At 35.8% G+C, this 60948-nt stretch overlaps 1 protein-coding gene across 1 annotated transcript; it reads right to left on the reverse strand.

The window, feature by feature from the left end:
* Positions 1-45804: 45804 nt before the first annotated feature.
* Positions 45805-60718, reverse strand: LOC127544646 (myelin-oligodendrocyte glycoprotein-like). Its single transcript, XM_051971407.1, has 8 exons — positions 60541-60718; positions 51034-51123; positions 50335-50676; positions 49166-49279; positions 48305-48418; positions 47821-47946; positions 47330-47368; positions 45805-46625 (listed from the first exon to the last, which is right to left on the reverse strand). Exons 2-8 carry the CDS (start codon positions 51116-51118, stop codon positions 46585-46587), a joined length of 861 nt encoding a protein of 286 aa, XP_051827367.1. The 5' UTR covers positions 51119-51123; positions 60541-60718; the 3' UTR covers positions 45805-46584.
* Positions 60719-60948: the final 230 nt, after the last annotated feature.

Raw genomic sequence — 60948 nt, forward strand, 5'->3', positions numbered from 1 at the left:
AGATCTAAACAATTGGAAAAATATTAAGTGCTCTTGAATAGGTCGAGAGAATATAATAAAGATGACAAAACTCCCTAATCTATTTATTTAGTGCTATAACAATCAGACTCCCCCAAAAATATTTTAATGACCTAGAAAAATTACAACAAAATTCATCTGGAGGAACAAAAGGTCAAGAATTTCAAGGGAACTAAAGAAGAAAAAAATCAAATGAAGGTGGCCTAGCTGTACCTGATATAAAACTACATTATAAAGCAAAGGTCACCAAAACCATTTGGTACTGGCTAAGAAATAGACTATTTGGTCAGTGGAATAGGTTAGGTTCACAGGACAAAATAGTCAATAGCTATAGCAATTTAGTGTTTGATAAACCCCAACTTTTGGGATAAGAATGCGTTATTTGACAATAACGGCTGGGAAAATTGGAAATTAATATGGCAGAAATTAGACATTGACCCACACTTAACACCGTACACCAAGAGAAGATCAAAATGGGGTTCATGAAGAGGAAGGAATTTATGACCAAAGAAGAACTAGAGATCATTATTGATCACAAAATAGAAAATTTTGATTATATCAAATTGTAAACAAAACTAATGCAGACAAGATTATAAGGGAAGCAATAAACTGGGGAAACATCTTTACAGTTAAAGATTCTGATAAAGGCCTCATTTCCAAAATATATAGAGAATTGACTCAAATTTATAAGAAATCAAGCCATTTTCCAACTGATAAATGGTCAAAGGATATGAGCAGACAATTTTCAGATGATGAAATTGAAACTATTTCCACTCATATGAAAAGGTGTTTCAAATCACTATTAATCAGAAAAATGCAAATTAAGACAACTCTGTGATACCATTACACATCTATCAGATTAGCTAAGATGACAGGAAAAGATAATGACAAATGTTGGAGGGGATGTGGGGAAACTGGGGCACTGGTGCATTGTTGGTGGAGTTGTGAACGGATCCAACCATTCTGGAGAACAATTTGGAACTATGCTCAAAAAGTTGTCAAACCATGCATACCCTTTGATCAAGCAATGCTACTATTGGACTTATATCCCAAAGAGATTTTAAAGAAGGGAAAGGGACCTGTATGTGCCAAAATGTTTGTGGCAGCCCTGTTTGTAGTGGCTAGAAACTGGAAAATGAATGGATGCCCATCAATTGGAGAATGGTTAGGTAAATTGTGGTATATGAATGTTGTGGAATATTGTTGTTCTGTAAGAAATGATCTGCAGGATGAATACAGAGAGGCTTGGGAAGACTACATCAACTGATGCTAAATGAAATGAACAGAACCAGAAGATCATTATACATTTCAACAACAATACTATATGAGGATCAATTCTGATGGAAGTGGCTATCTTCAACAATGAGAAGATCCAAATCAGTTCCAATTGATCATTAATGAATAGAACCAGCTACACCCAGTGAAAGAATACTGGGAAATGAGTTTGGACCACAACATAGCATTTATACTCTTTTTGTTATTGTTTGCTTGCTTTTTAAAATTTTTTTTCCCAGGTTATTTTAACCTTTCTAAATCTGATTTTTCTTGTGTAGCAAGACAACTGTATAAATATGTATATATATGTGTGTGTGTGTGTGTGTGTGTGTGTGTGTGTATGCATATATATATATATATATATATAGTATTTAACATATACTTTAACATATTTAATTGATATGTATGGGGGCTACATGCCATCTAGGGGAGGGGGTGGAGGGAAGGAGGGGAAAAGTTGGAACAGAAGTTTTTGCAAAGGTCAATGTTGAAAAATTATCCATCCATATGTTTTGCTATAAAAAGCTATAATAATAATAATAATAATAAAAAGACTCTCTGGGTGTAACATTAGCTGCCATCATGCTCCAAGTAATTGATCATGTTGGAGTACTGAAGTTCTAAAGACTCTCTGGGTGCAACATCAGCTTTCATTTTGGGTATAACATCAGCTGCCATCATGCCCCAAATGTTTTTTGCCTGGAGCCCTGGAGCTGGGCCTCACTTCCCATTTCCCTGAGTCATTCTATATTCTGGTGCCCAGTGGAAGCCTCTGTTGCATTTTGGACATAGCATTTTGGGTCTTGTTCTCCCACTCTGTCTTCTCTGCCAACATTGAGCTTTCAGATGCCCTACTTTACTCCCATCAAAAGTATTGATGTGTCTCTCTGGAAATCCATTGCCAAAAGGGACCCTGTCTTCCCATGTTCCAATCTTGAAAAGTCTGCATCATAGCTTGGGTATAAAAGGTATTTGTGTCCACTGTGACACAGCATCTTATGATCTCATCTAAAGGAGCATCTTGTGTAGTCCTAGTATAATTCTTCTACAGATCTCATTAGCATTTTCTTTAGCAAGTTGTCTTATAATTCCTGTTGCTACATTTTCACCAATAGTTCATATGACAATTGTCTGCAGACATCCCACAAAATCAGGAAAGACTCATTTGGACCTTGCACTATTTTTTTGAAGATTTCTCCTCTATCTTGTCTTCCTGGGAGAGTGATAGCAGCAGCAACAATTTGCTCATATGCTGCTATAGGATAATTAATCCATCCTAAAGTGTCTACATAACAACTTAAACCTTCTAGTTGATCAAAGCTGACTGGTATATTAACTCCAGGTTGCCTATTTCATTGGGCCTGTATTCTATAGAGTTCATTATACTCAGAAAGCCACAACAAGTTTTGTTCAGATTTTAAACATGTCCTTGCTATAGATTACCAATCATTGGGGGTTAAAGCTTTAAAAGCCAAATTCTCTAATAACATCTTAACATAAGACAATGTAGACCCATAAAGAGTGCAAGCCCTTTTCAGATCTTTGATAATTTCCACATTAAATGGAGTGTATTTTTTTTTCTTGACCTGAAGAGTCAAACTCTTCAATCACAGGGTAGGCTTCTATTTTCAAATCAAATATATCCTGTCCTTCATTTTTAGCTTTAATTAGTGCTTGTGTCATAGGCAGTGAACAAAGCTGCTGCATAGGTGGCACTGATTGAGAAGCATCACAACTCCTTAATTTAATCAACACTGGGCTTAACTCCTTTCTTGCCCAATTCTTCAAGCTTTTTAGTTGCTTTGTTAGTACTATCCTCCTCCTGCTCTTTCTCCTTTTTCCTTATTTTAAAACTTGTGGGATTCCTTAAAGCCAATTGTATTATGTTTTATATATATAAATAAAATGTTTCCTCAGGAATTGAATCAGGACCATTATCACTGTCATATTCAATTAGTTGCTCTCCCACTAGTTTCCAGTTATCTGGCTCAAATTTTTCTTCCTTAGAGAATCAAGGAGATGTGTATTCTAATATTTCTAAGAGTCCAGTGATCTCCTCCCAAGTTACCAACAAACCTTGCTTCTTTATTTACCTAACTATACTTGTTACACACTTCCCTTGGGGTGGGGAAGGCTCTTTTCTTAGTATTTGCCCCATTTTAGTTAAAAAACAAAAGTGATTAGTTTACCCTATTTCCGAGTCACAGTGACTTCTCCACTGAACTTACAATTGTGTCAGTTGAACTGCTAAGTGTAGGTCCTTACATCCATGTTTGGGCACCAAAATGTAACATTCAGCCTAGCTTTCTGGAGGTCCTCAGGACCAGCCTTGATCTTAGTGGAGGAGTGCAGGAGGCAGGAGAACTACCAGGAGGATCTTCAAAAATGGAATGTCTCTCTTCCAGTCCTTCTTAGCCCTTATATAGCTTATTGTAATTATATCATTACAGCATACTAATTATATGTGAACTAGAGAACCATTACATCACCATGCTATCTTAAGTATATGTATACTAGAGAACCATCACCTCATCAATTTCATTGTGTTAATAACTTGTTGTAAGTATCCTTATTTCAAATATACTTCTCCAGAGTTCCAGCCCTCTACAGGTTCTAGGTCCAAAACTGATGCAAGATTTTGGGAGTAGTTTTTGGAGTGGCGTGACAGGCAAGCAAGATTGAATGGGATTGATAACTGATGATCATCACATTGATGATTTCCTGTGTCCTTTCATAGCAGCTGATACCCTGTATACTAGTCATAGACAATGATCTCCAAGGTTCTTATCAGTCACAGGATTTCTGTATCCCTGTCAGAGATACTGATTATAAATAGGCATTGTCTTCCTATTTCCTTGTCACAGACAATGTTCCCACTTTCTCTCTCATGGTCATTTACCATTCCATGCCCAATTCATATATATCACTAATACCTTCCCCTTCCTTTGTCTTCTCCCAGATGTGATGGAGATTCTTAATCTCTTGGATTCTTTCCCTCTAATTTTGTAATCGTTTTCATTTTCCTTCTTAAGAAGCCAACATTGGCCTCAGATAAGTCTATTTGCTTCTTTTTTACTCTTGGGAGGTGGGTAAGGATGAGGTTCCAAACAATCCGAGTTGAATAGAATTTCTATCCCACCCAAACTTTTCCCCAATACTCATCTTTTCTGGAAATTTTTTCAACTTTCTCCTTTCCTCTCTACTTATAGTCTTCTCATTGTTTTTATATACTGTCCTCTGCATTAACTGCTTCCTTGACATTTTTCCCATCTCTTATTCTCTACTTTTTTTCCTCTCCCCTTCTCTATCCCATTTTAGTGTTCTGTCCTTCACATTCTTCTTGCATAAACCTTGTATATCCTTCCATCTTTTTTTCTCTCACCTTCTGTTTGTTCTTCTTACTTGAATGAGCAGGACAATTCTCTGTGACTGGACCATTCAGGTCTCACTTTGGGGAGAGGCAGAGTTACTTTGTTACTTGTCCCCACCTCAGGGTGTTCAGCACATGGAGGTGGTCTGGTTGAAATCTACTCAGGTGGTACATCTCTATCCAGATTGGGAGGATCAGTTTGGAGACCAGGCTCCTAATTACCAAGGAAGGACAGAACTGGTGAGAGATGCTATCACAAATGTGAATGTCACCCTGAACTTACAGGATGTGAGACTCTTAGATTCAGGAAGATACAAGTATCTCTTTGAGGTTGGTTCTTACCAAGTAGAACCTGATATGGAGTTGAAGGTCTTAGGTAAGGATCTAGGGTGTGGACTGGATCTGTTAATGCACATGTATGAGGGCAGAAGAGATGTCTTCCCTGCTCAGTAGTTTCTGGAATCACAGGATATCCTAGTTAGAAAGGAACTCAAATGTCATGTACCCCAAAATGTTCTGAACAAGAAATCTCCTTCTATATGCCCTGCAGGTACCCATTTTCACTTGACCAGTATCCTTGACCCGTTGCCTGGTTATCTTAGATATGAAAGACACTTAATGAATATTTGTTAAATTTTATAGAGCTTCTAATCTATACTCAGACTTTTAATGAGATGTCCTTCTATCTCCATGGGGAAATAAGCCCTTTCTATTTCTTAATTATTTTAATTGTTAAGAATTTTTTTTTGCTGAAATCAATCTTAAATCATCTTCTCTGAAGTTTTCACCTATTGTTACTATTCTGTACTAGAGGTACAAGTAAAACAAATCTAATTCATTTTGCATTTTTACTGTCTTTGTAAGGATGAACTAATCATTTTACTTTTCTATCACTCAATTTCCTCATTTGTAAAAGAAGAAAGTTGGGTTTGGCAGCCTTGATTGTCTTTTCTAGGTTTAAATCTATGATCTTATAATAAGTACACAGCTATTTTGTCATCTTACTGTTCCAGAGTAAGTTTGGCTATATCTCTTTTCAGGAAACCAAGGTACCTTTAAGGTGGGGGTTACCTTTCTCTAATGCTTTCAGAGCCACAATCTACTGTGTTTTGTCCATTAACTGCCCATGATTAGCATTCTAGTTCTATTTAATGAATTAATAATGATTAATTTTTACAAAGGAACATTTACTAAAATATTGCAAGAATAGAATTACAAATATTTTCTCCTTGGGGCACACTCTCTTCTAAACCACCCCAGTCCCTGGAGACTGTATAGGAAGAGTAGGCCCAAACCAGTTGAAGTTTCTACATATGGAACAGATCCAATGAAATTGACTTCTTAATGTGGCTTAACCTAGAAATGGTTGAGTCTGCCTCTATGCTTCTACTGTATTGAGAACTTTAGGTTCCTTGGGATTTTGCTTTTTCCCCGACTGCTAGCAAATCCTTGCAAGTACTCCAGTCCCTCTATGTTCTGAAGGTAGTTTTTGAAGCTCATAAGCTCATAACCATCTGGAAGACTCTTTACCTGAAAGCAGAAAAAGTGCCTGCACTAGAGACAGAAGAAACAGTATGGCCATATCTTCTTAGTTTCAAACTGGCTCTGGTTGAAAGACAGTTTAAGATCCTTCTCCCTCAGAGGCTCAGAGAAGCTAGTTTTCATAGCAACTTATCCTTTTTGGACACCAAGTTCAGAAAAACCAGTTTAGTCTTGACATATGGAAAAACTGCCCAACAATTAGAGCAATGCCAAAGTGAAAGGTATGACCCCCAGAGGAGTTAGTTGGTTACTCCTTCCTGTGAGACTTTAAGCAAAGGCTGGATTACCTATAAAAGGAAAACTCTCAAAGCAGAGTTTGAATCAAATATCTGTTGAACAAGAAGGGAATCTGACTTTCCTTCCAACTCTTAGATCTTATGAATATCCATCCAAAAGTATACAAAACTGCCCTCCAATCTTATTTATACTCCATGGTATAATCAATGTAGCCTAATGATATATCTCACAAATAGATAGGACTAAAAACCAGGTGATGTGGCCTGGGCTGGGGATGGAGAAAGAGGAAATGGTAATGTTGTTTGTGGAAGGGGGAGGAGTATCTGTTGTGTGATGCAAAGCTGGGGCAGGGAGCAGCAAGGGACAGAGGGGCCCAAAATTTGGCCATAGAGATGGCCTTGCCCTCTGCTTATTTAGGGTATGAGAGTGGGAGGTGGGGAGGAAAGGTGATACAAGGATTAGTGCATTACTACTCTGGTGCTGAAATCTATGTAAAATTGTGTTAGGTAAAGAAACACAGATATAGACTTTGCCGCCAATACCCATTATGATCCTTGTTATAGTTTTGGTTACATCATATATATTATTTTTATTATTGATATTGCTATTCCAAGATAATGATAAGGGAAAACTGGTGCAAGGGCTTCCTATCTGGCTCATTTGGCATATCTGAATTTTCCCCTTTATCCCATTCCCTCCTCTATATTTTTTTCTGAGGGTCTTTGAGAGGAACTACTTCTCTTTATCCATGACTTTCTTTCCCCAACCATTCTTTTATCATATGTTGGTCCATTGACTATGCAAAACATGTACTAGGCTTTTTGGGATAAGAAAAAAAGACCATTTCCTCACTCTTCCTCAGTCCCAATTCTTGTCCTTGGGTGGCTACTATCTTTGATTTTTAAACAAATTGAAAGAAAAAAGTTTGAATTTCTTTGTAGTATGAACTGAAGGAAAAAGATGATGTTTTCATAACTTGGTACTTGACCTTATACTTGTTCACATGGAGCCAACAATCTCCATGAGAGATTATGGATATAAAACTGAAATAAATACCAAGGGAAGATTTGGATAATATAATAAGAGAAATCTGAAGAACGAAAAATCACTTTTACTTGTTGTTAGGAATGGGTCAAGAAATGTTTCAGTTAGGAGGTGTGCCTTGAGCTAGGTCTTGAAGGAAGAATGGACTTAGATAGATATAGAGGTAGGTTAATAATAATTCTTGTCTTGGGAATGAAGCAAGAAAGAGAGAAAGGACAATTGAGGAAAAAAGACAGAGACTAGTATAGTTTGCCTAAAATTGTGCATATTTCAATCAATTAATTAAGGAAAAAGAAGTATTTATTAAGTACCCACTCTATGCTCTGCACTGGACTAGGTACTGGACATATAAAGACAAAAGAGAAAATCCTTGCTTTCAAGGAGCTTGTATTCTATCTGTGGAGACAAAATGCATGTATAAACATAACCAAACAAATATATAACAATTAGGGCAGGGAAGTACAAGCACCTGTTAGATGCCATCTAGGAAGGTGCTATGTGGAAAATGGCAATTGAGACAATATTTGAAAAAAACAACCTAGGGACCCTAAGAGGTCAATTTTAGGATGCGGTGCATTGCAGACAAAGGTGACAGTCTGTACAAAGGGACACAAAGAAAAATACAACAAATATTGGCAAGGACATCCAAAGGATGAAGTATCCCTGAGGGGCAAGATGGAAGGATAAGAGAGAGAAAGATCTCAATTTTATGATGATAACATTTTTATGATAACAATTTTATGAATTAATTAAAGAGCAACAAGTAGGAAAGAGGATTAAAATGAAGAAAATTTATTAATTAAGGAGCAGGAATTCCATAGGGCACAATAGAAAGTGAATAGACTCCTTATATAGAAAGTTTAGTTTCAAGTGCCCGAGGGACCATGTTTCATCTATTATTCTAGATGTGGTATAGCTGCTTAAGGATGCCACATCCATGTAACCACATTGTACTTAAACAATATAGGGAAGGGGCAGTAGAGAAAGATCTTGGTCATTTGCTCAGGGTTGGAGGTTTCTGTCAGTATATTTTCATAGTTCAAGTCCATGGATGGATGAGATTAGTGGGATTCTGATTCTGACTTCTGCACTGGAAATTGTTATGGCTCTCATTTACTTGTGGATACAGCATAGATGCAGAGGTAAGAAAGGAAGGGTGGGCAGCAATGCAGGAATTGTGGGGATGGTAATAAAGTTCCTAAGCAGCCTCAACTGTTAGGATCCCTCAGTCTTTGTGCAATCCTTACCCCTCCTAGTTCAGTATAGCCTGATGTGTACTTACTTCTCAGCCCTAAACCTCACCCTCAGTTTTCTCACCTGTGTACCACTCAACCTATGTACTCTCCTGACTCCTTATTCCAAATATGCATGAATTTGACTCCTTTGAATTCCATAATCCATATTCAATCACCCTTCTTAGTAGGTCCCAAATTTTGTGTATACCCATTTACTTTACAACTCAAACACTGAATTTTCCCTCACTCTTTTAAAAAACTGATGATGAACTGATGATTAAGTTATCTTTAAACTCTTATACTGTGTCCTTAAAAGACTTAAAAAAGTCTTCCACATACTTCACACACTTCACACACAGCCCTTAAGTGTGACTAATGCCTATGTAACTTTGAATCCTAGGTCTCCCTGCCTTCTCTATATCCTTACCTAAAGTATAGAGACATGGGTCCCTTCTGAATATGGATGAACTAAAATGGGATGTGATACATGAGATACATTTGTGTTCCGTATGGAGAAGCCTGAGGCCCAGGGCTGCAAAGGGAACAGAAACAGATAGTCTCAGACCTCCATACTCCAGGAAAACTGGGAAGGGATATCTATCTTGTTTCTCCTCAACATGAGCTCATAAATTCTTTTTCATGTGCAGAGTTTTCATTTTATTGAAAACATTTTGTAAAGAAGGAAAATATGGCCAATAATCATTTTGCTGATAATTACAAAGAACATTTCCTTTATACTTCAAGCAAAATACTGCTGTCAACAATGGCACCATCACCACACCTAATCAGTCTCCAGAACTGACAAGGTAATTTCAGGCAGGGTCTGCATTTGACCCAAAGAGACAGTTATTTTTGCAGCCAACTAGTGAAGGACAAATCAACGACACTAAATCTGAGTTGAGGATGGTGCAGGTGTGGAAGAGTATGAAAGGAAAGGGGAGACATATAACAATGCAGTTGGTGAGAGGCTTGGGAGTATGAGTCAGGCAGAACAAGGAAATGAACCTATCTCAGACTAGACTTGCAGGAGATGCATATAGGGAAGTCAAAGAGAGACTTTACTACTTTTCTTCTTATTCTCCTCTCTTCCTTATCAACTCATTCACATGCTATCTTCTCCTTAATTCTTAGATCCCAGGCTATGCCCCAACTGGTCATTTTTCCAGTCTAGACTGACTCAAAGTTAATGTATATAACAATCTTTAAAAAAATATTATTATAGCTTTTTATTTACAAGATATATGCTTGGGTAATTTTTCAGCATTGACAATTGCAAAAACTTTTGTTCCAATTTTTCCCTTCTTTCCCCCCACCACCTTCCCCAGATGGCAAGTTGACCTATACATGTTAAATATGTTAAAAAGTATAAGTTAAATACATTATATGTTGTACATAACAATCTTAACTCTTTGGGTCAGAAATCCTCAGGGTCTACCTCTCCCAGATAGGAAGGTCATTTTCTTGTTTATTATTGTTTGCTTATTACTAGATGAAAGAGGTTATTCTTTGCCTCAATTTTTTTTGGTTGGTCTTGACAAAGATCTGGGGTTGAGAAAGAAAAAACAAGGTTAGATATAACTACTTATTTGTGCTAAAATAGAGGCATATTGTAATATGGCTTTCTTTATGTTAAGAAAAGCAGAATAACTTGATCCTCTCTGCCATCACACAGATAAAAGGCATTTTGAAGGGAGAACACTGAGCACTAGAAAGTATCAGAGGTGTAACAGAATGTTGATGCTTAAGTTGAGGTGAATGACAAGAATTCTAACAGGCATCGAGGAGAAAGGGGTTCATTTTGGCCATAGGGAACAGATTGAGTAAAGTCTTGGCAATGGGAAACAATGTCAGGTTCATAGAAAAGATTGTAGTTCAGTTTGACTGGAGGATAGCAAAAAAGTATATGAGCAAGAAAAGATTCATTCATCTTCATGTTATCTTTGCTCTGTACATCTATCACATTTTCTGTTCCTAGCATCCTTCTTCCTGGTCACTCCAGGTAATTTTCATTTGGATTTGTGCTTCCTATTTATTTCATAAATAGCCATTAGCCAGGCAACAGGGGTCCTCTGTAATCCTCACCTCTTACCATATAGCATCCTCAATAATTATTCCTGTTTCTAGGAGACCAAATGGAAGTTTGGGGAGCAACAGTTCATTAAGGTATCATCAAGTTCATCACTGAAGGGTTTGCAATGGTAAATGAGGATGAGTCATCTGATTGCTTAGTAAGAAGAGCTGATCATTCATCAGATAAAAAAAGCAAGCTAATAATTTCCTTCTTCCATTCTAGTTTTGAAGCATGATGACTATTTCTTATAATACTGGGAGAGTCAATTCAGGAAAGAGGTGATTGCCTATTTGCCACCCAGCCTTCATAATCCCAGGAATAACATGATCAACTCTGCATATTTTATGCTTATTCTTGATTTTAGATCAAGTTTCCCATGTTGGACTTGTCAACCCTGATTCAAAGCCTCACTGCATACATAATACAGCCATATATATAGTTTTACATATATGTGTATAGGTGTATATACACTCTAGAACATGGAAGAGTTCAAGTAAAAGGAGTAGAGGAAAAATTGGGAAGAAAAATGAGAGCAAAGGCAGAAAATTATGAAAAAAAATTAGTCAAAAGCTTAGCAAAGAAAGCATGCACACACACACACATAACAGTGAAGAACATCTTTAAAAATAGAAAGAATATGCCAAATGATAACAGAGGCACAAAAATCCAGTGAGGATAAGAATGCTTTGAAAAGCAGAATTGACCAAATTGAAAAAGATATATGAAAATTCACTGAAGAGAACTCCTTAAAAAGCAGAATTGATAAAATGGAAAACCCTATGAAGAAAATAATTCCTTAAAAATTAGAATTGGGTAAATAAATACTAATGGATTTATGATATATCAAAAAATAGTTAAAATCAAAAGAATGAAAAAAAATAATAAAATGTGAACTACTTCTTTGGAAATACACACTCCTAGAAAAATAGGTCTGGGAGAGTTAATATAAGAATTATTGAATCAGGAGGCAGAACCAAGATTGCAGAGTTAAAGCAGGAACACATTGTGCTAAATGTGTTCCCCTCCAAATTCCTTTTAATAATGACTCTAAACAAAATTTAGAGTGCCAGAACACACAAAAAGACAGAGTAGAAAATTGTCAGTTGATGGCAACATTTCAGAAGGTCAACAGGAAAGGTCGATGGCACCAGAGTGGGAATTCAGCCACACCAGTGCAGCCCCCACTCCAGCTCTGGAACCAGTATCAGCAAAGCAGAAACAGGCCTAGGGATTTCTGAATCAGCAGTGGAACTGGTAGTTTTAGACTTTTCAGGTCAGAGACACCTTTCAACTTGGAAGGTCAGCAGAAAAGATCTGTGGCACCAGGGTGGGAACACAGTGAGCAATCCTAATAGGCAGCACCAGCACAATTCTGGCTCTAGCATTGGTAAAGCAGGAAGGGGCCTTGGGACCTTTGAATAAGCAACAGCACTGGCAGTTTCTAGGGCTCTAAGCCCAGAGACACCAATGATGACTTAGAAGATTGGCAGGAAAGATTTGTCAGTAGGATGAGAAGGGGAAACAAGCAAATCAAGAGTGGGTGTGAACATTAGTGGTGATGGTAGCTTCCTGAAGCCTTAGCTCACAGGAGGTCTCTTACTAGCATTGAAAAAGGACTCTGTTGTTTTAGCACAATAAATCTCATAGCTATACAGGGACAGGGGCACTCCAACAGTTCCAGAGCAGAAAAGAGTACTTATGGTCAGTTCCTAGAAGCATCTCTGGAAACAGTTGCGTAAAATCCCTGAAATCAGAGCCATACTTTAAAAAAGAGTTAAAAGATAAATAATAGACTAGGAAGATGAACAGGCCACAAAAAAAGTTTCTGACCATTGAAAGTTATTATTTTGACAAGAAAGATCAAAACACAAAGAAGATGATAACAAAGTCAAAGCTCCTACATTCAAAGTCTCCAAAAACAAAGTGATCACAGGCCATGAAAGAGCTCAAAAGGGATTTTGAAAACCAAGTAAGAGAGATAGAGAAAAAATTAAGAAAAGAATTGAAAGTGGCACAAAAAGAAATGTAAAAAACTAATGAGGAGTAGAAGGCCTTAAAACACAAAATTGACCAAATGGGAAAGAAGGTACAAAAACTCACGGAGGAAAATAATTCCTTAAAAATTAGAATTGAGCAAGTGGAAGCTAATGACTTCGTGAGAAATGAAGATACAATAAAGCAAAACAAAAAAAAAAATGAAAAAATAGAAAAAATGTGAAATATTTCATTGGAAAAACAACTGACCTGAAAAATAGATCCAGGAGAGATAATTTAAAAACTATTGGCCTACCTGCAAATCATGATCAAAAAAGAGCTTGAACATCATCTTTCAAGGAACTATCAAAGAAAATTATCCTGATGTTCTAGAACCAGACTGTAAAATACAACCCTGAAAACCTCCTGAAAGAGATTCCAAAATGAAAACTCCCAAGAATATCATTGCCAAATTCTGGAGCTCCCAAGTCAAGGAGAAAATATTGCAAGCATTCACAAAAAAGCACTTCAAGCATAATGCAGCCACAGTAAGGAGAACACAAGATTTAGCAGTTTCTATATTAAAGGACCAGAGGGCTTGGAATATGATATTTCAGAAAGCAATGGAGCTAGGATTACAATAAACATTTATCTACCAAGCAAAAGTGAGTATAATCATTCAGAAGAAAAGGTAGATAGGATTTTCAAACATTTGTTTTATTAGAGCTAAATGGGAAATTTGATTTTCAAATGCAGGACTCCAGAGAAGCATTAGGAGGTTATTAGGATATCATAAGAGACTTCATAAGGTTTATCTGTTTACATTCCTAGATGGGAGGATGATATTTTTAACTCATTAGAACTTTCTCATTATTATGGCAGTTGGTAGGAGTATATATAATAGACAGAGGGCATATGTGTGAAATGAATATGAAGGGATAATATATTTTTAAAAATGATAAAAATTAAGGAATGATGAAGGAATGTACTGAAAGAAAGGGAAAAAGAGAAGTGGGATGTTGCAAATTATCTGCCATAAAAGAAGAGGCAAGAAAAAAGCTTCTATAGTGGAGGGGAAGAGAGGGAGAAAAGGAGATAGTGAATCTTACTCTCATCAGAATTGACTCAGAGATATAGCCTCTAAGAGAGGGACATAGAAATCTATCTTATCCTGAAGGAAAATAGGAGGGGAATGGAATATTGGAAATGGGGAGGATAATAAAAGAGACAGAATATTGGGAGAAGTAGTCAGTACCAAAACACTTTTGAGGAGGGACAAGGTGAAAGGAGAGAGAGGAGAAATAGGTAGAAATATAGTTAGCAATAATAATTGTAAAAAGAATTTTGAAGCAAGTTTCTCTGACAAGGTCTTATTTCGTATATAGGGATGTTATGGGCCAGAACTCTGAACTTGAAATAAAGAATTCTTACAAGGTGCTAACTCAGTGGAATTGATAAAGAAACTGGTTATCTAATTTAGCATGTTGCTTAATAGTTCTCATTCAATACATGTACTTAGCACTTAATATAGTTCTACAAGATTCACACCTATGATAAGAGAGCATATAAGATTGGACAAACTCAGCCAGATAGAGAGGCAAAGAAGACAAGAGAATTGGAATCAGGAGCTTAAGCTCTCAGAGAGAAGTTGAGAGAGCTAGAGAAAACAAGCACACTAGAAGCTCTTGGAGCCAAGGAGATAGAAATTCATTTCACCTTCAGTCAGGCTCCTGGTGGCTAGTCTGGCCTTGCCTCCTGCACTTCCCCCACTAAGACCAAGGTCAGTCTGAAAGGCTCTCCAGAAAGCTGTCTAGCCCCAGGAAAGAGATAATAAAGAATTTGGATTTTAACACCTGGCTGTTACTTGTGGTGATTATTGAGCTGAAAAGAAGGCTGCTCCCAGAGACTCCAAGAAAAGCAAACCAGAGAACATTGCACAGGGAACTGAATCAAGTTTATAAAAAAAAAATAAGAGCCATGGTCCAATTAATAAATGATCAAAAGATATGTTGTGCCCAATGGGCTATAAATTTATACATATTCATACATCACTACTTGGCATGAATAACAAAAGAGATTCAAAAAGAGGGGGATTATAACCTATATGTACAAAAATTATTCATAGAAACTTTCTTCTCAGGGCAAAAAAATTAAAGATTGAGGAGATATCCATCAATTAGGGTATGGCAGTTGGTAGGAGTATATATAGACAGAAGGCATATGTGTGAGATGAATATGAAGGGATAATATCTTTTTAAAAATGATAAAAATTAAGGCTCAAAAAACTGTAGTGTATGTATTTATGATTAAATATTATTGTACTCTATGAAAAATGATAAGCAGTTTGCTCTCAGGAAAAAAAAAACTGGAAAAATCCCACATGAACTCAAGCAAAGTGAAATGTATTATATATAAAATAATAACAATGTTCTGGGATGACTAATTGTGAATGACTTTGCTATTCTCAGGAATACGGTGATTCATGACTACTCTGAAGAACTTATGATAAAATAAAAATCCTAGCCATACCTAGAGAAGGAACTGATTGCATCTAAATGCAGATTGAAGGATTCTCTCTTTTTTTTAACTTATTTTTTCTTGAAGGTTTTTAATTTCATTAGAGTGGGAGATGTAATTTTTTTTCACAATTTGGCTTTAATGGAAATGTTTTGCACAACTTCACAAGTGGTTTCTTAATTGTGAATGGAGAAGGGAGAGAATCAGATCTCAAAAAATTTAAAACAAATGTAAACACACTAGGAAAACATCTTCACAGTCAAAAGTTCTGATAAAGGCCTCATTTCCAAAATATGTAGAGAATTGACTCTAATTTATAAGAAATCAAGCCATTCTCCAATTGATAAATGGTCAAAGGATATGATCAGACAATTCTCAGATGATGAAATTGAAACTATTTCCACTTATATGAAAGAGTGTTTCAAATCACTACTGATCAGAGAAATGCAAATTAAGACAACTCTGAGATACCACTACACACCTGTCAGATTGGCTAAGATGACAGGAAAAAATAATGATGAATGTTGGAGGGGATGTGGGAAAACTGGGACACTGATGCATTGTTGGTGGAGTTGTGAACAAATCCAACCATTCTGGAGAGCAATCTGGAATTATGCCCAAAAAGTTATCAAATTGTGTTTACCCTTTGATCCAGCAGTGCTGCTACTGGGCTTATACCCCAAAAAGATACTAAAGAAGGAAAAGAGACCTGTATGTGCCAAAATGTTTGTGGCAGCCCTGTTTGTAGTGGCAAGAAACTGGACATTGAATGGATGCTCATCAATTGGAGAATGGTTGGGTAAATTGTGATATATGAATGTTATGGAATATTATTGTTTTGTAAGAAATGACCAGCAGGATGAATAGAGAGGCTTGGAGAGACTTACATGAAATGATGCTAAGTGAAATGAGCAGAACCAGGAGATCATTATATACCACAACAACGATACTGTATAAGGATGTATTCTGATGGAAGTGGATTTCTTTGACAAAGAGAAGATTGAACTTAGTTTCAATTGCTCAATCATGGACAGAAGCAGCTACACCCAAAGAAAGAACACTGGGAAATGAATGTAAGCTGTTTGCATTTTTGTTTTTCTTCCCAGGTTATTTTTACCTTCTGAATTCAATTCTTCCTGTGCAACAAGAGAACTGTTTGGTTCTGCACACATATACTGTATCTAGGATATACTGTGGCATGTTTAACATGTATAGGACTGCTTGCCATCTGGGGGAGGGGGTGAAGGGAAGGAGGGGAAAAATCAGAACAGATGTGAGGTGCAAGGGATAATGTTGTAAAAAAGTACCCTGGCATGGATTCTGTCAATAAAAAGCTATAATTATTAAACAAAACAAAACAAAACAAAAAACAAATGTAAAAAAATTAAATGTAACTGGAAAATATATTAAATAAAATAAAACAAAAAATTAGAATTGAGCAAATGAAAGTGAAGGACTTTATAAAAAATCAAGATACAAAAAAGCAAAACCAAACAAATGACAAAACAGAAAAAAAGGTGAAATATCTCATTGAAAAGATAACTGACTTGGAAAATAGATCCAGGAGAAATCATTTAAAAATTATTGGTCTACCTGAAAGTCATGAACAAAAAAAAGAGCTTGGACATCATATTTCAAGAAATTACCAAGGAAAACTGTCCTGATGTTCTAAAACCAGAGGGTAAAATATGAATTGAAAGAATCCACCAAACACCAAAATGAAAACTCCCAAGAATATCATAGCCAAATTCTAGAACTCCCAGGTCAATGAGAAAATCTTGCAAGCATCAGAAAGAAACAATTCAAGTGTTATGGAGCCACAGACAGGATAACACAAGATTTAACAGCTTCTACATTAAAGAGCCACAGATCTTGGAATATAATATTCCAGAAAACAATAGACCTCGCATTACAACCAATAATCACCTACCCAGCAAAACCCAGCCAAAAAAAAAAAAAGAGAGAAAATTTAAGCATTCATGATAAAAAGAATAGAGCTAAAAAGAAAAGTTGATTTTTAAATATAGGATTCGGGAGAAGCATAAGGAAGGAATCAAGAAAGTAATATCATAAGTGACTTAATAAGATTTATCTGTTTACATCCCTACATGGGAGGATGATACATGTAACTCATTAGAAATTTCTCATTATTATTGTTGTTAGGAAGTGTATATATAGACAGAGGGCACAGGTATGAATTGAATATAAAGGAATAATATCTTAAAAATAAAATGAAGGGGTGATGGAAGGATGTGCTGGGATAAAGAGAAAGGGAAAAGTCGAATGGTGTAAATTATCTGCCATAAAAGAGAGAAGAAAAAGCTTTGACAGTGGAGCAGGAAAAAGGGAAGAAAGAGTAAGTGAGTAAACCCTACTCTCATCAGAATTGGCTTAAAAAGAAAATAACATACACATATGGGTATATATATTCAATATGGGTATATGGGTATAGAAACTTATTCTTCAGGAAAGATGAAAGGGAAGGGTATATAGGAAGGGGAATGATGATAGAAGAAAGGCCATATTTGGGGAGGGAGTGGTCAGTAGCAAAACACTTTTGAGGAAGAACAGTGTGAAAAGGGTAAGAGAATAGAATAAGTGGGAACAGTACAGTAAGCAATCATAATTGCAAAAATAATTTTGAAGAAAGTTTCTCTGATAGGACCTCAATTTTTGAACAAGTATGAAACTGAGTCGAATTGATAAAGAATAAGAGCCATGATTCAATTGATGGGTGATCAAAGGATATGAACTATGCCCAAAGGATTATAAATATCCTTTGGTCTAACAATACCACTATTGAGCATGAATCCCACAAGAGATTTTTAAAAAAGGAAAAGGACCTATGTACAAAAATATTTATATTAGCTCTTTTTTCAGAGTGAAAAAATTGGAAAGTAGGAGGATGCCCATCAGTTGGAGAATGGCTGAAAAAATTGTGGTGTATAATTATAATGAGATATTACTGTTTTATGGACAATGATGAACAGGATGCTCTCTGAAACAACCTGGAAAGCCATCCATGAGCTCAAGCAAAGTGAAATAATATTATGTACAATGAAATAGCAATGTTCTGGGAATACCACCTGGAATGACTTTGCTATACAGCAATACAATGAATCAGAGTTTCTAAATGATTTATGATGAAAAACCCTACCTATACCCTGAGAAAGAACTGATTGTGTAATACAGACTGAAGCATATTCTTTCTTTCTTTCTATCTGCCCTGAGAAAGAATTGATTGTGTAATATAGACTGAAGCATAGTCTTTTTTTCTTTCTATCTGTCTCTCTATTTTATTTTTATTAGGTATTTTTTGGGGGGAGGAGGAAAGAGAGCTGTTTTCTTTCCTAACATGACTGATATAATAACGTTTTACATTGCTTTACATGTGCTTTTTAAATGGGGGCTGGGGTGGAGATAAAAGAGAAAATCTGGAACTCAAAGTTTGAAAAACAAATAAAAATGTTTTAAATATAACTGGGGAAAAATAAAAATATTTTTAAAAACAAAAAATATACATTATTTTCAAAAAAGAATTATTGAATTACCAGAAAATCATGATTAAAAAAATGAGCCTGAACATCATATTTCAAGAAATTATCAAGGAAAACTTCCTAGATATTTTAAAACCAGAGGAGAAAATAAAAATAGAAAAAATATACCCATTGCCTCCTGAAAGAGTTCCCAAAATGAAAACTCCCAGGAATATTATAGCTAAATTTGAGAGATCCCAATTCAAGAAGAAAATATTGCAAGCAGTCTAAAAGAAACAATTCAAATATCATGGAGCTACTGTCAGGAAAACACATGATTTAGCAGTTTCTACATAAAAGGTTCAAAGGGCTTGGAATATAGTCTTCTGAAAGGCAAAAGAACTAGGATTATAACCCAGAATCACCTATCTAGCAAAAGTGAGTATAATTTTTCAGGGGAAAAATAGACATTCAATGAAACAGAGGATTTTCATGCATTCTTGTTGAAAAGAACAGAGCTGAATAGAAAATGAGACTTTCAAATACAAGACTCAAAAGAAACATGAAATGGTAATCAGGAAAGAGAAATCCTGAAGAATTCAGTTTACATACCTATGTGGGAAAATGATACTTCTATGTTCTAAAAATTTTCTAATTATTCAGACAGTTAGAAGGAATATACATAGCTAGAAGGAGCAGTTGAAATTTGAATATGATGGAATACTTATCTTTTAAAAAATAAAATTAAAGAGTTAAAAAGAAGAATGCACTGGGGAAATGTAAAGGGGAAAGGGTAAGGTTAGAATGAGGAAAGTTTTTTTGAATAAAAGAGGCCAGAAAGACATTTTATAGTTGAGAGAAAAGTAGGGGAAGTGGAAGGATGAGGCAGAGGGGAATGCATAAATTTTACTCTCATAAGAACTGGCTTAAAGATGGAATAAACTACACACTCAGTTAGATGGAGAAAATGATCTTACCATAAAGGAAAGTAGGAGAGGAAGAAGATAAAAGAAAGGATGGGGCTGATAGGAGGTAAAATTCAGAAGCAAAACACTTTTGAGAATGGACAGGCTGAAATGAGAGAGACTAGAATAAATCAGGGGAAAGCTGAATGTAGAAAAATAAAGATTTGGCAATTCATTATTGTAAAAAATTTTTTTTACAGAAAGATTCCCTAATAGAAACTTCATTTCTTGATTGATTGGTAAATGGTCAAAAGATATGAACAGGCAATTTTCAGACAAAGTAATAGAAGCTATCTACTATCATATAAAATACTTTAAATCACTTGATTAGAGAAATGCAAATTAAACAATTCTGAGGTATAACTTTGTACTTATGAGATTTATAAATATGACAGAAAAGGAAAATGATAAATGTTGGAAGATATGTGGGAAAATTAAACACTAATGCATTATTGGGGGAATTATGAACTGCTCAAATCATTCTGGAGAGTTCAAACATCTATGAAACCATGCATAGGTTTCATATTCAAGCAATACCACTACTAGGTCTGTATCCCAAAGAGACAAAAAAAGGACCTATATGTACAAAAATATTTATTGCAGTTCTTTTTTTTTGTATTGGCAAAGAATTAGAAATTTAAGACATGGTCATCAATTGGGAAATGGCTGAACAAATTGTGATACATGAATATAATGGAATACCTGGAAAGACTTTTGCTGACTGAAGTGAGCAGAACCAAGAGAACATTGTGTACAATAACAATAATACTGTGCAATGATCAATTTTTATAGATTTAGTTCTTTTCAGCAATTCACTGATCTACGACATCTAAGATTCATGATGGAAAATGCTGTCTACATGCAGAAAAAGAACTATGGAGTCTGAATGTGAATCAAAACATACTAATTTCACTTTTTTTTTGTTTTTTTGTGATTTTTCATTTTGATTCTGTTTCTTCTTTCACAACATGGCTAATATGGAAATATGTTTTTAAAATTTTAAAATAATATTTTAAAAATGTTATTGTCATTAAAAGCAGCCTTACATGTTAGGATTCTTACAAGGTAAGAATATTACACTTACACATTGGAAAAATTTTGGAATCAACAACAGCTAGTATTTCTATCTGAAATGGATATATAAATGGAACAATCATATGCATTACTATTAGTGTTGTTAAAAGTAGCAGTTGCATTATACTGACAATCATAAGACTGGTGTTACTCTGTTGAAAAATAAAATTCACATTTGCTTGCTTGTTGGAAACAATATATATAAACAAAAATATATTTATAGTACCTCCTTTCTCAGGGCAAAGAACTGGAAATAGAGGGTATGCTCATCAGTTGAAAAATGGCCAGAATAAATTGTGGTATGTGATTATTGATATGGTTTTGGACTCAGGCATATTTTTTAAAATAACTTTTTATTTATAGAACGCATGCCAGGGTAATTTTTTACAGCATTATCCCTTGCATTCACTTCTGTTCCAATTTTTCCCCTCCCTCCCTCCACCCCTTCCCCTAGATGGCAAGCAGTCCTTTACATGTTGAATGGGTTACAGTATATCCTAGATACAATATATGTGTGCAGAACCGAACAGTTTTCTTGTTGCACAGGGAGAATTGAATTCAGAAGGTATAAATAACCCGGGAAGAAAAACAAAAATGCAAGCAGTTTATATTCATTTCCCAGTGTTCTTTCTCTGGGTGTAGCTGTTTCTGTCCATCTTTGATCAATTAAGGCTCTCTTTATCAAAGAGATCCACTTCCATCAGAATACATCCTCAAACGGTATCGTTGTTGAGGTATATAATGATCTCCTGGTTCTGCTCATTTCACTCAGCATCAGTTCATGTAAGTCTTGCCAGTCCTCTCTGTAGTCATCCTTCTGGTCATTCCTTACAGAACAATAATATTCCATAACATTCATATACCACAATTTACTCAACCATTCTCCAATTGATGGGCATCCATTCATTTTCCAGTTTCTAGCCACTACAAACAGGGCTGCCACAAACATTTTGGCACATACAGGTCCCTTTCCTTTCTTTAGTATCTCTTTGGGGTATAAGCCCAGTAGAAATGCTGCTGGATCAAAGGGTATGTACAGTTTGATAACTTTTTGAGCATAGTTCCAAATTGCTCTCCAGAATGGCTGGATGTGTTCACAATTCCACCAACAATGTATCAGTGTCCTTGTTTTCCCACATCCCCTCCAACATTCCCCATTATCTTTCCCTGTCATTCTAGCCAATCTGACAGGTGTGTAGTGGTATCTCAGAGTTGTCTTAATTTGCATTTCTCTGATTAATAATGATTTGGAGCATATTTTCATATGTCTATAAATAGTTTCAATTTCTTCATCTGAGAATTGTCTGTTCATATCCTTTGACCATTTATCAATTGGAGAATGGTTTGATTTCTTATAGATTAAAGTCAATTCGCTATATATTTTGGAAATGAGGCCTTTATCAGAACCTTTGATTGTAAAAATGTTTTCCCAGTTTATTGTTTCCCTTCTAATCTTGTTTGCATTTGTTTTGTTTGTACAAAAACTTTTCAATTTGATATAATCAAAATTTTCTATGTTGTGGTCAATAGTGATCTCTAGTTCTTCTTTGGTCATAAATTCCTCCCTCTTCCACAGGTCTAAGAGGTAAACTATCCTATGCTCTTCCAATTTATTTATAATCTCATTCTTTATGCCTAGGTCATGAACCCATTTTGACCTTATCTTGGTGTATGGTGTTAAGTGTGGGTCAATGCCTAGTTTCTGCCATACTGATTTCCAATTTTCCCAGCAATTTTTGTCAAATAATGCATTCTTATCCCAGAAACTGGTGTCTTTGGCTTTGTCAAACACTATATTATTAAAGTTATTGGCTGTTTTGTCCTTTGAACCTAACCTATTCCATTGATCAACTACTCTATTTCTTAGCCAATACCAGATGGTTTTAGTAACTGCTGCTTTATAATATAATTTTAGATCTGGTATAGCTAGGCCACCTTCATTTGATTTTTTTTTCATTAATTCCCTTGAAATTCTTGACCTTTTGTTTTTCTATATGAACTTTGTTGTTATTTTTTCTAATTCATCAAAGTAGTTTTTTGGGAGTCTGATTGGTATAGCGCTAAATAAGTAGATTAATTTAGGTAGTATTGTCATCTTTATTATATTTGCTCGCCCAATCCAAGAGCATTTAATATTTTTCCAGTTGGTTAGATCAGACTTAATTTGTGTGGAAAGTGTTTTGTAGTTTTGCTCATAAAGTTTCTGATTTTCCCTTGGCAGATAGATTTCTAAATATTTTATACAATCAGTAGTTACTTTAAATGGAATTTCTTTTTGTAACTCTAACTGTTGGGTTTTGTTAGTGATATATAAGAATGCTGATGACTTATGTGGGTTTATTTTATATCCTGCAACTTTGCTGAAGGTGTAGATTGTTTCTAATAACTTTTTGGTAGAATCTCTGGGGTTTTCTAAGTATACCATCATATCATCAGCAAAGAGTGATAATTTGGTTTCCTCATTGCCTATTCTTATTCCTTTAATCTCTTTCTCAACTCTTATTGCCAAAGCTAGCATTTCTAATACAATATTAAATAGTAACGGTGATAGTGGGCAACCTTGTTTTACTCCTGATTTTATTGGGAATGGTTGCAGTTTGTCCCCGTTACATATGATGCTTACTGCTGGTTTTAAATAGATGCTACTGATTATTTTAAGGAAAAGTCCATTTATTCCTATACTCTCAAGAGTTTTTAATAGGAATGGATGTTGGATTTTATCAAATGCTTTTTCTGCATCTATTGAGATGATCATATGGTTTTTGTCAATTTGATTATTAATATGGCCAATTATATTGATAGTTTTCCTAATATTGAACCAGCCCTGCATTCCTGGTATAAATCCTACTTGATCATGATGTATTATCCTGGGGATGATTTTCTGTAGTCTTTTTGCTAATATCTTATTTAAGATTTTAGCATCAATATTCATTAGGAGATTGGTCTATAATTTTCTTTCTCTGTTTTCAACCTACCTGGTTTAGGTATCAGTACCATGTCTGTGTCATAAAAGGAGTTTGGTAGGACTCCTTCATTCCCTATTTTTTCAAATAGTTTATAAAGCACTGGGGCTAATTGTTCTTTGAATGTTTGGTAGAATTCACATGTAAATCCATCTGGTCCCGGGGATTTTTTTTTAGGGAGTTGGTTAATAGCTTGTTCTATTTCTTTTTCTGAAATGGGACTATTTAAGAAATTTACTTCCTCCTCTGATAATCTGGGAAGCCTATATTTTTGGAGGTAGTCATCCATTTCGCTTAGGTTATCAAATTTATTGGCAGAAAGTTGGCAAAGTAACCCCTTATTATTTCTTTAATTTCCTCTTCATCAGTGGTAAGTTCTCCTTTTTCATTTTTAAGACTGCCAATTTGATTTCCCTCTCTCCTTTTTCTAATCAGATTTACCAAAGGTTTGTCAATTTTATTGGTTTTTTCATAAAGCCAACTCTTAGTTTTATTTATTAGTTCAATAGTTTTTTTTTACTTTGTATATTATTAATTTCTCCTTTTAATTTTAGAATTTCAAGTTTAATAATTGATTGGGGGTTTTTAATTTGGTCTTTTTCTAACTTTTTAAGTTCCAGGCCCAATTCATTGATCGTCTCTTTTTCTATTTTATTCAAGTAAGCCTCTAAGGATATAAAATTTCCCTTTATTACTGCTTTGGCTGCATCCAATAAATTTTGATATGATGTCTCATTGTTGTCATTATCTTGAGTGAAATTATTAATTGTGTCTATAATTTGCTGTTTCACCCAATCATTCTTTTTCTTTTATTTTTTTTAATTTTTATTTAATAATTACTTTATATTGACACTCGTTTCTGTTCCGATTTTTTTTCCCTCCCTCCCTCCACCCCCTCCCCTAGATGGCAAGCAGTCCTTTATATGTTGGATATGTTGCAGTATATCCTAGATACAATATATGTTTGCAGAGCCGAACAGTTCTCTTGTTGCATAGGGAGAATTGGATTCAGAAGGTATAAATAACCTGGGAAGAAAAACAAAAATGCAGATAGTTCACATTCGTTTCCCAGTGTTCTTTCTTTGGATATAGCTGCTTTTGTCTGTCATTTATCAATTGAAACTCAGGTCTCTTTGTCAAAGAAATCCACTTCCATCAAAATATGTCCTCATACAATATCGTTGTTGAAGTGTATAATGATCTCCTGGTTCTGCTCATTTCACTTAGCATCAGTTCATGTAAGTCTCACCAGTCCTCTCTGTATTCATCCTGCTGGTCATTTCTTACAGAACAATAATATTCCATAACATTCATATACCACAATTTACCCAGCCATTCTCCAATTGATGGGCATCCATTCATTTTCCAGTTTCTAGCCACTACAAACAGGGCTGCTACAAACATTTTGGCACATACAGGTCCCTTTCCCTTCTTTAGTATTTCTTTGGGATATAAGCCCAATAGAAACACTGCTGGATCAAAGGGTATGCACAATTTGATAATTTTTTGGGCATAATTCCAGATTGCTCTCCAGAATGGTTGGATTCGTTCACAACTCCACCAACAATGCATTAGTGTCCCAGTTTTCCCGCATCCCCTCCAACATTCATCATTATTTTTTCCTGTCATCTTAGCCAATCTGACGGTGTGTAGTGGTATCTCAGAGTTGTCTTAATTTGCATTTCTCTGATCAATAATGATTTGGAACACTCTTTCATATGGGTGGTAATAGTTTCAATTTCATCCTCTGAAAATTGTCTGTTCATATCCTTTGACCATTTATCAATTGGAGAATGGCTTGATTTCTTATAAATTTGAGTCAGTTCTCTATATATTTTGGAAATGAGGCCTTTATCAGAACCTTTAACTGTGAAGATGTTTTCCCAGTTTGTTGCTTCCCTTCTAATCTTATTTGCATTAGTTTTATTTGTACAAAGGCTTTTTAATTTGATGTAATCGAAATTTTCTATTTTGTGATCAGTAATGGTCTCTAGTTCATCTTTGGTCACAAATTTCTTTCTCCTCCACAAGTCTGAGAGATAAACTATTCTATGTTCCTCTAATTTATTTATAATCTCGTTCTTTATGCCTAGATCATGGACCCATTTTGATCTTATCTTGGTATATGGTGTTAAGTGTGGGTCCATGCCTAATTTCTGCCATACTAATTTCCAATTATCCCAGCAGTTTTTATCAAATAATGAATTCTTTTTCCAGAAGTTAGGGGCTTTGGGTTTGTCAAACACTAGATTGCTATAGTTGACTATTCTGTCTTGTGAACCTAGCCTTTTCCACTGATCCACTAAACTATTTCTTAGCCAATACCAAATGGTTTTGGTGACTGCTGCTTTATAATATAATTTTAGATCAGGTACAGCTAGGCCACCTTCATTTGATTTTTTTTTTCATTAATTCCCTTGAGATTCTCGACTTTTTATTGTTCCATATGAATTTTGTTGTTATTTTTTCTAGATCATTAAAATATTTTCTTGGAAGTCTGATTGGTATAGCACTAAATAAATAGATTAGTTTAGGGAGTATTGTCATCTTTATTATGTTCGCTCGGCCAATCCAAGAGCACTTAATATTTTTCCAATTATTTAAGTCTGACTTTATTTGTGTGGAGACTTTTTAATAATTTTGCTCATATAATTCCTGACTTTCCTTTGGTAGATAGATTCCCAAATATTTTATGGTATCAACAGTTATTCTGAATGGAATTTCTCTTTGTATCTCTTGCTGTTGGGTTTTGTTGGTGATGTATAAAAATGCTGAGGATTTATGGGGATTTATTTTGTAGCCAGCTACTTTGCTAAAATTATGAATTATTTCCAATAGCTTTTTAGTAGAATCTCTGGGGTTCTCTAGGTATACCATCATATCATCTGCAAAGAGTGATAGTTTGGTTTCCTCATTGCCTACTCTAATTCCTTTAATATCTTTCTCGACTCTTATTGCTGAGGCTAGTGTTTCTAATACGATATTAAATAATAATGGTGATAGTGGGCAACCTTGCTTCACTCCAGATCTTACTGGGAAAGGTTCCAGTTTTTCCCCATTGCATATGATGCTTACTGATGGTTTTAAATATATGCTCCTGACTATTTTAAGGAAAAGTCCATTTATTCCTATGCTCTCAAGTGTTTTTATTAGGAATGGATGTTGGATTTTATCAAATGCTTTTTCTGCATCTATTGAGATGATCATATGGTTTTTGTTTGTTTGGTTATTGATATAGTCAATTATGCTAATAGTTTTCCTAATATTGAACCAGCCCTGCATTCCTGGTATAAATCCTACTTGGTCATAGTGTATTATCCTGGTGATGATTTTCTGTAATCTTTTTGCTAATATTTTATTTAAGATTTTAGCATCAATATTCATTAGGGAGATTGATCTATAATTTTCTTTCTCTGTTTTCAGCCTACCTGGTTTAGGTATCAGTACCATGTCTGTGTCATAAAAGGAGTTTGGTAGGACTCCTTCAATCCCTATTTTTTCAAATAGTTTATATAACATTGGAGTTAATTGTTCTTTAAATGTTTGGTAGAATTCACATGTAAATCCATCTCCAATCATTCTTTAAGATGAGATTATTTAGTTTCCAATTACTTTTTGGTCTATTTACACCTAACTTTTTGTTGAATGTAGTTTTTATTGCATTGTGGTCTGAAAAGAAAACATTTACTATTTCTGCCTTCCTGCATTTAATTTTGAGGTCTTTATGTCCTAATATATGGTCAATTTTTGTGTAGGTTCCGTGAACTGCTGAGAAGAAAGTATACTCCTTTCTGTCACCATTCAGTTTTCTCCAGAGATCTATCACACCTAATTTTGGGCTCAGGCATATTGATGTAGACCAAATGATGTGGTTCAGTCATGTGAAAAATTTACAATGGCCATTCTCTTTGGCAAAATGTTAGACACATTTAGGAGAAAAGATTACAGACAAAATGAAGAAATACAACAGAAACCAGGAATGGCAAATGCATAAATATGTTAAATATGAAATAAAGTTGGGAGAACACATAAGAAGGAAAGGGGTTTTAATAATTAATGATGGAAAAAACAAATTCCCTAATGAAGCTCACAATTTACCAAAAAAAAAAAGGAAACATCCCATGAGGTTGGGGCATTCCTTTATCTGGCAGGTTAAATCCTAAAAGAGATTTAGGACTCTAAAAGAATTAGTTAGCTCTATGAAGGAGAAAGACACCATGAGGCATGAGAGAGGTATGAGAAGAAAGACACTTTGAGCAGAAGTGCCATGGTGGGTTAACCCAAACGCGATTCAGCAAAGATTGCATTAGCCATGGATAAGTTTATAAGGGAATTTAATCACAGGGGTTTGACATAATTTGAATTTCTGACTGGACACAGCAAGGTGGGGCTACCCATTACTTCCTCAAAAGGTGGAACTTCAGAAGATTAAACTGCTCTCCATCAGTGCCCTTCCCTGCTTGCTTTAAGGAGTAATTTTAGCAGTGTTTCAGACTTTCTCTGTCAACTCCACCTAGTTACTTATTTCATCCTAATAATTTAAATATATCTTTTTTAACATTGTAGAACTATTTACAAAAAGGCCCTAAATTTGGTCACCCACCAACACTAAATTTCCTTTGTTCTATCAAAGTTGCTACTGTTGGATGTTGATGATAATCAAAAGTTCTTATAATAATGTCTTTTTTACCTGTCCTAGTTGTCCTACTGGCCTCCATATATCAATTATAAATTGCTAAGCCTGGGAGTGAATTAGGTCATTAGGAGAGGATACTTTGTCCTAATATTCTACATATGGGAAGATATGTGGCACGTCACTATGTCTGAGGGAAGAGTATAGCATCCATCTAGGATCACTTTTGATCACCCAAAAGTTAGTTGGAGCAGAGACGTAACCTGGTCAACCATGAATCACTAACACTGGGAGGAAATTGAGATACTTTGAGATCCAGCCCCCAAGGATACCACCATCAAAGCGATAAGTATCAGAAAGACAGGAAAAACAGTAACAATAGAAGGAAATCGAGTAAATGGCTTCAGTCATCTAGGAATAAATATTCCAAATGAAGGAAAATGACAACACTTGATGAGACAGAGGAACCTGTGGAGGAAAATATAAGAAGAACATAGAACTGTAACATATTCTTCCTGAGTTTTTCAAAAGGGAAACAAAATTTGAAGAGCAGAATTTATGTCCTGTACAACAAAAATAATGAGCAAAATACTGTATTAAATGGCCACTGAGCTGGGTATCTGCGGTTATATAGTATGAAGTTCTTCATGGCTTTCAAGTGTTCTCTGAGCTTATATAACACTGAAACATATTTTCAGTGTTGGTTGTAGTCATTGGTATTACAAATTAGGGTAAAAGTATGTACAGAAAAAAGAAGTGTGAATGAAAGTCAAGTTTTAGTAATATGAATGGAGTGTTAGAAGCTTAGGAACTGAAATATTTTTTACATCAACATATAAAGTAGAAAAGGTGAGTTTGTGCACAGTAAAGTTCTGTTCAATAATTTTAGCAATGACTTTGATGTAGGCACATCACAGCATAATAGATTTAAAAAGTGGAAAGGGTTTTAGATGTCATCTAGTCAAGGAATCATGGAATTTGAGGCACAAAATTTGAGAATTTGAGATCTCAGTGGCCATCTAATATAAGCCATACCTAAAAGGAATTCCCATCATAATATACTTACAAGTTGTTGGCTAGCCTCTGCTAAAAGAACACCAAAGAGAACTTCACTGCCTCCAAGCTGCTTCTTTCAATTTTGAAAAGCTCTAATTCTTAGACAATTTCCCCCAAAACCCAAACTAGATATTTTTCTTTGCAATTTCTACCCATTGCTCCTGGTTCTTCCCTGTGGTACCAAACAAAAAATGTCAAGTCAATTAACATTTATTAAACACCTACTTTGTATCAGAGATTATTCTAAGAAGATACAAAGAATGGCCAAAAAAAATCTCTTCTTTCAAGAAGTTTGCCATCAAATGATGGTGAACTCCTCCAAATAGAGGAGACTTCACACAATATATACAGGATAAATTGAAATTAAGAAGAACTGGGAAAGTCTTCTTCAGATGTTGAGATTTGTTCCCTTTGTGAACCAAGAAGTCATTTGTTTGATAAAGTTTGAGAAATTCTATTTTGTATTGTTTATCTCAAAATACAACACATTTCTTTCGCATTTTTAAATGAGATCCTTAAACAGCTTCCTCACTATCTCTGAACGGGGATCTCCACTCACAATTATTCTACCCCCATGTTTACTGGGAGACCTCTTATCTCAGAGGTTCTATGATTCTGCTATGCTATTCTTTGGAGGACAAGTAGGTGCTTTCTTCTGAGAACATGCAGTTCTCTTCACTTCCACGAGAGTCAAATTTGCTACTTAGTTCTTTTTCCTTTCCTTATTCCTCTTTGTGACATTTTTACTTTCTATCTACTTGGATCTTTCTTCCATTCATTATCCTAGATAGTTAATTACTTGAACCCTCCTCTAAAAAACCTTATGGAATAAAATAGGGGAATGAATATACTAACAAGTGATTACTTTTTCCCCTCTAAATACTTCTCTGACTGTTTTCTGCTTCCCTAGATCCAGACATTTGGGTTATTCTCATGCCCTGCTTTTAAAAATCATCTATAGTTGTTATTTTTTTTTTAATTATACAGAATCTGAAAATGGAGAATGAGGTAGCTACCATAATATTGAAGATGGAAAATTGTCCTGATTTTGAAAAAAAGAAGAAAAGGGAAACCCTCCAAACTACAGGCTAATCACTTAACTTGATTCTGATAAATTCTAGATGTTATTAAAGAGCTGGTTTGTGACCATTTAGAAAAGGATGTAGAAATAGAAATTACTGTCTAAGAAAATGAAAACCATAAGAAAATATACCAAAACTTATAAGATGCAGGCAAAGTAGTCTGTAGAGGAAATTTTATATTTCTAAACATTTTCATAAAGAAAAAAAAAGAACAGATCAATGAATTGGACATGCAACTAAAATCCTGGGAAGGCAACAAATTTAATATCCCAACTAAAGACCAAAGTAGGCATTTTGAACATCAGAGCAGACATTAACAAATCTGAAAGAAAAAATTCATTTGGTTTATGAGTAAACAGTCATGTTAGCTAGTCTGGTTTGAAAATGTGAGGGAAACCAAATTGTTCATATAAGATGGGAAAAAAAGGAGTTAATAGACATTTATTGAGTGATTACTATATGTCAACCACTGTAATAAGTGCTGAGTATACAAAAAAAGTATTTATCACAATCCCTGCTTACATTTGACTAGAGGAAATAACATACAAAAATATATAATATCTATAGAGTATAAATGGGAGGTAATCCCAGAAGTAGGGCACTAAGCAATAGAGAGTAATGAAGTGGGGAAAACCCTAGGGGATGAGAAATGATCTCTTCTAGAAAGTTCGAACTCGACTGAGTTTTGACAGAAGTCAAGGAAGTAGAGATGAATAATCATTTCAGGCACATGGGACAGCCAATGAAAAGCCATAAAGACATGAATATAGCAAGGAATATTTTGCAAGGAATAGCAACAAAGTCAGTATCACTAGATTTCTTTTTACTTCCAAACCAAAGCATACTTTGAAAAAAATTATTTATTTAATGATTATTTTATTAAATAAATAATAAATAATTGAATTAAAACACACATACATATATATACACATACCCAAACACATTTACTTATAATCACACATACACATATACAAAGACATATATCTAAAACAATGTTAATATGGCTGACATCTAAAGTATATTTCTCTCTTAGTTGAATCTTTATTAGAATCTTAAATAATTGAATGATTATAGTCCTACTTTTTTCTAATAAATTCTACTCCTAATCATTGTTATTGTGTTTGTGTATACCTCTTATTTCTTATCCCTGTGAAATTTTCTACTTTAGTTCTACTCTTTGACTTGCCTCGCTGTTACTTAACCTTTCTTTACCCATGGATCTCTCCCTATCTTCTCTCCCTACCTTTTCCCTCCCTCTTTACCCCATTCCCATTAATCTATACACCTTGTCCCATTGCAGTGAATCTACACACCCTTCCTATTCCCTCTCCCCTTGTTTCTTTATAGATTTTGGTGGGTATAATTCCCTTCATGAGTATAGAAACACACATGCATGCACATATGTATATATTGTTGCTTATTTAACTCCTTCTGAATGTAAGTTTTCAGAACTATCAGCCCTCCTCCCCTATTTAATGCCTCTGTTGGTTCTTTCTCTGCATCTCATTCATTTAGCATGATTGCTATTTTTACCTTTTCCTAGATGGTTTTGCTTTTTAGAATTAGATCATATTCATCTCTGCCCCAATTTTTTTGAACTAGCCAATTATTAATATCAATCTTAGACATATAGTTTACATTTTCACATATCAAACATAAACAATTTGTCATTATTGCATCCCCTGAAGTTAGTCTTTGATATTGACTCATATGTTAAATTTTCTGTTGAGCTATTTGAAATAAAATCCTTAAAATCTGTGAGTTCATTGAATATCCATTTTGTTATTATTCAATATAATGCTTAAATTTTTTGGATACAATTATCTTTGGAAATAAACTGAGTGCTTTTGATTGGCAATATAAAATATTTTAGGACCTGAAGTTTTTTATCGTACTGCTGATAAATCCTGTACAATTCTTATTGTAGCTCTAGTATATTTGAATTGTTTTGTTGTTGTTGTTTCTTGTAAAATTTTGTCTTTGATCTGGAGTTTTCTAAATTCAGCAATTATGTTCCTACATGTTTTCCTTGTAGGATCTCTTTGAGGTGGTGATCAGTGGATTTTTTTCTATTTCTATTTTCCCTTTTTTTTCTATCACTTCAGGACAATTTTCTTTCACTATTTTTTGTATTATTGTGTCAAGGTTCTTTTTTTGATCACAGCTTTCAGGTAGCCCAATTATTTTTATTTTTTCTCTTCTTGATCTGCTTTTTAAATCTGTTATTCTTCTTATGTTTCACATTCTCTTCTATTTTTCATTCTTTATGTTTTATATTGTTATTTCTTATTCTCTTACAGATTCACTTGCTTCCCCTTGCCCAATTCTAATTTAAAAAAAAAACTATTTTCTCCTTTAAGACTCTGGATCTCTTTTTCTAACTGGTTGACTTTCTTTTCACAATTTTCTTGTTTTTCTTGGATGATTTTCTTAAAAAGTTTTTCCTCACTGTCTCTCTCATTTTGTTTTTAAATTCTTGTTTGAGTTTTCCTATAAATTCTTTTTGGCCAGTAGCCATTTAACAATACTTCTAGGGTAGAAGAAATTTTTTTTAATTCAATGTCTTTCCCTAAAGAAGAAATTCAGTTTTCCTTATTCCCATAGTAAGTTACTATATTTGGGTCCTTTGCCTGATTTTTTTTAAATGAGAATTTGTTAGTGTAACCACCTCTAGTCCTGAGGTGGAGAGGGAATACTGCCTCTGGATTTACTTCAGTTCTCCCTTCTGGCCTGAAAATCCAAACTAAGAACTTCATTTTCCCATAGGGGAAGAGAAGCCAGCAGCTTCCCTGCTCCATCATAGCTTCTGCACTTACCAAATGTGCTGGCTTTTTCTTGCCCAAGGTGATGTCTCAGCAGCACAACTGGGCCTGAGTTTCCCTCAGTCTTCCTGGACTCAAATCTACTCACACATACTTTCCACATAGTCTAGAAGATGAAAGTTCCTGTGATTTGGGCAGAGACTATCTCTGAACCCAGCTAGCACAAGGGTTCCCTGTTTCCTATTTCTGTGGAAATAGCCTGGAAGTGTTTACACTTCTCAATGGGGGCTTTATTTGTGTCTTTTTGGGTTGTCCCAGGAGGACCTCTGCTAAGCTCAAACTCTTATTTGTTTTTTCACTAGTCTATGTTCACTCTGAAAATCTGAAGAGCTTGAAATTTTCTGATACCGGACTCTATCATCTTCCCCAAATATTCGATGGATTGATGATTACCTGGATGGAAGTAAAGTATAAAAGTCCTGGAAAGATAGGAATGGGGCAGGTTGCAAAAAGGATTTTATATATAATCTGAAGGTAATAGGAATCTACTGGAGTTTGTTGAATAGGAAGATGATATGATCAGATTTGTGCTTTAGGAAGATAAATTTGATCTCTGAATGAAGGGTGGATTAGAATGGGGAAATACTTGAGACAGAGAAAGAAGTCAACTGAAGCAGGCTATTGAAAAAAATAATTGTGAGGTGACCATCAGGTCTGTAACTATATCATATAAAAGATATTGTGAAAGTATATCTTGTGAAAGACTGACTTCACATGAGATTGTAGTGAAAAAGCAGGTAGTAGGGAAAGACATCTGAGTAAAATGAGATGAGGGGGAATAGAGCTCTAAGCAAATGGTTTCAATGTTTTAGTGAAATAGAAGTCAAGGTTCTCAGCTGAGAAGTGGATGGGGTGTGGGGAATAGAGCCTTTAAAGAGGTGTAAGAAAGTTTGAGTAGATTCTGGGATGAATGGGATGGTGAATAGATGAGAGTAGGAAGATATAAAAGAAATGCCTTGCTGTAGTGAGGGACCCAGTGAAATAAGTAAAGGGTAATTGAGAAAATAAACAAAGAAAAAGAGACAGTAAAAACTATGATTTTTTTGTAGATGACTTGACAATCTCTCTGGACAACTCTCCATATGGAAAGTGTCATCTAAGACTCATTCTGCTTGACCATGACCTGAGAGGTCAAATCTAGAAGCAATGGGGGAGTTATAAGGAGATATTTAAGCATGTCAGGGTAAAATTGCTAATAAATATAGATATACAAAAGGGGAATGGGTCACCTTGGAAAGTAGTGGGTTCCTCTTCATCAAAGTTCTTCAAGCGAAGGCCGGAATGCTGCTTATCTGGTATGTCATGGAGAAGGTTCTTTTTCTGGTACGACTTAGATAAGAAGATCTTGAATTAGCCTTCCAATTCTGAGATTCTGTGAATGCCCTCACTCTTAAAATGCTTCACCCTAATGCCCCCAGACTGACATTGATGGCTTCTTAGCTTGTAGATCCACATAGCAGTCTCCTCTATTTCTTCTTAGGACCCTTCTCAGATACTGCTGGGTACTATTACATCTGGGTTATCACATGCCTTAAGGTGATGGGACTGAAGCCAGGAAAAAAAAGTTATATCAGGAATGTAGTAGATGCTCTATGTGAAAGATTTTCTAAGTACATGCATACTTATCCTTCCCCTTACTATGACAGCATAAGCACGGCCATAAATTACAAAATGCTTGCAAAAGGTCCAAGTGATAAAAGTCATTTCCTGGAAAAATCACACAGAGTCTTAAACTTTAGGAACTTTTCCTTAGAGTCCCAGACAATAACACTATTTCCTCCACATGATCCCAGAGGCTAACTCTCACTCTGTGAACAATCCAAACTTTCCTAAAGTGCTAAAGTGATCCAATCAGATTATCTACAAAAAATCGTTGAGAGTTTTTACTTCTTTTTAATCTCCCTCTCCCCCACTGATGCTGCCATGACCTTGTTAGAATGCAACTAGCAATCTCCCTAATTGTTAACCTAGTAATTAGGAGTCTGACCAATAAGGGTTCAGTTTCAAAGCATTCAAAAGGACGTGCCCTCCCCTCTGCTCCTCTACTATTTTCTCCTTTTCTATCTTCTTTCTTCTCCCTCAGTCCACAAAGGGTATCATACCTTTACCTGGGGATGATTTTCATCACAGAAACCTCACTAATCATTTTGGGATTCAAAAACTAGATTATTTTCTTAAGAGTCATGCCTTAAACCCAAATCACTCAGACTCAACAACAGGTCACCAGCCAGACCCACCTGGTCACTGTTTGAGCCCTAATGACTCAATGAATGTAAATAGCAACTGTGTCTGTTTTGGCCAGAAATTCTGAGTGTCTTTCTCTTCCAGAATGATTTTTTTTTACCTAGTCTTAAACATGGAATAGTTATTGATTCAATTAGATTGAAAACTGGGAAAGACCTTAAGTCAAAAGGACCAAGGTCTCCCACTGCATCTGGAGATATCTTCAGTAGTGCTGACAAATGTCTTGCCACTATGCCCAGAGTAGAAAGTGAGGCTGATGGCTTTGTATAGCTGTCTCTCACTTAAATCCAATTTACTTGCAAGAAATAGAATCACCTTCCTGATGTGTGGTCTTGTTTGAGAAAGATGGAGAAGTAACACTTGGTCATAAATCATTGAATGAATGATGCCTCCGACAAACTGAGGCCTGGGAAAGATTTTACTTAAAAAGTTTCCCACTGTATCTGGGGACCTGGCCCCAGTTGTTCTGATCTATGTCTACTTTGCCACTGGATCCAGGTGATTGAAGGACAGAGTGAAGTGAGTGTCTTTACACAGCTCTACCTCACTTAAATCCAATTAATTTGCAGGTCAAGACATCACTCTCCTGAGATGTTATTGGTCTCTTCAGGAGAATGAAGGAATTAACCACTACAATGGCAATGACAGCAACAATAATAAACAATTTCATCAGTGGTAAAGAAAAAGCTTTTGATTGGCAACCAAGCTGGAACTGAGTATGCATACACAATGTACTAACTTATCTCTTTCTTTCATGGTGACCATAAAGGCAGGATCCTGGTTAGCTTCTATGTGGGGCTTAGTATATCTATCCAGATCTATTTTTTTGTGTGTCGTGAAACTATTTTCCTGTCAAGAATTAGAATCCATATTGAAGTCTGCTAGTAAGATGTGATCTCACAGATGTGGGATGGATTAAACAGTTCACTTTGTTCTACCTGGTAGACAAGACACTGAATCCAGGAGGAAGGCAGCAACTTGTTCAGTAGCTATTCCAGTTTTGAAAGTGAATTTTCTGGGTCAAAAGTTCTATAGCAATTGCATTAATTTTGAGCTCACTATCTCCAGGAACAGAAGTAGTAGAAGAAAGAGAGCAATTCCTAGGGAATACATCTGTGTTTTTATTTTATCTGTTAGGAAATATCTCCTGGTAAAAGTTTATTTGTGTTAACTGAATAAATTGATAACTTTATTGATAGTTATAAGGATACATTAACTAATCCTTAGGCAATTGATGTTGGGGAGAACACATCAAAATGAGAGCTTGAGAGCTATAAGCTCTTGTATTTGCTTCCTGTCCATTGTCTGATTAAAGGTATAGTACTATTTCCTCTTTGTTTTAAGGGTTTAAACTTGCCACTTCAAATTTCACCATGGATGATGATATTGTTGTTTTGCTGCCAATAATAATTTTGTCATGTGCAAACTGACTTTGAAGGGACTGATGCCCTAGGACTATTTATCCTTCCATTATTGAGTATCAGGATATGATGGTGGATGTGGGCCAGAAATATAGCTACATGTGAGATGAAGCCCAGAGAAAAAGAAATATTCTGTCCCTGGAATACCCTTTGGACATGCTATTGTCACCAACTGGAAAACATAGAGAAGATCTGAACCATGCTTTCTACAATGAGCTTTCTGTGACCCTTGAAGAATGTCCTGTGCTTCTCACAGAAGCACCACTGTATCCCAAAGCTAACAGAGGAAAGATAATATGGATTATGTTTGAAATCTTCAACACTCCATCTATATACATTGTCATGTAATCTGTGCTGAGCCTATATGACTCTTGTCATACAATTGGTATTGTGGTAGACTCTGCTGCTGGTATGACTCACGTTGTCCCCATTTATGAGGACTATGGCCTTTCCCATGCCATCCTCCATCTGGAACTGGCCATGATCTGACAAACTACCTCATGGAAATCCTGATTAAGAGTGGGTAAGTTTCACTTCTATCGCTGAGAGGGAAATTGAGAGTCGTATCAAGGAGAAACTATATTATATAGCCTTAGACTTTGAGCAGATATTGCTGCATCTAATTCTATCCTAGAAAAGAATAATAAGCTCCCTGGTAGTCATGCTATATTCATTGGCAATAAGAGGTTCAGGTGCCTAGAAGCTCTCTTCCAATCTTGTTTCTTAGGAATGGAATCCAAAAGATACCATCAACTCAATTATGAATTGTGATGTTGACACACAAAAGAATTTATAGTCCAATTTCATATGGTCTGGAGTACCAGTATGTATATAAACATGCACTACTGACAGAATGCAAAAGGACATTATAGCCTTAGCTCCTAAAAAATAGAAGTCAAGAGAATTTCCCCACCTAAGTGTCTGGATTGGAAGCTTCATCCTGGCCTGTCTTTCCACATTCCAATAGATGTGGATCAACAAGCTGGAGTATGACAAATTTGGTCCCTCCATTATCTACCACAAATACTTCTTAAATGAACTGTTTGTGTTTTTTGTTGTTGGTGGTTTTTAGTCACAGGGAATTTTTCCACCCCCCTCAAAAGAGATGAAACTGATATGATTTCATTTATTTATTATGGCACTTGACTCAGTATTTAAAACTGGAACAGTGAAGGTGATGAGTAATCTAAGTGTATTGAAGGTAAACATCTCCAAAGTTCTAGAGTACATCTTCAGGATTCTGAATTAATTAATATTAAATTAATTATATTAAGTAATATAAATCCAGCCAAATGAGGGGAAGAGAAGAGAAGTAGTATTGCTTATATCTTAATTAAGTAATATTAGTATTGCTTATATGTAAACTAATCCTAAAACAAAAAGCCAATTTGTATCTTCTACCTTAATACTTCTTTCTTTAGCTGAATAAGTATAACATAGACTTAATATAAACCAGTATAAGTCCTTGATGACTCTGAAACATTCCTAGAATAATACAAATTATTCAGGATGACCTCAATTTTATTCTCAGTCCTCTGAAACTATGGAATCCTAGCTAAATATCTAATTCATCCCATCCCATGCATTCATTGGCTCTTCTATTTTACCCAGAAACTGCTGCAACATAAGTGGGGGACTCCTATCTTGTTCTTATTGAGTTCTAGCATAGAAACTTCTCCACTGACAGAACACCTTGCCGTCTTTCCATAGCTCAGTTGTAGCACTAGTCCCCATCTTCCTTCTCCTTTTAGCTCTAATCTTGGCACAAGATTATGTATGCTGATGGGAGTTAACCAGGAAAGATTATGAATCCTTAGAGAAGCAGAGTGATCAGGGGTGGGAATCCGCTATAGGGAACATTGATTGTACCACTTCCCAGTGAGGATCTCAATAATCCTATATCCATGAAGAGATCATACAGACTCTACTAAAAGAATTTTATTCATATAGCTAAGGAAAGAGCTGAACAGAAGACCCTAAACTCAGCTAGGTGAGTCCTCTTGCACTAGCTGCCATGTGGGTGAGGTTAGCAAGAAGCTGAAGGGAAGAAGAGCTGACCCTTTTCTAACACTCCATGGATATATATAATGTGTAGGTTAGAAGGAAGAAAGACTGAGTTGGAATCTATTTTCCCTTTGTAAAAGCTCCACTGAGTCATTAGCAATTCATACTCAGCAGTTAATGAAGATATTGTTTTGTTATTTCAAAGCATCATATTGTTCAGCACTGAAGCTCCATATAGCTAGGTACTTCATCTCTGATTTGCTCAAATGCTTAATCAGTGTCCCTGGAGTCTTCTGAAGTCCCATCCTTTCACTTTCCTTTCCTCTCCTTTCCAAACACTTATTGGGATCAACCCTATAGGCTAATTCAGCCAAACTACTACACATAACAGGGCAATAAATCTTTGAAAACTGATTCAAACCCAAAATTTTCCTTCCATAGTTCACATTCCCCTTTACCCCTTAGCCAACCCAAAGGACAGGTTACCTACTTCTCTTCTGCCAGTTGCATTCTTCCTCTTTTAGGGCCATGAAGAATAGAGTCTAGGACCATAATTATTCTTCTGGCCTTCATTCCTGAATCATTTAAAGGTCATTCATTGGGTTGTATTCCTTCCTCAAAATGTGAAGATGGAAAATGGGCAAAATGTCTCATAAAGGAAAGTTATAGATTCTGAACATTTCCCAGACTTCCATTTGGTATCCTCAGAAATATCAGTAGTGCTTATCCTCAGCTCCCACTGTAACTCAGGTCCTTTGATTCTCTTCTTTATATCCTCAGAAAGACCCTCTACAAATATCCTTTATGCCCCCTATTCCTAAAATGCTCCATCCTTCTTTTTCCTCTTCTTACCAATGGCTCTAGCAGGAGCAGAGCATGAAGACTCACATTAAATCCATTTACAACTGAGTCTGGCATGTTTAACATGAGGCTGTGTTTATAAAAGGAAATGTCTCATGATTAAAAGGGCTGATCTTTAAGAGATACTACATAAGAGTTGGTTTCAGAGTTTTTGGTGGCAGAATATCAAAAACAATTCAAGAAGAGAAAAACTTTATAAGCCATAAATATATAGGAGAAACTTATTTCTTAATACCTTAATATGTTCCTTAAGTTCAGTTTGCTTCTCTGAAATACTGGAGTAGAATTTATTCTTCAGTGGGCTTGAAGCTTGAACTGATATTTCTTCTTACTCCTAGATAAATAATTTGTTCACTTATTTTCTTTGTATAATCTAAGCTGAATGATTTGTTTGTTGTTTAGCAGTTTACTTGCTATTCGCTATAAATATTGTTGTTTTTTAATGTAAACATCATTGGGGGGGGGGCTAAACTGACTAGTGTAAGCTAAGGAAGGGGCTACCTTCCCCAATTAAGAGTGAGCAAGAACAAAGCTGTCCTTTTACACCCTTATGCATCACAACTTCAGACCAGACCATTTGAGGAAGTAGATAGACATAATTCTAGCCCAAAGATTCTCTCAGATACTGAAGGAATGAGCATCCAGTTTTGAAATATCTGGGGTCCTTCTTGTCTCTCACCCATAACTTATTTGTTGGCAATATAGGCAGGATCCTTGGGTCCCATCTTCTCTGTAGAGATGGACCAGATTCTGGAGATTATTATCAATTTAGCCTGAGTCATGTGGACTTAACTTATATAGGGACACATATATCTTATAAAATTCTAGAATTCCAAATATGGAAAACAAAACACCATTTTAATTCAAAAAATAAATAAATTAAGTATTTGTTTTATGCAAGGCACTGTGCTAGGCATAAGACAGGGGTCTTCAAACTATGGCCTGCAGGACAGATGTGGCAGCTGAGGATGTTTATCCCCCTCATACAGGGCTATGAAGTTTCTTTATTTAAAGACCCACAAAACAAAGTTTTTGTTCTTACTATAGTCTGGCCTTCCAACAGTCTGAGGGACAGTGAACTGGCCCCCTATTTAAAAAGTTTGAGGACCCCTGCCATAAGAGATGTAAATTCAAAAACAAAAATCCAGTCCTTGCCCTCAAGAAGTTTGTATTCCAGTACGAATTGTAAAAAGGTAGCATGATTTTTCCATATTGTATGCCTCTTGAGAGTTGTGTTATGCCACAGTCTCTTTGAACTGCTCTACCTCAGTTTCCTTAACTGTTCTGCCTCAATCCCCTTAATTGTAAAACCCCATTCTGGTCCATTAAGACTGAGGACCATTTGCTCTAAGGTTATAAATTGTCAATGTGAGACTCAAGATGAGGGGCAGATCAGACTTGTTGACTCCTAACTGTTTCTGCCTTCAAGAATTTATGACACTAATCCTCTAAAATATTCCAAAAGATAAAACTATCCTGGATACCTCATTGACATCTTTACTTCTGTTTATTCAGAATCCTGACTCTGGTTTTTAGTAAGAATATATAGTCTCCCCCCCCGCATCTTGACAGAACCAAATGGGTCTGTGAAGAAGTTTCCCACTTCATTCCCCTTCTTTGTTTGTAAAAGGTATATGAGGATTTGGGATTCTCCCATACATCGCTGGATACTTTGAGACTGCCCAGTCAATTATACTCTCCAATTAATAAAATATTAAAAGCTCTCTAATCTCTCTCCTGCCTCAGTTTCTCCAGCATTACAGTTGAACTGTAAGTAAAGCTGAATGCTACAAAATTGATGCTGTTGAATTGTAGAACTTCTGAAAATCCCTTGGATAGCAAAGAGATTAAAGCAGTCAACATTTAAAATTAAATTAAATTCAAAATTTATTTAAAAATTAAATACTTAAAAATAAATTCAGGCTATTCACTGGAAGATCAAATAATGAAGTTAAAGCTTAATTGTGGTCATATAATGAGAAGACAGGACCCAATGGGAAAAAAACTGATATTGAGAAAGACTGAAGGCAAAAGGAGAAGGCGATGGCAGGGGATGAAATATATAAGTAGTATTCTTAAAAGCAATGAACATGAGCTTGGACAGACTTGGGAAAAATAGTGGAGGACAGGAGGGCCTGGAGTATGATGGTCCATGGGGTCACAGAATAAGATATGAGTGAACAATTGAATAACAAGAAGTAATGTTTTTCAGAGATCAAAATACAGCACCAAAACCAGATGATTTTGCTGCTGACAGGTATACATAATAAAGGGAGAAATGGGGGTGAGAGTGAGAGGGAAACAATATTGCCTTCTTCACTTAGCTTTAGGTCTGCTTCAAATTCATCTGTATGTCAAAGCAGAGAGGAGCTCCTGAAGTTCTAACTTATAAGTCTTATATAAATGACTAAGATTCAGCACCAGATACAGGGAATTAAAATTCAAGAGTATCTCAGTCTGCAGGTACTAACCACAGCCTTGCCTGAAGTCTTATGGACTCTGGCTATGATGAAAAAGATGGCCATCACGGTCCTAAAGATTTAAAGCCCAGAAATTGGTGATAGTTGGAAGACTGGTGACCTCATGTTCAATGAGGTGACCTCAAGACAACTAGCATAGATGAGGTCAAACATAACTAGGAAACCATAAGGATTTTGAAACTAGCAGAACAACAGTTTTGCCTGGTCACATATCTACCCTATTTGTGTGTCCTTGTGTATTATTTTCATATACATCCACTCTTTCCAGGATGCTATGTGGGTGTAAGGATGGGTACAGTAAGACCAGGTTGTTATTTAGGGGTAAGGCGTTGTATCCCTATTTTCTTATTACATATATACACACATGTATGCATATATATGTGTGTGTGTATGCATATATATAGTATTTTATTCTGAATTTTAGAAATAAAATAAGCATTTCCATAATATAGGAGAATAAGAAAAAAGTGATTGCATATGGTACTGCAAATCTATTATGTACAACTTGCTATTCCTTTTAAACATATAATAGAGTTATCATGTAACTTTTTTCTTTTTTTCTTTCGTCCTTCCTTCCCACTCTGAAGATGGCAACCATAAGACGTGTTTGTACACATTTATATAAAATCATTCAATACATATTTCTATTTATCAGTTCTTTCTTTAGATACAGTGTTTTGTTTCAAAGATCCTCTGTAATTAATAATGTATTGATATAAATTTATATGAATGATGTAGTTATTCAAAGTTATTCTTATTCCTAAAACAATATTGCTGTTATTATTGCATAAAATATTCTCTTGGCTTTGTTCATCTTGCTCTCCATTATTTTGTGCAAGTTAATTTTTTCTAAAATCATTGAACTTACCATTTCTTATAGCATGGAAGTATTACATCACAATCATATACCACAACTTGTTTAGTTACTCCACAATTAATGGGCATCCCCAGAATCTCCACTTCTTTGAAACCACAAAGAGAAGTATTATAAATATTTTAGAAAACTTAGGTTCTTTTCTTTTTTCTCTAATCATTTTTGGAAATAGAACTAGTAGTGGTATTGTTGGGTCAAAGGGTGGAGGCAATTTATTGGTTAATATTATTTTTTAAAAAAGAAAGAAGAAAACCAAATCACTAGAATTAAAAATGAAAAGAGTGAATATATTACTAAATAGAAAATCAAAGCAATTATGAGGAGTTATTTTAAATCATATGCTAATGAATTTAACAATTTAAGTGAAATGGAAGAATATTTACAAAAATGCAAACTGCCTAGATTAGAAGAGGAAAACAGAATATCTTAAAATGACCTATTTTAGAAAGGAAATTGAACACAGGATAAATAACCTTTCTAAGAAAAAAGCAATACGACCAGATGAATTTATAAGTAAATTTTATCAAACATTTAAAGACCAACTAATTCCAATATTAAATAAATTATTTGGAATAATAGACAAAAAGGGTCCTACTAAACTCCTTTTATGAAACAAATATGATATTGATACCTAAATCCAAAGGAGTAAAAATAACAAAAATTATAAACCAATTTCATTAATGAAAATGAATTTTAAAAATCCTAAATAAAACACTAGCTAAAAGGTTACAAAAATATATTACAAGGATTATACTTTATGACTAAGTGGGATTTATATCAGGAATGCAGGGATGATTTAACATCAAGAAAACTATAAATATAATTGATTATATCAATAATAAAAGGAATAAAATTTGTTATCTTATCAATAAATGTAGAAAAAGCTTTTGCTAAAGAACAACATTCATTTCTATTAAAAATACTTCCAGGTATTGATATAAATATATTTTTCCTTAAATTGATAAATTTGTCCAAAATCATCACCAAGCATTATTTGGAATGGAAATAAGCTAGAACCCTTCCCAGTAAAATCAAGCATGCCCACTGATATTAACATTATTCAATATTGCATTAGAAATTTTAACAAGATTCTGTAAGAAATGACCAGTGGGATGATTTCAGAATGGCCTGGAGAAACTTGCATAAACTGATGCTGAGTGAAATGAGCAGGACCAGGAGATCATCATATACTTCAACAAAAATACTATATGATGATCAATTCTGATGGACATGGCCCTCTTCAACATGTGATGAACCAAATCAGTTCCAGTGGAGCAGTAATGGATTGAACCAGCTATATCCAGCTAAAGAACTCTGGGAGATGACTATGAACCACTACATAGAATTCCCAATCCTTCTATTGTTGTCCACCTGCATTTTTGATTTCCTTCACAGGTTAATTGTACACTATTTCAAAGTCCAATTCTATTTGTACAGCAAAATAATTGTATGGATGTGTATACATATATTGTATTTAACTTATACTTTAACATATTTAACATGTATTGGTCAACCTGACATCTGGGAGAGGGGAAAAATTGGAACAAAAGGTTTTGCAATTATCAATGCTGAAAAATTATCCATGCATATATCTTGTAAATTGTAATGGGCTGAGGCTTGAATTGATGCACTGAGGTCCCAAGTACGTGAGGCTAAATAGTAATTGGACCATACTCTATTAATATATATACTTGGAGAAAGAATGGCCCCCGCCCACTCTTTGTGCAAGTCCTGATGTGTTCTATAGAAAATGACGATTTTGGTGGGTGGAAGCAGGGGGGCGGAAAGGGAAGTGAAAAAAGAGACTGCTGGCTGGTTTCTTGACATAGCTGCTCGCATTGCTATCGCGACCCCCCTTCACCTCTGCTGGCTGGCTTCCTGTCACAGTTCCCATATTGCTATCGCAATCCCCTTCACCTCAAAAAGAATAAAGATTGAAGATTTTTCCCTTAACCTGAATTCTTGACTCTGGCTGATTTTAAATACGCGGTCATCACAGTAAATAAAAAGCTATATTAAAAAAAATCAGATTTGTTATATATTCAAAAAGGAAAAAAAAAGGAATCTTAACAAGAGTAAGAAGAGATGAAAAAGAAATAGAAGGCATCATAGTAGGAAACAAGATAATAAAACCATTTCTTTTTGAAGATGATAAGATAATATACATAGAAAATCCCAAAGGCTTAACTTAAAATTTTTTTGAAACAACTAATAATTTTAACAAAATAACATAAATCATCTGTATTCATGTATGACAAAAATCTTCAAGAAAGCATAGTAAGAGATAAACTATTTGAAATAACTATTATCTTTGTAAAGAAAAGCATAATGTCTTTAAATCATTCTTCTGTAAACAGGTCATTTGTAAAGAAATTACTCTGACCAGTATTAAATAACTAAGAGTATACCTGCCATAACAAATTAAAAGAAAAATCTTTTTACACAAATGAAATCAGATTTAAATAAATTGAAGAAATATTAATTGTCCATGAGTAGGAAAGACCAATACAATACAAATGATAATTTTACCTATACTGATTTATACAATATAAATTAAATTACTCAATTAAAATACCAAAATTTTATTTTAATGCATAAGTAACAAATAGTAACAAAATTCATTTAAAAAAAAACAAAAGTTCAAGAACATTAAAAGAACTAAAAAAAATGTTAAGTTTGCTTAACATTACCAGATCTTAAATTTACTATTAGGTAGTAATTATCCAAACTATCTGTTACTGATTAAGAAATACAAAGGAAGATCCTAGAACAGAATAAAATTTTCAGCTGCAAATGACTGTAATAAAATTGTTTTTGACAAGTGTAAAGAATTAAGTTTTAGGGAGAAGAATTCATTATTTGGTTAAAAAAAATGTTGGGAAAACTGTAAAACAGTCTGGCAGAAATTAGACATACATACTCTTTTACCAAATGCCTTTGCCTTGAATGATGTACTCTGACTAATTAAAATAAACACATGAGTAAGGACTTGAGTCTTTGGTTTTATATTTATACAGACCCACAAATATCTTCTGGGGGGGGGAGAAACACTTCTGGGGGACCTACATATAAAAAAAGAGTTATCTTAAGTCTACAGATGAAAATAGACATACCCACACACACTCACACTAATTTCAATTGAAAAAGATAACAAGGGAATTCCCCAATTACATGAAGCCCCTCTACAATATTCCCAATATCCAACCTCTATTTAATAAGGCATGTGAATGTTAAGGAAGGATGAGAGTGAGGGGAGTGTATGATGGGGTGATGGAGACAAGACTAAATCCTCTCCTTTGCGATGATGGTAGGGCCGAGTCACATAGTATATGGTTGTTGCTCCTTATTAATTGTTTCTTTGTTGAGATTCCCGCAGTGGTATACCTTCTGCATAAAAACATAACCAAATTAAAAATTGTGAGGAATTTTGAATACATTTGTGGTGGAAAGTATCCTAATGGTCAGGGGCTTCTAAAATAGCTGGGGGTGCTGGAGAACCTGCTGGTTCTGAAGATAGGTTCTGAATCCTATTCTCCTGAATCCTGTTTTCCAAACTGGTCCCTAAAATTTTTTTATTTTCCTGAGTTGCTGTAACCTAGTCCCTGAGAGGAAACATGAATTAATGTAACAGGACGGTAGCATTTAAAGTAGCACCATGACCATAATGATGAGGAAATTGAGGTTCAGAGGATAAATGTCAGAGACAGGATTTGAAACGAGGTCTTCTAGAATTAATTAATGAATAGAATGCTAAACTTCAGGTCTAGAAAGAAACAGGAAAGACAGGAGCACAGTATGAAGTTTGGGCTTGAATTAGGATTCAATGTGGTGTTTACAATGGGCAAAGGAATTCCTAGGCCAAGGACAAAGTTCTCCTGAGTTATTTCTAGAAAGGGCCTGGCATTCTGCAGGCCTCTTACCTTGGGAAATACCTACAAGTGATGCAAAAGTCAGAGAGAGGGAGCATAGGAGAAATCTGGCTTGACTTCTTCCTTTTTCTGAAAAATTGGCTGTTTAAGAACATCCCTGACTTACTGGGGGACAGAGAATAAGACTGGGGTAGATGGAGATAGGAGCTCAGAATTTCTTACCTGTTGGGTTGTTTCCAGATTGGTTTTGATCATTTTTCTCTAGAAGGAGACAAAGCAAGTGAAGACAGCAGTGAGAATATGTAAGAAAAGAATTTAAAGATAGAGAGCTATGGGGAAGGCTAGAGAGCATCTGGAGTCTGCTTGTCTAAGGCATTGGGGGAGTTTTGGTATGGAGTATCACATTCAATCCCAGATGTCTGTATTATAAAGTTTAATATGGATCTGTGTTTGGTGACTTGGATAAGGGAGGAGGAGAGAGAAGAAGAGAGGACTTTAGAGTCCATTATGAGCCTTTAGAGCCTTGAATCTGCTGAAGAATGAGGGAAGTTACAGAGGTCCAGCCTTACTAGAACCTAAACTCTGAGGCTAAAAGAATCTTTGGTGCCATGTTTAAGGAGGCAGTTGTGGGAAAGAAAGCTTGCCCAGATTTCTGTCTGGTCTTTCTTCAGGGAACCTGAACCCAAGTACATCCCCAGGTTGGTTCTACTCACCTTTTGCCTTGCGCTTGCCATAGAAATCAACAGAAACAAATAGGAATGTTGGCAGTAGAGGAAGGAATGTCAAGAGAGCCAAATACACCTGGTCCTTGTATACCCACTCTTCCAGGTCTTCCATGCCTGAAAATCATAATAAGTCCTAAGCACTCAGCAGCCTCCTAAATCTCCTATCAGAGCTTCTACCTCCCTCATTCACCCCTACTCCTAACCAAAGATTCCTCTTTCCCTCCTCTCCAACTATAGCAGAGTCCCACCCCAGAGTCTCACACCAAAGTCACTATCCCAATGTCACTTTCAACATACATACAACTCCAGTGATAGCATTTGGGAAACATAGCACTTCCTCTTCCTCCCAAGATTCAGGGTGAAGCTCAGGAGGGCCAGTGAGGAATCGAAGCTCTGCCCTTACCCCTTCTGCCAGGCCTGGTCTGGTGAGCCAAAGAGGGACAGAGACCCTCAACATCCAGGAGGGACTTACCTCTACAGCCAGACATATTCACAATGTAGTAAATGAGGAAGCCCATCAGTAAACACCAAAAAACTGCCAGGGTCATCACTCCCATTTTATGAGACCATAAGACTAGGAAATTCCCTGAAACACAAAGGCCAAGCCCAGAATTTCTCAGTGTCCTTCTTACTAGGGCTCCTAATCAACCCACCTCATCACTTCACTCCAGCTGGGGGGACCATTAAATTCAAGGTGTCCTGACTCCCTTCTTCCCCAGACCTGGGACACTCACTGATTGAACCTGAGGCAGCTTCCAGAACTAATTGATTGACCAACTAAGTCTCGACCTCCTCATCTGCATCCCTGGAATTCCTGACAAAGTCTGAAGGCCACAGTACCCATTGCCTGAGAATCTATAGCAAAACTTCGGCGTATTTGGGATAAAGAGCATGAAGGGTTCATATTTTTTCTTAGTCTCTTCTCTTTCTGCTCCAAGCTAAAATCTGGATTTCCATTACTACACCCAAGTTCTTCATTCTGAAGCCTCACTGCAACCTTTGTGATTTCTCCTTCTGACTGGATTATTCTTCCCACATACTCCATTTAAGGAGAGGTCAGCAGAGTCTCATTCTAGGCCGTACTCCGGATTTTCTCTGGTCTTGCCCCCATGCAACCTTTGTCCCAATTGCCTTTTCCTCTTTCTTTTTTTATAATTTATCTTCCCTGATTAGAAAGTAAACTCCTTGAGAGCAGGAACTGCCTTGCTTTGTACTTAGATTTTTATTCCTTGGGATTAGCACGGTATTATATATATATATTGATTTAGTAAGCACTTAAATGCTACTTGAAGGATTAACTGCCTGATCTCCTTTCTTCCCAATCAGATGTTACCTCTGTACTGGTAGGTTTTCCAGCTGTAGTAAACGAGGATGCTGAGCTGTACCAATGCCAGGATGCCAATCACACTCCACCAGATAGGATAGGTTTGAAACAGGGTTGGTGGCTCTGAAATACAAACTCTATCTTAGGCTTCAGGTGGAATTGGGGCTGCCCTCATATAGGCTTTCCCTGAATTCATCTTTTGTTTCTCTTCTTTCTACTAAATAGAAGCTTTCTGTATTTTCTCTTGTAGAAATCATGAATACTGATGACAGCAGAATGAGAGTCTATAGGTAAAGTGTGAATTGCAGGTGTAACAAGGGCACCCAAATGAGTGTCCAATCCTAAAGGCCTTGAAGAGCTCTGTCCTTATAGTAAGAGATGGAACCAACAAAGCTCTTATGCATGTGTGAATTAGGAGAGTAAGTCTAAAATATCTCTAAAGAATGAATAATGTCTATAAAAAGTGAAAATTCATCTTTGTTATGGATTTATTGATTCTCCCTTTTCTGACACTATAAAGTGGCTTTCCTTTTCTTGAAGTGCAGTATTTGGTGAATAAGTCTTATTATCTAACCAGTAACTATATATCATAGGGGGCAGCTAGATGATACAACAGAAACAGTTTTAGGTCTGGAATCAAGAAGACTGCTCTTCCTGAGGTTAAATCTGGCCTCAGTCACTTACTAGCTGTGTGACTCTGGAAAAGTCACTTAACCCAATTTGCCTCAGTTTCCTTATATGTAAAATGAGCAGGAGAAGAATTTGCCATCAAAGGGAAGAATCATTGAATTGGATACCATCAATCAGTTAAGCTGAATTATAGACATATCATATCCTCCCCAAAAACTGCTTCCCTTCCTCCCGTCTTCCTTGATCTGCCTAGATGAAAGGGATTACTCCTTCAAAAGTTTTCTTGCTTGGCACTTCTGCTTTGTGTGATAGATATTTAAGTACATGATGAACTCCTTGCCTAGACAGTAGCCTCTCTGAGGCTATATTTTGTCATTTCATATATATATATATGTCATATTTTCATATTTTCTGCACCTCACTGAGGGCCTGGCAGGAAGGAGGTCCCTTGTAAACTTCTGTTGTTGAATAAATGAACAGGCAAGCCATGCTTTTCCTGATACAATAAAACAAATCCAAGGAAAACAAACCTCAATTTGGGACCTTACCTATGACCTTCAGCTCCATGAATGCTTCTGCTGAATGAGTATAATCATTAAAATAACACTTATACTGTCCCGCATCTGAAGGTTTCACATCCCCTATTCTCAATGTAACATTCCCGGCAGTGATGGCATTTTTCATCAGCTTAGTCCTCCCTTGGTAATTAGGTGACTGGTCTGTGAAATCATCTTCTTCATTTTGATAGTGATGCACTATATCTTGGGATTTGGACCAGACCACTTCCATATGCTGGGCACTTTGAGCTGGGGACAGGTAACATGATAACATTGCTTCTCCTCCTACTGGAGCCTCGAGAGGTGCTACAGGTCCAAACACTAAGAAAGCTCCTGTTCAGACAGAAAGAAGAGAGAGACATGGGGTCAAAAAAGGGTGGGAGGAACTAGACTCCAGGATACTGAGGAGCAGGAGAACAGAATCCAAAACTCCATGAATAGAGCCAGAGGGAGTGGCTAGGAGGGAGCTCAAGGAGGGAAAAAGGCAGGATAATAAGGACAATGAGATAGTGTCAGGTTGGAGAAAAAGACTGGTTGTGGACATGGAGGGAAGTTCCTCCAGTAAAGAAGGAATGGCTTGGTTTGTAAGAAGAGAAGAGGCCAGAATTCCCATAGGCTCAGCCCTTCAGGACCTTATGGCAAGGTCCTGAGAGCTATTAAAAAAAAAAAAAACCTAAGAGCCATCCATACCTGAAACTTGAGTAGGCATGTCAAGGAGGAGGAAGGAGATAAGGAATTTGAAGAGAAAGGCCTTTGAGCACCTGCTGGTCTCCATCACACCTGAGGAAAAAAGACATAAGAGGCTCAGTAATATCTCTTCCAGTCATCCCCCCCTTTTTTCCATCTATATGGCTACCTCCTTAGAACAAGCTCTCCTCGTCTCTCATCTGGATTCTCTGCAATAATCTCCTAGTTGGTCTCCCCGACCTTAAGCCTTGCCCCTCTCCAGATAGTTGTGAGGTTGGTAACCACAGAGCACAAGTCTAATCATGTCAATTCTCTGATCAATAGATTCTAAATGGTCCCTACTATTGTGTGATTAAATACAGACTCCTCTATCTGGCATGCAAAACACTTCATGGTCTAGCTCTCATCCAAGTTTTCACATTAATTCCATATTACTCTCTTCCCATGCTCTGTGTCTCAGCCACATAGGCTTATTTTCTGTTGGACAATATCCTTTCTCCCAATCTCGAGCTTTTGTGCAAGCTGTTATCTGTGTCTGGAATATACTTTATCCTCCTTCCTGCCTCTTAGAATTTCTTGAAGGTTTAGTTCAACTGACACCCCCTTATATATGTTGCCTATCCTGATTCCTATGTGTGCTAATTTCCTTCCCACACTACCACATCATCAAAAATATTTTTGTTTCTACAGTATTTTGTGCTTATTTATCACTCTCTTCCTAATAGACTATAAGATTCCTGAAAACAGGAATTTTTTTCTATTTCTATTTTCTTTACTTTTCTATTCTCAGAGTCTAGTAGTGATTGGTATTGGGTAGGTGTTTAATAAATGCTTGTTGAATAATTGAAAAGGGGAATCAGTTGCATAGTAAGACTGGAGTGAGTGACAGAGAATGTCATGCAGAGCAAGAACTAAGGCAAACATTATGATCAGAGTTTTTCATCAGGTTGTCAATTTGGTGGGACATTGGGGTGGGAGCAACCTCTGTTGTCCTCTGGTCAGCCTCAGGCTTCTGTCATAGCAGGTTCTCTTGGAGTCTGTCACCATCTCTGCCCCCCACCTCCACTGTCTTCCACTTACTCTAACTGCATAGAGTTTGGATATCTAAGAAGGTCAGTAATCATTATAGCTACCCTTGTATTTAACTCATGTGGACTGGGAAGGAGTAAGAAAATATTAGGGACTAGGAACAATTAGAACTCTCCAGAGCATGAATTTCTTTACCTGGGTTCATGGATCCCTTAAGAGACCTTTGAATATATTTTAGGATGTTCATAAACTTGGAAATACATCTTTTAGTAATTGATTTCATTTGTAATCCTATGCATTTTGTTTTATGACTTTTTTTTTGCTTTTCTAGACATCCCATTTCTTTTTTAAAAATTTAATAATAGCTTTTTCAAAATACACACAAATATAGTTTTCAACATTTACCCTTGCAAAATCTTGTGTTCCAACTTTTTCTCCCTGTCTTTCCCCTAACTTCCTTTCCTAGACCACAAGTAATCCAATATAGGTTAAACATGTGCAATTCTTCTAAACATATTTCCACATTTATCATGCTGCACAAGAAAAACCAAATCAAAATGGAAAAAAAATGAGAAAAAAAGCAAGCAAACAACAATAAATATTACGTTGTGATCCACATTCAGCCCCTATAGTCCTCTTTCTGTATGAAGATGGCTCTCTCCATCACAAATCGAATTGGCCTGAGTCACCTCATTGTTGAAAATAGCCATGTTTTATGCATTTAAAGATATTATTCTGTGAAAAGAGTCCATTGGTATTACCAGGCTGCCAAAAGGACCATGACCTAAAAAAATTAGTCAAAGAGCTCCTGTCTTATGGATGGGTTGCTCCCTCTTGTAGCAGGACTATATCTGAGGTAAGAAGAAAGGAAAAAGAAGTATTGCCCAACTGAAAATGAATCGCTGTGTTCCCTAAAGGGGCAGCTACTACTCCTCACAGATTGTTGTTTGTCCTTCATATTTGATCTATATCTTGTCAATGGACCTAGATGGCTCCAGAAAAAAAGAATTAGGATGGTGACTGTACAATCCTGTCTCACTTAAATCCAATTCACTTGCCAGTCAAAACATCACCTTTTTGATGTCATTGGTCTCCTTCAAGAGCAAAAGACAAGCAACAACAATCTGAGACAGAATATCCTCTATGAACAACTGTCCTCCCCAGCTGAATTTGTCCCATGCTCAAGAAGTCCTTTGACTTCTAGTCAGGATTTTGATAAAATCACTGATCTGGTATGCTTCCTGAGAAGGTGAAGAAAGTTTTATCAGAAAATACTTTCTATTTCTAAGGTAAAATAGAAAGAAATTGAAATGAGGCAACTATTCTTGTGTTTCTCCTAGGATATAAGTGAATTCATCTGTAATGTATTATTAGAAGTATACCAACTAGATTCCAACAAATGGAAAAAACCTCCTACTCCTCTTTCTCCTCCTTCTCTTCCCCACACTGGATCCATTCCTGAAACACAATCATTTGGCAACAACCTTCTCCTTCACTGAAGATCCTAACACCTGCTTATGTTATACTGATCAGAACCATGTTGCTCACAGAATCTCTGAACAAGAATTCCCTTTGCAAACACATCTAACAAATAGGTAAGCTTTCACTTAAATATCTTCAGGGACAAGGAATTTACTGTCTCCTAAGAAAGTCCACATCATTTTTGGATAGCTCTGTTAGGAAGTTGTTATTGGCTTTTTTGAGATTTTTTTCATTCATGGAACTAAATATATCCCTTGAAATTTCCACATAGTTATTTTTCTTCTTTGAAAAATAATTATTCATGTCCTTTAACCATTAATCTGGTGTTTGGAAATACTCTTACTCTTATAAATTGGTATCAATTTCTCATTGATTTTAGCTACCAAATTTTTGTCAAAAGTGCCTATCATCAAGATTTTATTCCTAGTCTGTTTCTTTCTCTTTTTATTCTGGAAGCATTTCCTTTTCTTATACAAACATCATCTGTTTTTAATATAATCAAATTGATCTACTTTTCCCCCTACACATAATTTAATTGTAATACAACTAAAAATGTTCCACTGCTCCACAACTATAATAGAACACATGGTAAATTTTCTAGTCTTTTCTGATCTTAAAGTACTCATCTGAATCTGCTGAATGGCTAAGTACAAGAAAAGAAAAGATTGAGGAAAAGTTAGAGAAGAATGAAAGAAAAGAAGGAAGGAAGGAAGGAAGGAAGCAAACAAGGAAGGAAAGAATCAAGGAAAGAAGGAAGTAAAAGAAAAAGGAAAAAGGAAAGGAAAGAAAGAAGGAAGGAAAAGAAGGAAGCAAAGCACTTATTAAGCACTTTATTAAACCTTTACTGAGGAACTGTGTTAAAGGGTGGGCATGATCAGTAGGCCAATGATTAGAGGAGAAAGAAAGGAGTTGGACAGGACTGGTTCTGAAAATAAGAAGAAAGAAATGATTTGGGGAGAAAGCCAAGACTCTTTGGGAGACCAATACTTCTTGCATAGTTCTCTGAGCACAGGGAGATTTCAATTGAAAGACTTTTTGAGGTATCTTATAAATGAAAGACCTTGAATATAGGGGTATTTTTATATTTTGCTCAATATACAGTGCTGATGAGCAACATATAAATTTCTTAGAGGTCTCTACCTTAATTGTTTCACCAACTAAACATTCATTTTCCCTTCCACCATACCCCTCCTTGTGGACTTTGCTATTTGAATTGCCAACAGTGTTACCTCCTCTGGAAGTGTTCCAGAAAAAGAAACATTAATGTACTTTTGATGGAGCCTTGAATTGATCAAACCATTCTAGGAGACAATTTGGAAAAATGTCCAAAATGTTAGTAGATTGTACCTATCATTTGAAAGAATAATACCACTACTGGGCCTATATTTTAAATAAATCAAAGAACATCTGATCAGCAGGATGATTTCAGAGAGGCCTAGAGAGATTTACATAAACTGATGCTAAGTGAAATGAGAAAAACCAGGAGAGCATTATATATAGCAACAGCAAGATTATATGATGATCAATTCTGATGACATGTCTCTCATCAACAATGAGGTGATTCAGACCAGTTCCAATGATCTTGTGATAAAGAAAGCCATCTGCACCCAGAGAGAGGACAGTGGGAACTGAACATGGACCACAATAGTATTTTCACTCTTTTTATTGTTGTTTGCTTACATTTTTTCTTTCTTAATTTTTTTCCTTTTTGATCTGATTTTTCTTGTGCAGCATGATATTTGTGGAAATGCGTATAGAGGAATTGTACATGTTTACCATATATTGGATCATTTGCCAACTGGGAGAGGAGGTGGGGAGAAGGGAGGGAAAAAATTAGAACACAGGACTTTATTAGAGGTGAATATTGAAAATTATCCAGGTATATATTTTGAAAATAAAAAGCTTTAATTAGAAAAAATTCAAAAACATTCCTGTACAGTAATTTTTATAACAATTGTTTTCATTGTAGCTTGGAAACTAAGGGAATACTCAATAATTGGAGAAATTGATGAACAAATTATGAGACATTAATGTAATGGAATACTATTGTGCTGTAAAAAATATAATGATTGGGGCAGCTAGATGGCGCAGTAGACAAAGCATTGGCCCTGGAGTCAGGAGAATCTGAATTCAAATTTGGTCTCGGACACTTAATATGTCCTAGCTGTGTGACTGAACAAGTTACTTAATTCCAATTGCCTCTCCCTCCCTCCCTCCCCCCCCAAAAGAAAAAGAAATAAGAAATAAAGTGATTATTTCAGAGAAACTTGGGCAAGTTTGTATGAAATGAACAGAACAAAGAAAACATTTAGCACTATAACACTAATATTGCAGAAATGAACAATTTTGAAAAAACTTAAGAATTCTGATCAATCTTATCATCAATTCTGATGATCAGGAATGCTATCTACCTCCTGACTCAAGAGTGATGGATATTATAATATGCAAGATAAAACACGGCAGACTTTGCCAACTGGGAATTTGTTCTGCTTCACTATGTTTATTTGTTCTAGGGACTTTTCTTATTTCTCACTTTGACACACCTCAGTGGGGAGTGAAGGTAGGAGGAATAAAAAGAAAATAAATGCTCCATAATGTAAAAAAATAATAATTAAAAAATAAAACCTTCCCTTGATCATGTCATTGCCCAAAGTGATAGTCCTTTTCCACTTTTACATTTCTGAAAAGAATAGCCCATATCCCCACTACTTCTCCTGGAATACCTATCTCTTTTGTCATTATTATCCATCCTACTAAATCCAATGATCTTTTTTCTGCCATTATTTTTCTTGATCTCTCAAAAAAAAAAAACAAACAAACCCCAAACCAACTTTTGATTCCATTGATAACTTCCTCCTTGATGTTCTATCCTTTTTTGTTTCCCATGCCATTATTTTCTCTGGGATCTCTTCCAGTGAGATTCTCTAGCTTTTTAAAAATTCTCTTCTCCTGGTACTATGTCCTATCAATCTAAGGTGTGGATATCCAAACAAGGTTCTTTCTCACCTTCTTACTTCTCTAAATTTTCTTCCTTGATAATTTTAGTTACTCCCAGGGTTTATCACTTCTATGCAGATAATTCCCAAATTTACATCTTGAGCCAAGTTTTTCCCTAAAGTACTCTCCAATTGCTTGCTGAACTTTTCCTTTATCATCTGTTAGATAAAATTTTTTTCTTCCTTCAAGTCTCTTTTCAGGTGCTGCCAGAAATTAAAATTCAATATGACCCATGTTGAAATTTTCTCCTCCTCCCTAAATAACCTATTTCTTTTTGGATTTAAACAACTACCAAGATCTGATTTTATATTTATATCATCTGTGGAATTAATTTTTTTCTCTATTCCCCCAGTACCATTCTAGCTTCAAATCCTCATCACTTCTAATCTGAACTACTGTAACAACTTCTAAAGTTGTATCCCTATCTCTAATCTTTCAATTATCTCATTCTTTATCCAGTTGCCAAGACACAGGGATTGTTTTTCACCTTTCTCTCTCTGGTGCATAGAACAGGTAAGAGCATTAAATTAATGTTTGTTGATCAATGATGTACAGATCTGACCAGATCACATTTCTGTTCAGAAACTTTTCAAGTTATCTACAATCTAGATAACTGGCATTTAAGGTTCTCCACCCATCCATTCCAGTCTTATTTCACATGATACTCCTTTACACACTCATATAACCAGATTATGCTGTTATTTATTCCCCAATCTTCATGCCATATCTCATCTCTGTGCATTTGTCCATTTCTTAAACCTGGAATATTCTCCTTTTATATGCTGTAACCCTTTTTGTTCCTACAAGAATCATTTTGACAACTATATAATAAATTTTTTGTTTGAATAAAAATAAGTGTATTATATAGTTGTCAGCCCTCAGATAAAAGCATTCATATAGACAAAAAGGAAAAAAAGCAAAATAAAACATATGTAAATCAAACTTTTATCATTAAATTAACCAAAAATATATAAATTAATTTGAAGGTTAAACTCATCTTCTATGTTTACCTGTCTTGCTCAATCCATTTTTGGGACTCTCTACTTCTCTCCCATAAAAATCCCATTACCATCTCCAACCTTTCTCTTATTTTCAGTGGAGTGCCTTAATTTTGTTTGTTTTACATGTAATGAGTGTGTAATGACTCTTTCACATATTGGCTGTTTGACCAGAGGAATGTCTCTTACCCTTGCAATATTCTAGGCAAATCTCTTTCCTTGTGAGCCAGAGTTGCTGCTAATCTCTCTAGAGATGTCAAACTCAAGAGTGTGGTAGGAAGCAGATTAAAAGACCATTGGAAAACTTTAACAAAATAAATTAAAATTCAGAGCATCATATATAATGTTAATTTTGGGGGTTTTATGTCAATTTGTGACTTACAGAAATTGTTTTTATTTTACAGCATCACTCTCCACCAGTGAAATAAGAGTAATGATCTAAAATAAATCAATGTGCATACTGCTTTTTTTAAATTCTTATTCCTTCATTGTGAATCATTCAATATAATCTTTTTATATGTTAGGCAATCTTTATATTTGTGGGTTTATATGGGTATAACATTCTACTACATTCATGTGCCATACTTAATTCAACTTTTTCTGATTTTTGGACATTTGAGTTGTTTCTCATTTTTTTTTTTTGCTCTAACAAATAATGCTATTTAATTTTTCCTCATACAAAAATAGCTTTTTGCCTCTATCAGTACAACATTAGAATATATAGATTTGATATGAAATCAGTGGTCAAAAGGGATGAACAGTTTTCAAATTTATTACATAATTCCAAACTGCTTTCCAAAAACATCATACCATTTTACAGCTTCACAATGAAGCCATAGTATTCTTTTTTTTTTCTTTTTTGCCACAGTCAAATGACATTGGATTTTTTAGAAACAGCTAGGTGGTATAGTAGATAGAGAATTGGACTTGAAATTAAGAGCTGACTTTTATTAGTTATGTGACAATGGACAAGTAATATAACTTATGTCCATTTCAGTTTCCTCATCAGGAAAATTTGGATAATAGTAGTGTTATGCCATAGTCTCTTTGAATTGTTCTACCTCAGTTTTCCTGCACTAGTTTCCCTAATTGTCCTGACTGAGTTTCCCTGAATTGTTCTACTTCAGTTTCCTTAACGGTTCTACCTCAATCCCCTTAGTTGTAAAAACCCGCTCTGGTCCATTAAGACTGAGGACCATTTGCTCAAAGGATTATAAATTGTCAAAGTGAGGCTTAAGATGAGGGGGAGATCAGACTTCTTTTCTCCTAATTCCTTCTGCTCTCAAGAATTTATGGCACTACCCCTCTAAATATTCCAAAAGATAAGACTATCTGTGATATCTCATTGACATCTTTACTTCTGGTTTCCAGTTTCCCTCCATCCTGCTAGAACCAAATTTATGGTCCTGAAACTAATCTAATCTCTATTCCCATTCTCAGTTTCTAATATCTTGCTGGGGCCTCCAAGCTGTTATGCTGGAGAAACTGAGGCAAGATAGAGATTAGAGAGTTTTTAATATTTTATTAATTGGAGAGTATAATTGACTGGACAGGACTCTTGTGTCAAAAGTATCCAGTGGTGAGTTCTCAATGACTTGACCAAGATCACACAGGTTTGAAAGTGAGAGTGCCAGAATTTAAACCCAGGTCCTCTGACTCCTAACCCAGAGAGTATTTTTTAATTGTCCTATGTCCCTGAATAGTCTCCCTCATCCATTCATTTTTTTCCATAATCTCAAGATTAAGTACCATCATCATTTGCAAAAAACTTAGTCTCAGACACTACTTCCTAGCTGTGTGATCCTGTGTAGATCACTTAACTCTAATTGCCTTAAGGGAAAATATTTTTTAAAAGACAGAAATGATGGAGAGAGATGAGAAAAACATGGCAAGAGCTATATGAATTGATGCAAAGAGAAGTGAGAAGAAATGGGAGATCACTGCACACAGTAGTAATGATGTAATAATGATCAATCGTGAAAGTCTTAGCATCTCTGATCAATATGATGATCCAAGACAATTCCAAAGAATTCCAAGACAATTACAAATGGAAAAATAATAATTAAAAAAAAAAACTTGAGAGAATTCGGAGTTTGCAAAACTCCAAGTACAAAATGAAGTATAATTTTCTCACTTCCTTTATTTCTTTTTGGTTTCTTTTTTGAACTATGGCTAACATGGAAACTTTGTACATTTTCACATGTATAATTAATATCATTATTGATTGCCTTCTTAGGAGAAAGGGGGAAAAAAGAATTTAGAACTCAAAATTTAAATAGAAAAGAATGTTTCAAATAAATACAAATTTTAAAAAATCTTTGGTAACTGGAGAGAACAGTTTCAGCAGAATGATTGCAAAGCATTTAAGAAAAGGAAGATTAGCAAGAGTGGAAGCAAAATAAGTAAAGAATGGCTTTCAGTAAGAATGACCTAGGGGTGAATTAAGGCGAATAACTTGCTTTTCCTTCAGTCCATGGTCTAATAGGAATTAAATCCTACTGGGAGAATGATGCTGACAACCAAGAACACAGTCCCTGGAACTCAAAGGGGTGAAGGAAGGGAAGATTTAGAAAGTACATTGAGATCAAGAAATATTTTTTAATCTTTGTTCTGGCAAGAGACTCCTGAGTCTCCAAATGGAGACTTTTTACAAGTCTCCTTGCCAACCTATCAACATTATATCTACAGTAGCTGTTGCAGCAGTTGTACTTATCCGTAGGAGAGCCAGTCCTTGAGGTGGGGAGCGACAAACTGCTACATATGCCCAAGGGAGATAAGGAAGGATGAGAATGGGGAAAACTGGCATAAACCCTCTGGGGGCAGGAACATACCCAACTGACCTCTGGGAAATGGAACACATTTCTTTGAGTTCTAGGGAGGCAGTATGAATTGGGAAAGGGGGGATAGAGAGTGGAAGGAACGAGGACAAACTGTATGAGCTCTAAAGTAGTAAAGAGTGTAAGCTTGAGGGGTGGTGGGTCAAGATAAAGGTTTTAGCACTCACCCTGGGTGATTTCAGAGGACCAGCTCTAGTTCTCTGGTTCTTCAGAGGGGATGTCTACTGAAGGAATGGACCGGTTGGGACTGCACCCTCAACTACCCGTGAAAGACGTTCGTATCCAGGCCTGGGGCTCCTGTTTGGAGGTCGGTCTGTGGAGAAGGTGGCTCTGCTTCCGCGCCAGCTCAAAGGCAACAAGCCGCACAGATCCAGAAATCGAAAGTGATTGTGGAGACAAGGGGGCAAAGTAAGCTGCGGAAACTGCCTAGATCTAGGGGCGGGTCTCTGGTCCCACCCCTCCAAATAACCACGCCTGCTCTAGCCCCTCCTCTCCCTACGGACCTCTGTTTCTACCTCCTTTACTTTTGCGCCCCGCCCCCTCCACCCCACTGGGTCCTCTGGATCCGGAGCGTT

The sequence above is a fragment of the Antechinus flavipes genome, chromosome 1 (genome assembly GCF_016432865.1).
Source record: "Antechinus flavipes isolate AdamAnt ecotype Samford, QLD, Australia chromosome 1, AdamAnt_v2, whole genome shotgun sequence".
NCBI lineage: Eukaryota > Metazoa > Chordata > Mammalia > Dasyuromorphia > Dasyuridae > Antechinus > Antechinus flavipes.

Excerpts from the sequence above, each read along its gene's own strand:
- LOC127544646 (XM_051971407.1), bottom strand. The coding sequence starts at position 51,118 with ATGGAGACCAGCAGGTGCTCAAAGGCCTTTCTCTTCAAATTCCTTATC. Across the intron at positions 50,677-51,033 it reads CATGCCTACTCAAGTTTCAG|GAGCTTTCTTAGTGTTTGGA; the intron begins GTATGGATGGCT and ends CTGTCTGAACAG. Across the intron at positions 48,419-49,165 it reads GAAAACCTACCAGTACAGAG|GGAATTTCCTAGTCTTATGG; the intron begins GTAACATCTGAT and ends TTTGTGTTTCAG.